The sequence below is a fragment of the Dryobates pubescens genome, chromosome 3 (assembly GCF_014839835.1).
Source record: "Dryobates pubescens isolate bDryPub1 chromosome 3, bDryPub1.pri, whole genome shotgun sequence".
NCBI classification, from domain to species: Eukaryota; Metazoa; Chordata; class Aves; order Piciformes; family Picidae; genus Dryobates; species Dryobates pubescens.
The window spans coordinates 35,150,693-35,222,519 of record NC_071614.1 but is presented as its reverse complement, the minus strand read 5'-3'; the positions used below and the strand labels follow the sequence as shown (position 1 = coordinate 35,222,519).

Here is a 71,827-nt window from a genome sequence, read left to right as displayed (position 1 = left end):
CCTGAAGCACCAATAATTCAGAACAAGACATTTAGCCTGTGTAATCATCCACATCCTTGACCTCCTTGCATCTCTGTTGCCTTCTTAGCGTTTTACTACAGCTACGCCTAGCAGAAAACCATTTTCTGCAGCAGAGAGTAAGGTCACAGAGTTATCTGTGGGTGGAACCTCACATATTAGTTGCTGTTTCTTCATGAAGCTACCCTGAATTAGCACAGTGTTCGGTATAATTTTTTAAACTGCAGATAACGATGTCTCTAGTGCCATTTTCCACCTCTGATTCTTATCACAGCCCAGCTGGGCAGAATACCTTAGAGCTGGTTAAAAGAGGCTTAAAGCAGTGACAAACACATATTTCTTTTCACATATCCCATATACACTGCAAAAAGTCATTTTTGCTTAAATCAGACCTGGGATTGGTATCTTCATATTATGAGACAAATGGGTATAGATCTGGCACTATACTGACTCACCATGCTGATTGTGCCAAAAGAAGGGGGAGCTGCTGCCAGCCCAGAAGTCATTGCGAGAATGTGGAAAGGTCAGACTGACCCTGGCAGCTAGTAAATCTGGAAAGCCTTTCTGCATGTAAACTGTGAAAAATCACGAAGTCTTACTTTCCTCCTTTTTAAAAAGGAACAAGCCTGAAATGTGTTCCTCTCAGAAACATATTGGGTGTGGTGAATAATGCCCGAATGAGGGTTGGAGGTCCTCCTAAACTGTGGGGCAATGCACAAGATTATGATCACAGGACCTCTGAGAAGGCATGGCCCTGCTATGGCAGGTAGCTCCTGAGTGGAGTTGTGCTCACAGGAATGGGTTTCGTTGTGGAAACTGTTTGGTTCAGATTTAAAGGCATACCAACAAAAAGCTTCCTGCTTCTCAGGAGGGAAGACAGGTTTGGTAGCAATTGTCTTTTAGGGGTGTTTGGGGTAACAGTCCTTTAGAAAGCCTGTGAAACTCAGTAACTGGACACTACTCATCTTCAAAGACTTAAAGGAACGGTTGGACTGAATGAAAGAAAATCAGACATGGGGGGAAACATACTAATAGTTGGGATTGAAATGGTGAAGCCATTATCAAATTGCTTATCAAATCCCCTTTGCTGGAAGTTTTTAAAAACAGAAGAAGGGATTAGTGGGTGTTAAGGGAACAGAGGGTACTGCAGTTCAGGAACATGTATGATGCCATTGCAGAAAGGTGATGCTGGCAGTGGTGCAGTGGAGAGGTAAAGAATTCAAGAAAGGGAAGATGAGGCTGAGCAGGGTGGTAGCAGGCAAGGTCCATGCCCTGCATGGCCCTTTGCTTGTGTGGCCAGTTTGGCACTCACAGAGGAATCTTAGCTTTGGCACAAGGAGCCTCGGGGAACCTGCTTTTCCCTCATCCTGAAGCTCACCTCCTGAAGCACAACTGCTTATGGCTCCTATTGACTTTCCTGGAGCTTGTTATTACCCTTGATCAAAATTTCCTTTCCCAAGTTACTGGTTCAAAGAATCACCACAGACCACAGGAAATGTGGTATAAATGTTGGACTAACTCACAGACTCAATTGAAGTTTGGTGAACTTCACATACAACAGTGGAATGCCATTTTTGTGATCTACATTTAGATTGTTTCCACATAAAACAAACCACTGCATGTCCTCTGTATCCCAAATTGCAATAAATATTTTGAAACACTCTATAAATGTAATTTGTTCTTGTCTCATAAATGTCTCTGAACTCCACCCTTCACTAATAGATTTCAAAGTTGTTTTAAGAAAGTGGGAATCTAAAAAGATGAAAACAAGCAAAATGGAAAAAAGATTAATTATAAGACTGAACCTGTTTAACAGACACAAGATACACCACAGCCTGAGGTGCTGTGAAGTTTTTATTGCCTCTGGTTTCGTAATATTGTCCTCCCAGACTCATCCCAATAAAAGGTTTATTTTGCCACAGACTGCTGTGACACGACTTGCTTTGCAGGCAGGGCAGGGCAGGGCATGCATAGCACCACCAGGTGGGCAGCCCTTGAAGCTGAAGCTCTCTACTTTGTGGTGGTTAAAGAAACCAGCCATGAAATGTGTTGCTACACAGGATATTCCTCAGCTCTTCCTTGGAGAGGTGGCAGTGGGGATGTGTGTCAATGCACTCCTCTGCAGGTGAGGGCCAGTGGTCCTTGAAACCCAGTCCAAAGAGCAGCAGAGTCTAGTTACACAGAGAAGTCATTCTGGTTCTGCAGCACAAGAAAGGCATGGAAGTGCTAGAACAGGTCCAGAGGAGAGCCATAAAGATGCTCAGGGGGCTGGAACACCTCTCTTGTGAAGAAAGGCTAAGAAGGGGCCTTACAAGAAAGACAAAAACTTTCTACCAAAGCCTATGGTGATAGGACAAGGGGAAATGGATTTAAAATGAAAGAGAGTATGTTTAAATTGGACTTAAGGAGGAAAATTTTGTATGAGGGTGGAAAGACACTGGAACAGGTCGTCCAGAGAAGCTTCCATCTCTGGAAATGTTCAAGGGAAGGTTGGATGGGACTTGGAAAAATCTGGTCTAGTGAAGGATGTCCATGGCAGTGGGGTTGGACTAGATGGCGTTTGAAGGTCCCCTCCAGTCCAAACTGTTTTGTGATGATTCTATACAACACGTTTGCAGGACTGGTGCAGGAGAGGGACTCAGATCACTACCTGAAGAAGCTGGAAGAGTGCAGAGGGTTGCACATGATGGTTGTGGTGCTTGAGGTTATCTGTATGCAGGTTTGTACAGTCCCACAGGCTTGAGCAAACTATCAAGGAGGACTGAAATGATACCAAACCAGAAGGGTAGTGAGGTAGTCTGTAAGAGGAGCTGATAACATTTTATTAGATCAATGAAATAATGGGTGGAAATATAACAGATAAAAACCCCAAAAGCACCATGACAAGTTTTCATGTGTGAAAGCCTCTCCTGAATCCTGCAAGAGGACCTAAATAGGGAACTGTTGGGGCAGCACTTTCACATCTGTGTTTTAACAGTGATGGAGAATTAGGTCAATTGTCAGAGAAAGGGGGAAAGAGGATGTTTAAACCTGGTCACCGCAAGGGGTACAGGTTAAAAAACATGTCATCATTGCAGCAGTTGAGACCCACAGAATGCCCTCCCTCACCCCTCTCTCCTTGGCTTCCCCTAGGCAGTGAGAACTGGCACTGGTGTTGTGCCCCATCCGCCATGGGACAGCTGCCTCCCTGAGGATATGATGGCAGAGGGATGCAGCTGCTGCTGTAGGCCAGTGGGGATTTCCCCTCACAGGGCTCAGCCCCCAGAGGGCCAGCATTAGGCCTGAAGGGGCCGTGGCCACCCTTTGTTGTGGGCACAATGTGCTGGGTGCTGGGGTAGGCGCAGTGTTGTGCAGAAGGGGCTGTGCAGGGAGCGTTGATGGCAGGGCTGCTCCAAGACCTCCCAGTGCTCAGGGTCCTTCCAAGGGCAGGGCTCCTGTTCCAGGCTGGCACCTCTCTGGAGCAATCATCCTCCCCAGCTGCCCTCAGGTATGGTGGCTGCTCAGAGCAGTTGCCCAGCATTTGCTCTTGTAAATTTTTGCTTAAATGTCCCCCAAAATTAGCAGGTAGCAGGTAAGGGTCTGGCTTGGAAAACAACCAAGGCAAAGCCTCCTGTGTTGGCATTGCACCTGTCAAAGACTTGAGAAAGCAAGGCATGGTTTAGTTAAACAGAGCAGGGTTGAGCAGCACGAAGTAGAATCTGTCCAGTACGAGACCATCATGAATGCATTCAGTTAATACAGGTAACAAGACGTCACAGCAGAGCTCCTTGTAAGGTAGCACAAATGGGCTTTAGGGGCAAACCAAGCAGGACTCCCAGATTTGTTTTCACCAGTTTTTGCCCACAGCCTCTGGAAGAATTGTTAGACCTTGCATTCAGATTCACATTCAACACCACAGATTATGATTTTTTTTTTCCTATGGCATTCAGAAAAGACAAGTATGATCTTTTTAAAGTGATCGTTTTGAAGTGATCTTTGGGTTCAGCTTTTCAAGAGCTCTACTTCTACTTTCAACTGATATATTTTCCTAACTTTACTTTTTCTTTTTCTTTTTTGTACTTCAGAAACAGAAATTTCCTTCAGGGAGCACACCAGAATTATTCTTCTAGGTCTTTTTTTTTTTCCTGGATATTTCACAACTTCTTTAATTGCCTTAATTACAAATTCGCAGACTTGTATTAATTTCAGAGCACTCATTCTGTGCTATCATTTCTGATGAGTACTTACAGGTCTCTATTCTTTGCAATTCTGCTTTTGCACATATTTAATTATAGTGATTTTGTTGACTGCCAGAGTAGCGAATCTCCTTTCTGCTGTTCTCCACTCACCATGAGAAATTCCAACAACCTGATGTAGGACCCAGCCCACCTTCAGATAAAGAGCTGCTGGCACCATAGATGAAACATCTTAAGTATCACTTGCTCTGCTTTGGGCTCATGCAATTTTCTAAAGTGCTCCTTCCTGGTACACTAAAACTGAATCTTTTTGGAAGGCTGTTTGCAGGTTCAGTGACACAGGTGCTGTTGAATCAGACTCCTGAGTTGTACCACAGTGGATTTGGGCAGAACACAAATATGATGGGTTATTCCCAAGAAAAACTTGCCAGAGAACTGTGAACTGGAAAGTCAGATGAGGGTAAATGGTATCACAGATTCAGACCAGCTGAAGAGCAGGATCTGAAATTAGATATTTATGACGTCTTTGGTCTGTTCCTAGTCCCACACAATTTGCAGTGAAAATGCCAGGATGGAAAAGTCTCTCTCCCTAGAGGGAACCTGACCTCAGTAAGACCAGTAGGCTCAAATATAAAAGAAGAAAAGCCTATTGGAGGACTATTTTAGTGTTTGTAGGGATAAAATTAAATCAGTTCTATGAAAATAATTGTTTCTGTATTTGTTAGAGATTTACATAGTGGCTCAGATGCTTTTACTTATGCTCATGTTCCCAGGCACTTGTGTCAAGAGGCCATCACCAGTCCTTCCTGTACTCTCTGACTGTTCCATCCCAAGTCAATGTGTCTCCATGAGAGTCACTCCCGAGCTCTGGTTTTAGTATCTTCCTGAATATTTCCAGTAGAAGTATCTGCAGCTCCTAAATTAATATTCATTGAAATGGGTTTAACTTCCATTGTTCACTTTTAATCTACCAGTTGGGCTTCTGGATCCCCCTGATCCCCATGTTATTCAGTTAAGAAGTCTGCTCCCATGTGGCCCAGTTATCCACTCATCTGTAGCTGAAGGGGCACTGATTACTCTCTTGAACACCAGGCAGAGGAGGATAAACCATATCTAGCACATCAAAAACCAAAATGCATGTGAAGACCAGTGGTGTACAGGTATGTGTAACAGTCTTTGCAGGGAAGGCCACTGGAGATAACCTCACTGCTCTGCTTGTTCTCTCCATCAGGTACACGGCAGTCCAATGCAACTCTGTAGATGCTTTTGCAAATGTTTCCACACCCAGCTAAGCTGATGTTTTATGTCAGTATTTCTGTAAATCCGTCAAAGATCTGTAAATCTGTCACAATTCAAAACTTTGTCCATGCTGCCAAATAAGATGTGGCCAAGGACTGCTGTTGGTAGCACGGACCAAAAAGGCCTGGCCTGGCAGTGTCCACACTACATCCTCACCTTAGGTAAACTCTGAACCTGAAGTGAAATAAGGGCTGTGTTTCAAGACACCAAGGGCTATTTTTCACAGCATCAAGTTGAGATTATAATTGCCTGTGGTTTATAGCATGGCATCACACAGGAGTACAGGCACGTTCAAAGCTAGCTGTATAAAATGAAGGGACCAAAACCTGATGCAACCTTGTCCAAAATCCTGCCAGGGAATGGAACCATGGATAATTTAGCTCACAGTTTCACTGACCGATAATAACAGTTACCTCAGTCTCCTGGGTTCTTTTGTATCTTGGGGAAGATGGAGAAGAAGCTCTTTGTGCTTTTTGGATTGATCTTCTAGCTTCTGCCTCTCGTTTTGTTTCTGGACGTGGATGGTCATGAGCTCCTTTGGACTTTAGAAAGGAATTATGACACAATAAAGCTAGAAACAACCTTGTTATTAATCTCAAGAGAGCAAAATTTGTAGCCCAGGCCAAACCCACACATATGGCCTGCCTTAATGCTTTGTATTTAATAAGACATTTAATGTAAACTCAAGTAACAAACATATCTCAAATGAAGTGTGATGGGGTAGAAATTCTCTGAAATCTTAAAACCAGTCCCCCACATTTATGTGCAGGAAAACCTCCCCATGCCAGAGCACCAGCTGAAGTACCCTGGCTACAGTGCCTCTGCAGTGATTTCCATTTTTCTCACACTTTAGACATGTTTAGCAGAACATTTTATTTAACCTGTACATAAGGGAAAGCCTGGAAACAGTTTAGTGGTTATGGAACCAAACTAGAACTACAGCTGCCAGAAATAGTGCCTATTATTTAAACACTGGCATACACTGTTTTCCAGATAGAAATTACATATAAATGCACAGATGGCATTTTCCATAGACAGTCCTTTTGGTGCAACCATTTCCTGCTCTTAGAGAGCCTCATGCTTATGCATGGTGCCTTGGAGAAGAGGCTGAGGTAATATGGCATTTGTGACTTTTTGAGGATTTATTGGTTCATATGCACCTGAGGCAAAATGTTTCAAAATCAACAGATTTTCATGGGAGGCTCAAGGAAAACCATAATTATACTGTAAAGTCATAGGAGCACAGACTATTTTAGGTTGAAAGGGACCTCTGGAGGTTTAGCTCAACCTCCTACTTAGAAGGACTAACTTCAGAGTTAGTTTCTTATGACCTGGCCCACTCATTGTGAAAATTATTCTCCTCACAGCCGTTTGACCTTGTTATATGTAATAACCATTTTCTGTTGGAACAAAAAATATCCTTAATCTCAAAAACCAGTCTTTAAAATTAACTTGCATAGTGTAAGGTAATTTTATACCAACCTGAAAAAATATGAATTGGCCTTCATGCCTCCAGAAATTGGTAACTGGGTAACCACCATGGCCTCGGCAGGAAAGGAGGCGCAGGGGTCCGTTGCAGTTTGGACAGCATTTCCCTGGAGCAGAGATGATGGAAATATTTTCTATACAACACTGATTGGATGAATCCCATGTGATACAATGGCTCGTTGCTGATACTGTATAGGGGAAGATTTGCCTTTGTTCAAAGTAGAGCAAGCTATGTTTAGTCTATAGCTCAGAGAAGAATGTAAACACTTTGTAACAAGAGGAGAGAAACAGGGCAGAATTTGGTTGGATGGGTTAAAATGTTGTTTTGTTACTTTGACCTATCGTGTGCCTTAATTACATGCATGCCAGTAGAAAATAGCCAATTAAGATGTAACACCTATGCTTTCAAAAAACCTATATAACCTTGCTGTATAATGCAATAAACGTCTTTGCCTGCTTACTTCTCCTTGTGAAAGCATGGCTCTGGGTGCTTTAAACATCTATGCAACAACAGTACTGGATGGCCATTTCTGGTTTGAGTCTTAGAAACTACTGTGAGAAAAACTATGCAAAAAGCTTTCATCAGAGGTAAGCAAAAATGAATATAAGAAAGCTAAAAGCTTCTTTCTGTTCCATTATTAAATGTAAATGGCAAGATTTATTTCTATTATAGCTGTATTATAATTTCTTATCACAGTTTTAATTGTATTTAGTGTTTGGAACAACATATGTGTTCTTGTATCATTTTTGTAGGGGGTATCATTCAGACTTCAGCGAGTGCTTGAGCAACAGCTTTCTTTAGCCCTAATGCTCACCAGATAAAGAAATCAGCATGTGGTATCTCTACTGAGCAATCAATAATTGCTTGGAATAATCTTATTAAAAATGTGCATGCAGCTTGTTATCTATTTGCTTTGTCTTGCTCTGGTAACATGATTGTAAGGCCTGTTTTCCAGTCATCATAGTCTATAAGTAAATTTTTTTCCTGCAAAACTTGCCTCCTGAGTTACTCTTAGACCCATGCAATGGTGAAGCCAATGCTCAAGACAGCAGGAACAGCACAGCAGGAAGCTGCTGCACTGCACAGCTTTCTTAGTAGCCTCACTCATAGGCCTGAGAAGGCTGGGATCCAGTCTCTAACCATCAGAAACAGGTTAGAAAAAAAAGGAGAAAAAAAAGGCAAACCAAAAAGGCAAACCAAAAATGCAACACAAAGCCAAAAATCCCCAGCCAAACAGGAAAGCAGCTCCTCTCCCAGCAGTAAGAAATGTAAAATTCATTGTTCCAAAGTTATTTGAATATAAGGAATGGCAGCAGGAAGGTTGGAAAATTGAAAGGGCATCCTCTGCCTCGATTTCTTTTATGTTGTGTTGGCTTTTGTGCTGCCATAGAATGAACAGCCATGCTGATACTCACGCTGTTGTTTTTGCCTAGCTTTGTCACATATGGCTGGTCTTAGGTAGATCTTCCTCCCATCCAGGGTCGAGCAGTCGTTGCCGCAGACCACCACCCCAAGGCAGGACTTTTTTAAGATGCGGGAGTTGTGGTTGTTGGTGTTTCTCATTGCCCAGCTGCTGTGGTGCCTCTGAGCATTTTTATCCTCTGAGCTATAGATATGTTTTACATAAGAATCTGGCCATTCTTGAAACCAGTCTATCTGTCTTACATCCTGTGGAGAGACCACAAACTACATTTTAGACCTGGTCCACTGCTGAGTGTTCTCTAGCCTGGGTGACTCTAGAACCTTGGCATGTGATGCTGGTTGGCAAGAGCAGTGGAGAGAAGGTTGAGAAAACACAACTCCCCATGGCTCTCTGTGATCCTCAAACCAGCAGGAAAGCCTGGCCACGAGGTTGTTCTCACTCACCCATAAGGCCAGTTCAGTGCAGGACCTCCCCAGGAGAGGAAGGTGAGACACCTTGCAAGCAGCAGTCACCAGCTAACTACTGTTAGCTTTCATGGCAGAGATTGTTTTTTGCCTTTCAGGCTGCACACAGCAGTGTTACACTTAATCATTTGGCTTGATTTGGCTCAGCTTGCTGCAAAAAAGGGCAAATGCTGAAACAGACTGAGAGTGTGTCCACATTCAGGGCATTAGATCTTTAGTTCTGGACTTTGGTTAGTTTTGGCTTATCTGCCATGAAAGTCTTCCATAGTGATTTTTCTGAAGACTAAACCAAAGAAATCTCAGGTCCTATTTAGTTGTGGTGGTTTCTTTTAATTTTTTTTTTTTTAATTCCACCTCAAAAAAAAAAATGCAAGGGAAATAATACAAGGAATCAGAAAATAAAACTCAATGAAAAGAAAAAAAAACCAAACACCAAAAAAAAGAAGAACCAAAACCAGCAAAAAAACCCACAACCACAAACAAAAACACCCAAACCCACACACACACACACCCCCAAAAGCTACCAAAAACCAAAGGACCAAACACACATCAGCTCAGTGGGTACAGTCAAGACAGTAAAATGCAGTGAGCTGTAAAGCACCTAACATACCCACTGAGGTTTTTGAGGGAAAAGATACAAAACCTTAGTAGGAATTTCCTTGAAATTCCTGATCCCAGTCATGGAGAGCCATTACAGCAGCAAGAACATCAACTCAGAAGACAAAAACGCCTGTGCTCCCCCAGGTAGTGTAGGGAAGGGTGTGGAGGAAGCCTCCCAGCTGAAATGCAGGTGAAGGTGACCTTGGAGTGGAGAACAAGGAAGAAGGCAGCCTGAGACTTGGAGGCTGTGAGTGAACAGCAGTGGCATAGTAGGGAAGAAACTGGAATCAGGTAAGAAGACAGGGGTGGGAGGTGAAAGGCAGAGCTGGGTGCTAAAGGACCACAGAAGGAAGAATCTGACAGATATACTGAGTTGAGAAACAGAGATGATGGTGGCATGCACAGCCATGTGGTTTTTTAGTGGAGAGCCTGGTCGCAATTTTTAGATAAGAGGACTAGAGAAGGACTGACAGAGGGAGAGATCCTCTCAGCAAACCTCTCCAAACACAAAGCAAGCTTTTCCTAGGTGTTCAGGAAAGGAGCATTGCTTCTGTGTGGAAAGCCAGCCTGCTTGCCTGGAACCAGATATGCAGCAAAATTGGGCACCCAGAGTTGCAAGAAAGTTGTGGGTGCTGTGCTCACTTCTCACAAACCAACTACCCAAGGCAAAAAAGCAAGTCCTGGACATCTCTAATTGAGCTTTCTCTGCACCTCATCCACCAGTGGACTAGAAAAGCAATGTACCTGCAGCACTGCTAATTTTTGTATATCAGAAGCTCTTTCAATAATGCTTCCAAGGAAAAATACATAGAAACTTCAACATTTACTCAATAATTTCTGTATTTTCAGTAAAAATCTGTTCTACACCTTGTGGGGGCAAAGAGGCATAGATGACCAAGAAAGCATTGAAGATCAGCAATGCAGACAACTGGTCAGAAGAACTGGACGAATTTCTAGGACACAGGCACATACCTGGGGAAGTTTGATGTCATTGATATCCCAACTTGTAATTTCTCCAGCAAGGTCCTCCTGCTCCATAACATTGTCTGCACTTTTCAGCATTTCTTAGTCCCTTTCCAGTGTTAGCGAGAAAGTTTCTCCTGGCTGCTTTTGAAGTTGACTGGCTGTCTGCACTCTCAAGCAGGTAACGACCAGGAAGCTGTTTCCTGAAGCTGAATGATAGAGAGGCTGCTCATTAAAGATAAAAATCAGTGTTCTTCTGCCAGAAAAACTTGTTCCATTAAAGGTTTTGCAAGCTGGCAATGTAATGGAAAATATAGCTTAGAGATAGCTTGTGATGTTACAGACATTGTTAACAGCAAGCAAGTCGAGCCTTTGTCATCTGTTTTGTTTTGCTCTGCCTCCTCTCATTCCAAGTTTGTAGTCATGTAACTCTGCTCGTGGGCTCTTTGAACATCTGATCCAGCTCTGGCTTAGTATTTCCAGGGTGAGACTGATTGAGCAGCTCAGCAGCTTCTAAGGACTCTTTGAGTCACTGCTTACCCATTATATTTTTCAAACACTGCACAAAGGTGAGCAACAACAGAGGACTGCTACATCATTTCAGATTAAATGGTGCCCGACCATTTCAAATACTGTTGTCATCCCTGTGAGCTTACCAATTGGATGAGGGAAGTGTAAAAAAAGGAGATTGGGCTCCGAGAAAGCTCTGAGAAGACCTAATTGTGACTTTCCAGTATCTTAAGGAGGGGGCTACAAGAAAGCTGGGGAGGGACTTTTTAGGGTGTCAGGTAATGCTAGGACTAGGGGGAATGGAACAAAAATAGAAATGGGTAGATTCAGATTGGATGTTAGGAAGAAGTTTATCACCAGGGCCAGGCTAGATGTGGCTCTGAAAAACCTGATCTAGTGTGAGGGGTCCCTGACTATGGCAGAGGTGTTGGAACTAGATGATCCTTGAGGTACCTTCCAACCCTAACAATTCTATGATTCTATATTAACAATTTACATGAGCCTACAGGTTAAGTGAATTCAATATAATCTTCAATCTCTTATTAGAAGGACAGTCTTATATACCATGACCACACACAGATGTCATGAGTTCTTCAGCAGTCACAAGAGATCAAGGATTGGAAAAAGCCCCGGAGCCCTAAAAAGTTTCTCAAATTCTTGCTCAAGCACTATGCAACCCTGCAGAGCATTGCCTGGGGAAAGCAACTGCCACTGCAGAGGTTGTCCACTGCTGTCTTTGGCTGAAGGACAGTAGCTGGTGTCAGGAAGGTGTGGATATAGGCTATTACAGAGCAGTCACCTGATCAGGCTCCTTTCTTGTATTGTTTTACCACCACACAAAGAAGGTGCTTTTGTCAGTGCTCCCATCAGTCTTCCTTTTTCTTTCTTTGGTGTCACCTTTCAGTGATGACAAACTCTAACTGACCTCAGGTGCAGTGGGTGACCCTTTACATAGGCTGAGTTACCTGTCTTGCCACTAGAGTGTGTTTCACTGTGTTCCTTGGCTGCCTTTGTGTCTTGCCTTCAGCCATGTGATTTTCCCTGATGCTGAAAGGTTCTCCCTGCTGATGGGAACTCTCCTGCCTCTCCTCCACTGCAGGCACTGGCCTTTGCATTTCTCTCATCCTTCATCATGTTTGGATGACAAATGTACTACACCAAGGTGCTACTGATACTCACTATGAAATATTTCCCCAGATTGACATGACTTTTTTTTTAATCTTCTTTTAAAAACATGTATTCTATAGACTTAAAAATAGCAATTCTGTCTTCCTTGATGATCAGCTGTGGCAGCAGTATGAAGCAATATGATTAAATTCCAAAATGCAGAGCATAAACTAACTACAACTGGACATGTCGTTTGTCATGATGTTTCCAGTCAAGATAAAGTTCAGAGTCAAACAGCGTCAAACAGTCACATATGAGAAGATAGTTTTGGCCTGTGCAAAAGTGCACTGGGTGCTGCTGCTCATTTTCTGGAGACAAGTGTTTGTTCCTGGGTGACCCTGATGCATCCTCAAGATGGCTGCCTCTGCATAATATTAAAAGCTTTTGCTGACTTGACCATTCAGTACCCAAAAGCGAAAACTTCTCCCCTGTGGTCTGGCTCTTTGAAAGTAAGATGGCTGTATTTTGAGATGGAAGTACCTTTAAATCCTTGGTTGTTTTTTCTTGTCTTTTGTTTCTTTTTAATTCTTCTTTTGAAACTGGTCTTGTCAATGTCCTTCGTATCAGAAGCAGTTGATGATCTAATACTTTTGTTCAGTTGCCATGTTTCTGAATCCTGGACGCCTTTGGATAAGAAGTCAGTTGTAGGTAGTGTAGGTCCTCCTGCTTTGCTGCATGAGTTACATTCACAGAACAGTTTTTAGTGACTTCAAAAAAAAAACACCACCTATTTAAAAATGTAATTTCCTACCCCTGTCCAGATGTCCTCTTTCTAGACATGCTGTCTGAAATTACATACTCTGCAGTGTTCTCTGATGGTCATACCATATAAAACAGACACGTCTCCATTATAGATTAGAAACCAGACAGATTAGCCCAGAGTTCACCTCAGAGCTCAAACACTGATAAATGTCCTGGACTCTTATTTTTTTTGACAAACTATAAATATGTAGTTTGCATCACTTTTGCCCTCATGGGGTTAGGTCACTAATCAGTACAGACTCTCAGGGTGGCTTTGTCAGAGTTCTTGGGAGCTACTGTGTATTGTCTACCTGTGTGGCACAGAGTAAAAATGCACATGCAGACCATTGTAACATCTTACTAAGGGGGTATTAAAATATTGCTGATGACACACCTTTGCATCTGGTGCAAATCCATTTAACGTTGTCGTTCTGCCTGGCATGAACATCACATGCATGCAAAATCTCCTCTCATGAATTGAATGTGGTGCTTTTCTTTTCCTTGCAATTCTGCAGTTTTTCCCTTTTGTGATTTAAAGGATGTGTAATTGCTGAGTTAGTTGCCTTTCACATCCATCTGCTTCGGAGTGGGAATTTGGTATGTCACTATGATTATTGTTTTCCTTGTTCCCTCTCTGTTGTTGCAGTATGCATTCTAATATTGGTGTTGTAGGAACAGACCAATTTTTGGTATCTTTGACAGCATTCTCTGCTTCTTTACAGGGTCAAGTGGAGTATCCTATCTACTGAATCCCTCCTCAGCTGTAGGTAGTTCCAAAATAAATTTGTAGAAGTTAATCATGCCGTAACTCTGGAATAGCTACTGTTTCTGGTATAATCAGCTGTTGTTGTGATCCTAGATACACACTGTGTTCCACTTTCTACAGACTACATCATCTCACAGGCTCCCTTCTTCAGGTAGAATTATGAAGCTTTAACTAATTTGGTCTACTAAATGTTCAAGAATGAAAGGAACCTTTCCATAGCAAGTGAAAGGAGCACCTAATGGGAGAAACTGAGCTCTGTTCTGGTTGCTTGCCTTACAATGGGGCACAGATTGCTTTACTCCTGACAAAGCAGAAATACTCTTCCAGATGGGCTAGCTATCCAAGGGATCAGTGGAAATTATCAGTGGCACAACATCAGGTCTTTTACAATTTTGGGTGTGTCAGATTACACCTGATTATCTGTTTGATTCCTAGTCCTATTACAATTGCTCTTAGGAGAGAGGAATCCCAGCTATAAGGCAGTCTGGTATAGCCTCCAGAGATGGGTTCTATGACCCATTGGAATCCCTCAGCTCCCTCTATGGCATTGGCCTCATCTGATCCAACCCAATAAAATCTGTTCCAATAGCCTGTATTGAAACATTTTCTCCTTGCCTTTCATAGCAGTCCCCAATATCTATTTACACAGGGCTACAGCACAACTTGGCAAAGACCAGCTACTCTTCTACCTTATGGGAACTGGAAACAAGCCAAACACAGACAGGATTGTCCACCTGCATGAGCTGTCTTGCCTGTACTGACAACTGGCCAACTAGTGCCTCTTTCTTTGTCAAAATTATAGCCAACATATTATTTTCTCATTCTATGGCAATCTATCACATTACTGCATTTGTAAGCTTACCTCTTTCTCAAGATTGACCTGAAAAAAAACCCATGTTATGAGTTTTGCCTGTCTTAGCTATCTTATGACATGGGAGCTGTGTGCACAATTGAATCTCTCAGGCTTCTGAGCTGGTGTCTGATGCCCCAGATATCCCCACAGGCAGGAGGACATCCCCAGGATTGATTTCCTCTAGCAATGGCCTGTGCCCCTCTCCCTGTATTTCCTCCTGGCCCCCCCTGGTCTTAGCTGTGGTAGTCACTTTCTAGACCTTGTTTCACAGGCAACAGGAATTCATATTAGAACATCTGCCACTCTGACAAAATAATCCAATTGTGTAAGGGAACACCTTGTTCTCTAAAACCCCAGTGGACTCTACTGCAGCTGAAGTCCTCACATCCAAACAGGTGATTTTCTAAAAGTGAAGACAACAGCATTGTTCCCCATGTCACATCCCTTGCCCTGCTTTCTTTCTCCACTCTCACTTGCCTGTGTTCCAGCTATGTGGAGAATGCACAATACAGTATCTATAATACCTACAGCATTTCCAAATTGATTTTCCTTATAGAATAACAGGCAGCAAAACTTGTAGCCCAGGATGCCTGGTTTGGTCTTTAGCTCTGAGTCTGAGTTCCCCTGTTTTGCCTTGGTTGAGTCACATTTGCAAGATGACTGACTACCTTACCAAGCACTCACGCAACCCAAACCCCACGCTCGCTGCAAGTTGGGTATGCCTCTATAAAGCAGCGTAGTTGGTTAGGTACTGGAAGCTGTATGCCTGCATTACCAGGTTGCTCTGCCAAGGTCATTTAGCTCTGCTGGCTATATTTTTCTGTCTTGCACTACGTTGTGACACAGAGAATTTCTTTCTGCCTTTCCATTCAGCTTGAGGGCTGTCAGATCAGTCTTTCTAGAGGAGTCCATGCACACAAGCAGAATGGTATTGACAAACGGCTGCCCACTCAGAAGACAGACCCTGCAACTGAAACTAAATACAGTACAGTTTGCAGCATATCTAATAACGAGGTGCAGCAATTTTCTGGTAGTCTGATGACATGCTCCAGTGATTGCCTATGTGTCTGCCATCATGCTGCAGCACAAACTGCAATGGAAGTTTAAGAACTAAAACTGGTTTTCCATACACCTTGTGCTCCCATCAGCACAGAAGGACAAGCCTGTCTTTCGGTTTCTCAGCAGTTCACTTCTACATTTGTCCTTCATGAAGATGAATCCCAAAAGCTTTTTCTGCTGTTACTGAACTAAAAGCCTCCAGAGTGTAGCTGTGACAGCGCCATGCAGTGCTGTCCTGGTCCTATAGATCTAGGGACTTGGCTGTTGGCATTGACAAGAAAAGCAGAGCCCAAGAGCAGAAGATATGGCACAGTTTGCATTGAACAAACAAAAGTTTTCGACTGTCCTGAAACCTCAGACTTTCACACCATTTCCTCTCTGTGGAACCATCACAAGCAGGAAGGAATGAGGCACAGCAGCAGACGGAACTCGTGAGTTTGGGCAGAAGCCTGCAGGGACACACACAGCCTGTGCTCTGAAAGAGCTCCTGCTGACTATGTGGTGTTATTTATACATTAACCTTACGGAAACAATGCACCTGTGGTGCTGTACAGCTCACTTCAAAGCACTGACACCAGAGGAATGTTACTGCTGCTCTCTGAATGACCTTTTTTTCTAGCTGCATTTTATCTAGTTGTTTCTTTGGGGACAGGCTAATGTTGAGGCAAAAAAGCTTTTTTAAGTTTTGTTGATACACAAGAGAAAATAGCTTTTAACACCATTACTCCCACCCCTCCCCTTGAATAACTTCAAGGCTGCTAAGCAGAAGTTCTTGCAAAATGAGAAAGACAAAGTCAGATTGGTTTTGTCTGCTCCCCTCACAGGATATGCAAGACTCCAATTCACCTTGACAAAGGCAGTAAACTGATCTGGAATGTTCCATATGAGGAATTACACCTTCAGGAGTGCAGCTAAAATAGTGGTGTCCTAGTGCCTCTAAGTGGCAACAGTTTCCATACCTTCTGGAAACCAGGCTGCCTGCACGCTGGTCAAACACAAATTGTCACTACACCCTTCTCACCAGCCAAGCCCTCTCTCCTTTCCACATAGATTGACTATGGTTTGGTCCTCTGACTTTGCAAGTGATGATTTGCATTCTTAGCTGCTGTTCACCCACTTCATTTTGCTGATCCTTATCCTCCTCATTTAAAATGTAAAATACTTTAAATAGCTGAGTTTTAAATTGGTCCAAGCAGGAGACGCTCTTATAAATTTCTTTGCACATGAAGATGATGTCTTCTAATCTTGCTGCTACTCTACATATCTGGGACACACAAGATTTCTCATATGTGTTGTCCCTCAAGACAGTTGAATAACTAAAATTAATCCCTAGAAAGTTTTGTACAGAAAAAGAAGAAAGGAACATCAAGAAAAGGGGATGCCTACTGGCATTAAGACCTGGTCCTGCAGCCTTTTGGAGGGACATGTGGAAAGTGGTGACTGGGACTGAATATGAGGCCTTTAGCAAGTAACCATCCCAGAGGTGGAGCCTGCTGCTACCAGGCTGAGCTCTCCAAGCCTTTTTTTTTTGTTTTTTTTTAAGCCATAGAGATCACTTATTTGTACATGAAGGACTTGTGCAAAGAGACCCTTCAGCCACAACTATAATAACTACTATGACATCTGTAAGTCACATAACAGAGAAAGAAGAGAAGAGAAGAGAAGAGAAGAGAAGAGAAGAGAAGAGAAGAGAAGAGAAGAGAAGAGAAGAGAAGAGAAGAGAAGAGAAGAGAAGAGAGAAAAGAGAAGAGAAGAGAAGAGAAAGAGAAGAGAAGATGTTATACCTTTCAGAGCAAACATCTTCATAGGGAAAATAATCAAGTAAATTGACATCTATCATTGAGATCATACCCACCTTGTTATGCAATATGGAGGGAAAGCAGGACAAGAGAGGAAAGGGCTTTGTGTAGGTGCAGGACACACAATAAAACATTACATATTGTTCTGGCCCATTTTCTATCACTATATTTTGACAACTTACGGCGAAATGTCACAGGATAAAAATTACTTCAACCACCTTTGAGCCCCTCCTTTGCCAAACAGGCTCAGTAAGTATCTCCAGTGAAAATGCTGTGCGGCAGTTAGCTGTCGGTTTCAGTTTTTCTGCTTTCCTTTCTTCCTGTATACTGTCCCTTTGTTAGCATGCAAACCAGAGCTTTGCTGTAGTCTACAGCTAGCAGAAGGCTTGGCCTGATTTTCAGGATCTTGAAAAATCCTCAGTTTCCACAGAGACAGCACAGAGGGGCCCACGGTGTTGCAGATGCTCCAGCACAATGTCAGGAATCACCGTATCACCTGAGCTGTGCAGAGGGCAAATTCCCATTTGAATCAAGAAGGAACTGGAAGCAGCAATGCCTAAGCACAGGTCTGAAAGAGATTTAAGGCTGCTGTTTCTTGTGATGTGCCTTTATATTTAGCACAGCTACATGAAATTTTTGTAATGTCCCAAAATCGTGAAAGTTGGGAGTAAAACTCTTTGAAAGTCACCTAAACCCACAGATCAAATGAATGGCTTCTTTCTGCTGTATGCAGTTTGTGCCCAAATGGCCAAAACTCTTTCAGTTTTGCCTTAGGATGGACTTTCTAATTTTATTTTATTTTTTTAAGGGAAAAGTTCTCTGTGGTGAGTTCAATAAATAAAAAGTAGGCACCTATGTTATGAAAGATCTGAACAATTACACTGGAAAGTAAACTTACACAGCTAAAATATGTTTTCTGTTTTTCAGCTGGTGCTCTAAAATGATGTTGAAATCTCAGCTTGCCAAGTATTTTCAGAGAGCTGAAATGAGCTGTGCATGCTGAGATCATTAACAAGACCAAGAAAGATGTATTCTGTTCAGTTTCCCATCTATTAGATTACTCTGCCTCTCCAGCAGTCTCCAGAAGGAGCCTCTGGCTGCCTCTTAAGGTCATTTCACTACAATAAATGATCTCGCTAGCTGGAAATGTTGGAGAAGCTTTCCATGCCTCAGAGTTGATGTATCAGTGAGTCACTTTAATCCCTGCACTCGTGGGTGAGAATGCACCACACCCAACCTGCCTGCTGCCCTGTCCATTGTGTTTTCTTTGTCCTCCTTCACGCTCTTTTACTTTCCTAACAGGATTATACCATAGAGATCTGTGGTTTTTTACAGCCTGTGGAGAGAATAAGAATAGAGACAAAAAAAAAAAAGAGAGAGAGAGAAACAAAACTACACAGCCTCTGTACTCCTGGGAATCTTCAGCTTTGCCAACTGTAAGCAGTTACAGGAAGGAGTCCTTGACAAGAGCAGGAGGACAAAATATTCTGGGAGAAGAACAAAGCTCTCTTCCGCACCACTTGAGGCTCAGAGTGTGCAAGTATTGACAGTCAGGACATTGGAAGGCATAGCAGCTTAAGAGTAGATGACATGCGTGGTTTGACATGCCATGTAATCAGTAATGGAAGGAACAGCAGGTCCCATCAGCCATGATTCTGTCAGGGAGGTGAGGCAGCATCTCCAAACTTCAATCCAGCAGAGGGTAGATGAAGACTGCCAATGAATCTTTACTAAAAGCCTTTACTTCCCTTGATAGGAGACAGCAGGCTGCTCCCTTACTGCAATAAACTAAAAAAACACCCTGCAAGTTCTAGGTAATATTTTATCTCCTTGCCTCCAAGTATGCTAGACACTTCCAGCTTTGTTTTCTAATATCTTTATAACTTGCTTGTCTTTAAAGCTCAGCTCTCTATTTGACTGAATCCTTGCAGAAGAGAGGTACAAGTAAGCAGCATGCTGGCACTACTAGGGTAGTTCAGAAGCACTTGTTACAAACCAGACTACTGTCACTTTTTCCTTCAGTGCATTATAGCACAGGTCAGCTTTGATGTGATGTCCCTGGGAGACAAAATGACTCTGAGTAGATATTTCCTCACTTACAAGCTGGAGAGTGCAGAATAAAGAATCAAAGGAGAAAACAGCTTAAGCACAGCCTGAATCTTTGGTAAAATGTTAAGGTAGCTGAACAGAGAGACCATGAAGAGTAAAGGACTTAAGAAGTGAGGGTGAATTTTTCTAACAACAGGTACTTAGAAATTTAGAACAGAACACCTCAAATTGAATACAGGGCTGTTTGTCCAAGAGGTTGAGTTTATTTATTTGTTTACTTGTTTAATAAGACAGAAGAAAACCAAGTTAATTTAGAAGTGACTGTATAAGAAACGTGAAAGTCTGAGTGGTGGAGCCTGACATAAATAAAACACTTGAAACAAGTAGGTGAAAAGCATGAGCCATGACCACCACATTTTCTTCATAACATCTTTTTCAAGCTCCAGAAAAAAAAAGGCAAAAGCTATGCTGTATCCAGAGGGGAAGATCTAGGGTAGAAACCTCAAAAACAACAGAATACTCACTTAGTCCAGTAAAAATCAAGCTGAGTTTCAGGTATTACAAAAATCATAATTTAGCCCTCCTGGACTGCACTCCTCTGGCATACTCAGAAAGAGAAGGTCTAGGTTTGGAGGAAAATTGGTAGTTCTGGAGCAGGATAGCCCATGAAGCATCAGCTCCAGGGGAAAGAGAAGAAAGAACCCTTCACTTTAGGGTGACATTTACTTCCTTTTTGTAGTCACTCTTAGAGTTCATCTATGCAAAGAAGCTCATATGCTACAAACTCTCGCCAGCTTTCCACTGCAGCAGTTCTACACAGGCATGCTTGTCTTGGGCTCAGTCTAACACACTTCACTTTTTCAGAGGAGTGAAGCTGTTGCAGTTCCTTCCTTCTCCCTGTAGACAAAATCTCAGGTGTCTTGTCTCCTCTTGTTCTCTGCACTGCCATCATCATGGAGTAATTTGGGGTAGAGGGGTCCTCTGGAGATCACCCAGCTCAAAGCAGGGCTAGCTGCAAAGTTACATCAAGCTGCTCAGGACTCAATCAGTTGAAATTCGAACATCCAAGGATGAGATCCCAGAGCTTCTCTGGTAAACTTGTGCCAGTCTTTGACCACTCTCACTTTGAAGATTTTTTTCCTTACATTCCATATGAATTTTCCTTGCTACAATTTATGCTTTCTTCCTTTCATTGTACCTCTTGACCTTTAGCTGCTCCCCTCCAAAAAGAGCCTTTATATTGTCCTCTAAGCAGCTGAGGACAGCAATGAGGTGTCCCCCTCTTTAGCTCTGCAGCTCCCTGAATCCTGACGCTCTCCCACAGACAGAAGTCCTGGAAACACAGATGCTCTGCCAATAGGCCTCCTCAAAAAGTGAGGACAACTAAAAGACTTCAGCCATATTAAGAACAGACAAACCACTTCAAAATATCTTAAATTGCCTAAAAGCCCAGTGGAGCCCGAGGAAAAGGACTGCACATTATTGGGTTGTGTATCCAGCCTCAGTTACAAGTTAAACATGGGATGTTGCCTTTACTCATTCAGTTCTTATGTTGCTAAAGGCCCAAAAAGGATTTGATCTGGGATCTTCAGTTTCAAAGGACAAAAGAGACAAGCCAGAGCGTCCTCTTAGTCTGCATCTTGCAAATCTCCTCATTTCCCCACCAGCCTGCATTCTCTTTAGTCTGTTTTCTATCTCATGACCTGTTTTCTTCATGTGATATCATGAATGATTAACATATAGCCTTTCAGGACGAACCTGCGTTTACTACAGATCTGCAGTGCAAGCACACTCTGATCCAATCATCAAATACATTTGTTATTATTTTGAGACCAAGTTGCTGAACTGTACTTCAGTTTTCCACTAGGATGTGTGTCAGCTCTTGTTGAGCTCCCATCGCCCAGGAGAGAGGCCAGGTGCCAAGAAAGAAGTGTTCCCCAACAACTCACAGATGTCAGGGGTTAACATGACCAGCATGTGACTTCTTTCAACACCAGTATTGTGGTGCTACTCTGAACTTCAACCTATTTCTCCCTCGACAGATATTTTACACGGTGCTGCCCAGCAAGAGCAGGATGTAAAAGTTCTAAGATGCAGAAGAGCTTTCAGTAAGCAAAATATTGCCAGGTAGCTTATTCGAGAAGGTGCTAAAAGCAAAGAGCAACATCAATACTTGCGGTTGAAGTCTACCACCAGGTTTCTGTACAGATAAGAGGAAGAGAGGCAGCATGACTGCCAGCTGACATTTGATCCAGACTCGCACCCTGAGAAGCCAAACCACGCCTAGGCAGCAAATGTGGCCATTTGACATAAAGCCAAAGGAAGAAAGGAGTAAAGACAGTGTGGTCCTTGAAGGAAACCTACCCTTGTGTTGAGCCTCAGCCACAGTTGCTCTGCAGAGAGCAGAGATGGGTTTGGATGCTCATTAAGCACCTACTGCTGCATAGCCAAATCCTTCCTTCCCTCACCATGCTGTTACAGGAATCCACTCTTTCTGTACATTCTCATGTTTGCCCACAGGTGAATCAGTCTGATCTACACAACTCTGAAGTGTCAGAGCAGGAAGGATGCTTTGTTCTGTAATACAGAGGAACTGCTGTACTAGCATCACCCTTCCTGATTCTCTTCCAAGACCAGACATTTTGTGTTTTGCTCACCCCACTTAATCTAGTATAAAGCACACTAAATACCAAATGCTATTAAACAATTACCAGCCATTTGTATGTGCTAGACAGCTGCTGATGCATTATGCTAATGACCATTACAGGATAAGCTTTAATGTAAAAATACATTTGATTTGAGATTTGGGTTGAGTTTAGTAAGTTTGTTCTTTTTTCATTCCCTGTTTAAAAGCATACAGTTCCCTCTACCTATAAAATGCTCTGAAATACTCCTGGCTATCAGGATACACAGATCTGCACTCTGATCATTTTAATCAAAACAGCTCCTGTTTTCCCTGGAAAGCCACCACTCCCAAGGTCATTTGTGTAATCAAGGTCAGAAGCATCATAAAACCCTTTACATAGAATATGCTTGGTTTAATCTTCTCTTCCTTCACGACTCCTGTTTCCACACTAGGAAGAGCTCTTAATTACAAAGTCTTTGCAGTGGTGAAATAGAGGGCAATGTGGAATTTTAGTCTTTGTTATGCAAAATTAATTATATTTTGGTCATCCCTACTACAAGGAGCTCTGGTGCTGATGTTTCCAATATTAGATTAGAGCTCTGTTTACCTAATACCTTTCTGTCCAGTCCTGCTCTTTAATAAAGGGAACATACTGCAGTGCAACTGCAAGGAAAAAGCCTTTGGCTGCAAAATTTGTAGCACAATGTAAATATTTATGCATCATCCTAAATGTACTAAATGGTGGCATATTTGTCACTGCTGTCAGCTCTAGGTTTTTATGAAATCCTTCTGGTGGCACCATGCAGGCCAGCAGGCACCAGCCAGTTCCCAGCTGTCACCTCGCAGGTGCCACCAGGAGAGGGCACCCCATAGGTGCAAATCCCACCCCTACACCGGCTTTTGAATCCCCGCGGTGCTCACCCTATTGATCAGGCACCTCCCATCTCCTTCTCAGCCATCATAGCTAGCATCAGTCCTGGGCTTAACCAAACCTGACTTTTGGAGGACTTGGTTTAAAATCTCGGTGCTTGCTTACATCAGACAAACCATCTGTGTAAGAGACAAAAAAACTCTCCTGATGCTGCTTAGAGCTGCTATGCCCGTTTTTGAGGCCAGAAGGCCAAATGTAGCATAGTTGTGTTTTGGGGATTTTTGTTTGCTTGCTTGCTTGGGCAAGGTGGGATGGATGGGGTTTGGTCTTGAGAGGTTTAGGGGGTGTTACTTGGTAGGTTTTGGGGCTGATCTTTGCTTCTACTTCATAAATTCTCACAGTGCTCTGGCCAGCTGGAGCCAGGTATTTGGCCCCACAGTTTTGGAGTTTTCTGAAAACCTTCTATCTCACTTCTTTTTGACCAAAGGAGAGCGAGTTGTTCATTATTCTGATTCTGCAAATGAACTTTAGGTAAATACTGCATATTGAAAACATGCTGACAAACCACACCGAGCATCCCTCACTAAAGTGCATGGTCTGGTTTCAGGAGCATGTGTCCCCTCCTTTCAAAACCTCCTCGTGCAGCTGTGTCAGCCAGAAGGAGCAGCAATTCTTCCCGTTCCCTTAGTGTGGAAACGAGCATCAGATGTAAAGACAACTCCTTAGCTCTTTATTTAACTCCTGGGGACAGAAGGGTCTTTTTCATGATGATTTGAATAAAATCTGCACAAATAACTTTAAAAGGAAACAAAGCTGACAATAGTTAGCTGATAATGGTTATGCCATCTGTATGCATGGCAGGTATTTCCTGGTCTTTTCGGCAAACTCATCACTATTCTACTGAGCAAAAGTGTTTTTGCATCAGATGTCTCAAATCCCTAGGAGCTCAGCACACCAAGAGCTGCTCCTCCCTCTCTCTCACTCTCCCAACCTCGAGCACTGTGGGAAGGAAAGCAATTTAATAAGTTAATAGAAGATCTTTCAGAAGATCCTTTCTAAAGGTACAGAAATGTGTTAGAGACACAGATCTAGAAAGGCCAGCACCAAGATCCTTTTGACTTTAAAGGAAGCAGGTACATAAGTAACTGCATGGGCTACAGATTTCTTTTCAAAAAGCTCATGTTTCTGCTGTGTGAGCTGAGATTCTGATTTCCTACAACAGCTAGTAAAACTGAATTAGTAGCATTTAACAAACACTTGGTCTGACAGATCATGAAGACATGCTTCCCACTTGCTAAGTGGGATGAGACACTGTATGGCTAAGCAGCTACACAAACACAACACCTTGCGTCAGTATGTGCAGAAAAAAAATGTCACATGGTTTCACTTCTAATACTTTGATGAGATAATTTATCACCACATAGCACCACTGGTGCTGGCTAATCCTAGAGGGAATGCTGTAAATTTCCATTAAGACAAGTGTAAAGCTGTAAGAGTGCAGTTGGTCCATAGAGGTTGTGCATTCCCCACTGCTATAGCACTCAGGAGCAGCAAACGCACATGTGGAGGCAACTCATACAGGACTGCATTTTTATGACCACAGGGTCAGCGCCCCTAAAGTTTTACCTGTTCCCAAAGCAAATGCAACCAGAATGATTTTGCACTTTTTGCTCTCAGACAGCCAGATCATCCCTGCTTGAAAAGCCAGGACTCCAGCTGCCTGTGAAGGATATGGGGCAACTCCTCTCATAAGGAAATTCACACAGACACACAGAACTATTGAGGCTGGAACAGACCTCTGAAATCAAGTCCAGCCTATGACCTAACACCACCACACTGACTAGACCATGTCACTAAGTGCCACATCCAATCTTCCCTTAAACACCCCCAGGGACCACCACCACCTCCCTGGGCAGTCCAGTCCGGTGTCTAATTACCCTTCCTAACATCCAGTCTAAATTAAGGACCTTTCTGCCGACCATGGACTTCCTGCAGACATGGTGCCACTGTGGTACCTTCTCTCCACTGACTTTAAAAACTTTTCAGGAATGATGGGCCATATTTCTGGAAAAGGTGTTGCCTTAACACAAATTACAGGAAGAAAAGGTGAAGGGGAAAAAAAAAACAAAAAAGAAAAGGCAATTGCTGCACTCCAGGGAATGTTTTCCCAGACTGCAAGAGCTCCAGCTGTACCAAGGGCCAGTTCCCTCAGGATATGCTTTCTAGTTCCATGGTACCTTGCAGGCATTGATATATCTTCCTTGCAATTGAGGAAGCTACCTTCTGCCCAAACTGTTGGATCTGTAAGAAGAAAAAGATCCTAGGTGGGGTAGGTGACCTTGGCCAGCTGCCAGAAGTTCACCCAGCCACTCTCTGCCCCTCAATATGATTGGAGTGGGGGAAATGAGATGAAAAGCTTGTGAGCTGACATAAAGATAGGGAGGTCATGGACAAAACAGATTTTGGGGAAAATAACTTAATGTATTACCAAATAAAATAGAATTGAATGGTGAGAAACAAATAAAATCTTAAACCACCTCCTTCCTACTCATTTCTTCCAAGGCTCAGCTTCACTCCTTCATTCCCAACTCCTCTGCCTCCTCCCTGCTCCATGTAGGTTTGTGTGTGGGTGCAGCTAGTCCAAACAGTTCCTTTTTGCCACATCTTTTGTCTCATGCTCCAGTGTGGGCCCTTCTCATGGGTGGTGGGATATACCTTCAGGATAGATTTGCTACAGCATGAGCTGCTGTTTCTTCAGGGCACGTCTGCTTGGTCCACCATGTGGTCCTCCACACACTGTGGTCTGGGTATCTGCCCTGGTCCTCTCTGCAGGTTGCAAGAGAATCTGCTTCAGAGCAACTCTTTCCCTCCTTCTCTTGGTATTTGCAGGGTTGTTTCTCACACTTCTGTCCTCACTGCTAGACAGTGTTTTTCTTAAATACTTTCACAGAGGCACCAACAGCTAGGTTTTGCCAGAATGCAGGACACCAGGGAGTCCCACCCCCTGATGCTGCATGCTTTAAAAGTGGCCAGCACCCTGTCTTCAGGCAATCCCCCAGGCTTCCATGCTACTCTTAGAGGAAAACTGCTCCAGAGCCATATTCCACTAACAACGGCCTTCTTTCAATTTCTAGCCTAAGTTTACTTGTTTTGTGTCAGTTTGTTACCTTCAACGCTGTCTACTGTCACAATGTCCGTGTAGGCTGCAAGTACATTCCTTCTCAACCTTGGTCCTGCTACACTCTGATCTTGCAAAGCTTAATTTACTTGACCATCCAAGTAACTCTTCTGTATGGCCAATCTTTCAGAATGTTTTCTTCAGAGCAGGTGACTATAGTGAGAGAAAAAATGTGTACCCATCAAAAGGAAGCCCCATCAGAGCCTCACCCTCCAACACTAGCACATTCCTCTTTTTCACAGAACCCAGACTGATTAACAAATAAGGAATGTTTTCTCCTCTCTTTTCATAGTCAGAGCTCTAAGTTGTTGAACAGAGGATTCTTGAATATCTTTCTCTTTCATCATTTCCAACTAAAACTCCCACGGAACTGACTGAAACTGTTACTGGTCCCTAAGGGGTATTTACACTAATCCCACCTCTTTTACTCCAGCCATTAAGGTCATCTGGTTATTGCTGTAGGATGTCTGAGAATCAAACAATCATGGAATACCAGGTTGGAAGTGATGTCCAACCTTCCCTGGCAAAAGCATGGTCTAGACAAGATGGCCTAGCACCCTGTCTAGCTGAATCTTGAAAGTGTTCAGTGTTGGGAACTCCACTGCGTCCTGGGGAGATGATTCCAACATCTGATTGCTCTCGTGAAAATTTTCCGTCGTGTCCAATTGGAATCTACCTAGGAGTAACTTGTACCCATTATCCCTCCTCTTTTCCATGTGACTCCTAGTAGCTGCCCTTTAAATACTGGAACGTGGTGATAAGGTCCCTCCTAAACCTTCTTTTCTTGAGGCTGGACAAACAGAATTCTTTACTCGCATGACAGCCTTCCCAGTCCTTTCATGGCCTTCTCAGGACCCTCTCCTGTTCACTCAGTGCCTGACATGCACTGAGTAGAGTGTGAAAATTCTTTATTTCTTCTGGCCATCACACCCTCTAGTATAGGTAAGCATTTCCAAGATTAAAAATAGTATCTATTGCAGATGGATGGAAGGTGGATTTCCTTTGTCTACACAGTACTTTTTATTAAACAACAACATGGGTAAATCAGGTGCGATCACTTCCAGAAAAGCTGTTACATTTTATCCCATTTTCTGTTTACTTCCTTGTACTCAGCCATTCTTCCCACTTATTCATGAACCCTGCATCACAATGAAATCAGACTATCAAGCCTACCAATTGCCAGGTGCCACTTTCTACATTCTTCCTGCAGAAAATACACCACCTACACCATATAGCCTCGAAACACAAGACATGTAACTCTTGTTCCTCCTTCTGCACATTCCAGCTTGACTGACTTCAAGGCACCACACTTTTTTTAACTGACCCTTTACTATTATTTTTCTCCCTTTCTATCTGAGATGATTTTAGCACCTTTTACTGAAAAACTAATGCCTCTGCTACCGCCATGTCATGGGAACCCCTGGGAACTCATTGAAATCCACTCTACTGATACTGAGAAACATACAGACCTTATTTTGTATATCCATCTTGCATTAAATGAATTGAAAGTTCAAAATTGAATTCAAATTTACTTTTAAAACCAGTTCTTGCAACCCCCTGATGACTACAAGTAGTCTCTTTTGTTGGTTCAGTAATTCTTGGCAAGAAGGTAACAGTGACAGTGTAAGTTAATCTTCTGTATCAACACAACTCTCAGCAGCACCTTTCTAACATGAGGTCTTGATCTGTATTTTAATCACTCCTTGACTGCTTCAAGGCAATTCCCAGCAGCAGCCACAGTCAAAACTGGCCTCTGATTTTATTTAGACTTTTCTTCGGTGTCTCGTTTACTTTTACATCTCTTTTTTTAACAGCCTTTTAACAACTATACTCCAGTCTCATACAACACAAAATAATTTCTATCGGCTTAATGCCTTAAGACAGTGTTTTGATTGGGATTAAATTAACGAGGCAGGAATGATAAAAATTATAGTTATCTTTATTTTTCCCGAAAAACCCTGTCCCAGAACTACGTACAAAACTGATTAAATTATTTACAGGTTCTGTTCGGTCGCGAATTCTACCGGGATGCTTATGGACAACTTCAGTACAAGTTAGAGAATTCAGGAAATGGAAAAAGCGAAGCCACAAAATAGCTTCACCACACTTACAAAACCAGAAGCAAGCCAGGACCTTAGGGAAAGTTACGAGAATGCTGGCTGTACTCACCAGGACAGAGCAGGAGTTTGGAGATGGCGCCTAGGTCTTTCTTCGGTGGCAGGCACCAGCACTGCAGGTTTTATAATCCGATTTGTGGATAACATGGCACACATCCAAAGGACAAGTGACCGCCCAAATCAAAGAGTCCGTAGACACGGCTGCCACGAGGGAAAACTCGTGCAGTAGCGCGGTCTGAACAGTGCAAGGAAAGCTGCAGTTTGATGGCAGGCATGGTCAGTCCAGCAGCAGGCAGGGGGCAAGACCCGAGGGCAGGCCGGCCCGGGAAGAAGCCAGTCCGAGGGCTGGTTTCTCCAAATTCCCCACGAATGCAGAGCGAGTCCAAGATGAGCCAAAATGAGAACGGAAAAATGAGAGCGCCGACCGCTCTATTTAAGGCTTTCCTTGACAATGTGTCCAATGTTAATGTATCCTGGGCGCGAAGAACCCAGTCATAGTTACAAATCCCAGCGGGGTCCCTCACGGCTGAATACCTGAGAAGGACCTCTGCCCCGGCGGGAAGAATGGGCGCCTTTTACCTGTCCCCAGGGGAAGGGGAAGGCAATTTCGCGCCTTTGTCTTTCCCCATTCAAACCTCCGCTGATGGAGGGGGGGGAGGGGGGGTTTGGAGCACCCCGTAACAGACAGTTACCAAACATCAAAGTCAGAGGCAAGCCCCAGAACAGCTCTTGATTAGGTTTGGGGCTTCGGCAATTTTGTTGCCACAGTTTTGGTGGCAGAAGTCCTATTAGAAGTTCCAGCACTTTGCACACAGTGAACCACAAAGATTTCCTGGGTTCCCAGACTTGTTTTCTGTTCTGCTTTTCCACTGACATTTGACAACTCAGTATCCCCAGTGACCGAGTGACAACAACCCCAGGGGTCGCTTGCAAGTCCCTAACACAGATCACAGGGTCTTCACACCAGGACCACCATAAGAAAAGCTATGTTTGAGGCATTTGAGATTACGTATCCCATTCACACCTTAATAAAACAAGTCACCTCTCTTTCCATCACTCAGGCTGTAGGGCCCAAGTACAGGAAGGGATTCCATCAGCTCATGAGCTGCACAAGATCTTAACAGTTTGAAGCCTGGTCATTCACTCTTTGCAAATAGGTACTCAGCTGATTCTACATGAAACTTCTCCATGCTGTTGGCAGCAGTTGCTATTTTTTAATTTCTTCAGCCTTTACAAATCAAAAAGTCCTTTTAAAGGACTCTGCTATAATCTCAAGCACCAACCACAGTTACATCTAATAGGAAAACTGCAGATGATCAGGGCATTGAGGCTGTTACTTGCCCCAGATCAGGCAATGCAATGGAAGACAAGCCAGGTAGACAGACCAAAGGCTCCCGACTCGGTCCATCAGGCTGGATATCAATTATGGTGATGTCTAATTTAACCCCTATAGCCCTGAGACACTTTTCAGTGGCTGCTGAGAGTACCCTGGAACCACAAACTTTTACCTCCAGCTGTAAATTCCACAGATGCTATGTATCTTCCCAACACATCTCCTGCCAGTTTTGGACAGTCCCTGAGTCTGTGTGGTGGCAAATGATGATAAAGGCATCACATTTTATCACTGTGTGCACTGACCTTGAGGGCTAGGTTTGGAGTGCAATCGCCCAGGCTCTGCTGGCTCCAGGTGGAAGGCCAGGTTGGTGCCATGGCTTCTGCCTTACACATAGTCCCTGTATGTAGGCTTATCTTCCAGAGAACTGCACCTTATGGAGCCTTACTTAGAAAACAAAATTTGCAGATGTGGGACAAAACCATCTTAGCAACCATCTCAGTCATTAGGAGCTCCCTCCCAGAAAAGAGCAGTAACAGTATGAAACTTCTGAGCTTCAAACACAAAGTGCAAAGCCCATTTCCCTGCTCCAGCTTTCTTGTTTTTGGAGTCTCCTATGTAAGTAGTTCTGGATTTATTCAGCATATCACAGAATTATCTGAGCTGATTAAACACTCAAGTGATCCTTTCTGAGCCCCCTCAGACTGAAGTGCAAGGCTAACTATAAGGAAATTGTAAAAATGCTCCCATTCTGGAGAGAGGCATCATTCCTGTTTTATAAACACAATATTTGAGGGAGAAAGTTCCTCTTGGCCATGTTAAGCTTTGCTCCCAGAACTCATTGTCTCGGAGCTATTTGGGCTGCTCTGCATTCTGTGTGTCAGTAATCTCAGCAGGAGGTTTAATCCATCACATGGACAAGTACTTCTACAGCCAGGCAAGGGAAACAGCATTTAGTAGCAGCCAAAGGTTTCTGTAAGGAATTTGTTACCATATCTCTAGTACACTAAATTTCTCTGAATATCTGCAGCTATCCTTCCATCATGACAGCTCCTCCTTCGCCTGACAAGGGATTGGAGCAATGCACTGTATCTGTACAAACCCACCAGAATTCAGGCAGAGATCATCAAAAGTGTTTTAATGATTAAACCATGTCAAACATTAACAATGTAGGTATATTCAGATGAGCCAAAGGTTTATTTCTAGCACATTTAGACAGCCTATTTTGAACATTACAGCTGCTGTACTGAGCTATGTAAAGACTGCAAACCAGTACCTAGAAATGAAGACACACACAAGCTTTGATAATGTAAACATAACAGACACTGTCTTCTTCAAAACAAGGAATCAAAACCCACAAGGCTAGTAGGGGAACTTATGAATTCCCTAAAAGATGTGCAAAAATTTTAAAAATTATTTAATAAAAAAAAATTAAACATGTTAAAACTGGAATTTATATAAATATCAAAAAAACAAACAAACTTGAGCAATGACCAGCAGAACATCTTGCACAATTTCAATTTTTTCAGAGCTTAATGAATAAAATATCCATAAGCCAAACTCCACCCTGACAGATAACAGAATACCAGCAACAGACACTAACTTTGCAACTGACTCCTCATATGTGCAAGGCAAGATTTTACAAGAAGGAGTAACTTCAACAAGTGCTCAAACTAAACCTTCAGATAACAAGCCAAAACATTACTGGTGATATACACAACTCACGCTATAGAAACAGACATTTCCAGCACATATCAGTAACATTAAAAAAAACCAACCCAAAACATTAGGTCTGACTTACACTGTTTAATTTTGATGTTTGGGAAAAAAACCCCAACATTTGTGTTAGGCACATTGTCAAAATGAACATATGCTACATGAAGAACAGTATGGATGCCAACATAAATGCAGACAACACCATTGGAACAGCATCTTTCTGTCTTTGTATTGAAATACTTGGATAGGTCACATACTTCAACAGTAGCTCCTAAGATGTGGATATGGCTATAGTCATAACACTTGAAATTCTGCCAGTTTCCCTATTAAAAACCAAATCACCCTTTATCTAGCATTTAAACATTACCAGAAATAAGGAGGAAAAAAACACCACAAAAACAAAAGAGAGAGGAAAAAAATGGGTCCACCCTGTATATACCCTACACCTTAGAGACAATATTTAAGTCTTACTGGACTGTGTAAGCGCCAATTAATTTGACATTAGTGATGTACTTCAAACAAAAAAAAGTAAGATTTATTAAAAAGGTAAAATGCCTTTTTCCACCCAATTTTTATTGTTTAGTCAGTTAAAGCCAAATATACAAAACTAAATGTGCCATTTCCAATTTCACTGTATCACATAAGAGCTCAGTAACGTCATGTGTCACACACAGAACAGTAAAACGGTCAACAGATTCCTCTAAATGGCTTCTTTTATTAAAAAGTCAGTCAACTGAAAAGCTCAAACATACCCTAATTTTCAAAACAGTAATAAGCTTTTGGCCCTGCTTTTAATTTAAGGCATGTGTGTTTACCTACTGAAACCAGCATTGTACAAATTACCTCTACAATCACATGCAGGATCTAACAGTAAAAAAAAAGAAAAAGGAAAAAAAAAAGGAAGTTCAGATTACAGTGTTTTCAAATTGTGAATCATAATTCAGCACCTATCATATTGACTAGTAAGGCAACAGCAGTGTTGGATACTACAATAATACTCCCTTCCACAGTCTACAGTGGGGTCAGTGACAGCCCAGAATTATTTTTAAACTTTAACCTACTTTTATGTTCTGTATACAGTTTCTACGATGTTTGCACTGGTTAAGTCCTACATAAATCACACTATTCTAGGCAGGAATAGTTACAGTAGCCGTTAGAGTATTAGTGCACAACTCTTATTGTGCTTACAATCAGATGATTTTGTTGTTGGGGGTTATCAAAATGGTTTTTCAGTTTGGTCTTCAATCCTTCCTTTGTTTCCTTTGTTTCACATTGTTCTCAAGGGAAGAAAAGCTGTTTGTGTACCCATTCACAGTGGCTGTAGAGCCGTTCTGATACTCTTTCCTCCTTGAGGATGCCTTCTTGTTGTAAGTCTAAAATACAGGGAAAGACACATGGTTTTGCTTAAACAGCTGCAAATAACGGTTTCCTCACAGTAACCCAAGAAACTCAAAAGTAAACTTGCTTCCATCGATTTTAAAGACCTGCTAGTGGCAAAGACTAATGACCGTGTATGAGGCTATACTATTCCTTCATTTGGATAGTGAAAGAGAATTAGTTCATTGGAAAAGAAAAAGGCTTGGTGGTATGATGGTTGCATTGGTGGTGGTATGTTAACAGCAAATACGAAACGAGGAAAGCAATTTTATGAGCGGACTATGGCAGAAGAATACACTCAAAATGACAAGTGAGGAAGAAGGTTTGATGGACTGCAGGGGACTAATCTTGAACAAAGATGGAACAGGAAATGGGAATACAAGAACAGTGAAGGAGGATCAGAGTCAGGAATGTGAAAGGAATTTGCACTGGTCAACATGGGAAGGAAAAACCTAACAGTATCAGGGAGGCTCGGAGCAACAAAAAAAGACAGTGGAGTGAAAAAATGTAAGTAAATAAAGTCATTGTCATGGGAGGGCTCAGTCATCTGGAAAGAGCATTTCCTAAAATGTGTATGTGAAAGACAGTTAAATGGTTAAAGATAAAATATGAGTAAAAATTAAGAATGCTATGTAATAGTTGGAATATAGTATCTCATTTAATTAGCATGTTCATATGCAGCCAATGACAGGAACCACAAGTCTGACTTTAGGAAATGCCAGAAGATCAGATAGGGAAGCCTGCTATGTTTCCCTTCATGAGTTATTCTTCAGACCCTAAATGCTCAACTCCTTCAGGTGAGGTTTAATATATGTAACAGATTTTGTTTGGGTGCATTAGGCTGTGCTGGTTTGATTTTCTGAAGATGGGTACATCTTTGCACAGAGACTGACTGTGACCTGCTCAGAACACATACTGAGCCTGGATCTGTTCAGACATAAAATCAAGCTTTGCCATATGGAAATACAAACAAATGCCTGTAAAGGTGATCCACAACCAGGTTTCTCTATGGTGGGAGTTTGGGTAGTTTCCCTGGATATAAACCAAGCATTTTTCCCTTTTAAGAGCAGTAATGAATAATTCTTTTGGGTGCTTCACAGGTTCAGAGGCTGCTGTTTTATTTCACACTAGAAGTCTGTTTCTTACATACATCTCTTCCTCTCCCTTAGCTGCAGTTAAAATTACATTAGTAAAGCACTTCTTTTGTACTATTTCTTACTGTCATTTACAAATGGTTCTGAATTACAGAGAGAAAACACCCAACAATTTGAAACTGAAGGGCAGACCAACAGCTATGTTGCTTTAAGAACACATGCATGTTACTGAAAGATAGCAAAAGGACATTTCAAGCATCACTTTCTGTAAACAGCTTTCAAATGAGAAACAGCCAGCAGAATGCTACATAGAGTCAATGAATAATTCTTTTACCTGAATGTAGAAATTTGTGAAGAGGATAATCAAAGAAATCATATATGAAATCTGGAAATACAGCCACCCCTGAGGAAATGCACATGGCCAAACAACACCACAGCTGGTCTGGAAGATTGTCAGGACAAACTGAATCTGAGGAGAGGAAAAAAAACACAAGAGAAACAGAGCACATGAATGGAAGGAAGAAAAAAGCCATTAGTGACCAAAATTTTACAAGTTCATCTTCTCTGTTTTGCTAGCAGTGTAAACATGAGTTAGCAGATATTCAGGTTGTGTTATTCTGTTAAGTGTTTTTTATTTGATTAATCTTGTTCCATTTCAGACCACTCGAGTATCTTATGTAGAACTGATTTATACATATACTAAGGAACAAAGACCACCTTCTCCCTAGTGAGAGCTTACTAGGGTTTGACTCTACCATCCTAAGATCATAGATCTGCATCTCACTGCTTCAGCTGCAACAGATTTGGGGTCACTGGTTCTACACACAGATCTTGCAGACCTCTCCCACAAGCAGGGACTGCCTGGCTCCAGTGGAAGAATTTTTGGGGGTAAAGGCTGAAGGGAAGCTGGTGGTGGGGTGTGGGTGTTGGGGTTTCATTATCTTCAATTATCTCTTTTGGGAAAACAGAGTTTAGCTTTAAGTGCTGCAGAGGGCCTTCAGCAAAATTCATCCTTATGTAAAGGCTACCAGACCAGATTAGGGAATGTTTATTTAAAGAGGGAAAGACCATTGTGTTCTGCTCTGCTATTTTGCTGCCCTAACAGCTATGCATGCAGAGCAGGCAGGGAAGTGAAAGCAGCTATGACAATAGCCAGGAGAACAACAAAGACACCCAGACACTTCGACTCTGCAGCAGTCAGCCAACCAGGGTGAAGAACAGAGCCTAAATCCCTAAGGGGTAAAAAAAAAACCACCACAAGGCAACTCCTCCATACTGTCCCCCAAACAATGATCCTCACTGCTTAGCCATCCTTCAGGAAGGAAAAGTGCTAAAAAGAAAACAAATGGTTTTGTGAATCAACACTCTGAATTGCTGGCAGTAAATGGTATTAATCATCACCAGTAAATGTTATTAAACCTATTCACAGCTCAGAGAGGGTGCCAAGGGGAAGGTGGTGGTAGGAAGATAACAGAAAAGTCTGTCCCTAGGCTTCGGTTTCTCCACCTACAAAATGTGAGACAGAACATCCATGCACATTTCCCTGCGGTGTTCTGACACGTTATACACATTGAAACTTGGTTCTCATGCAGTATCACTACAGCATGTTCCTTAATTGCATTGCTCTTTTCACCTCCAGTACACAACATTGGAACTTCATCACTGTACACACAGGAAACAACACAAACGGATACAAGGAGTCCAACAAGGAGTTACATGAGAGAAAGAAAAAGTCTGCCCATTTAAGTGCAGAAGGAGCTCAGAAATATTGAACACATTTTAATAAACCATTTGCCACTGCATGCAAAAGTGAGACAGAAAAGCCATTGTCTTGCAGGACTAGAATAAAGGGCCTTGTTAGCTAGGGCCTGCATTGCACTTGGGTTCTGATCTGTCATTTCAACATCAACCTGAGCAAGCATGCACAACAGTGTGCTGGCTCAAGTGGATTTGGAAGAAAATCTCCTCTCTGGCTAGTCCCAGAAACCCAGGGTCGCACCTCCCAAATACATCTAGCCATACAATGTGGTGAGGTGGAGGAAGATCCCACTTATCTCAGCACTGATTTGTATACATCATCAGTCTCCAGCTCCCCATTGCCCTGAAAACAGAGTGAACAGAGGTGCAGAACTTGGATTTCTAAGGTGGTTTAGGCACTTAAAGATGTAGAAAGTACTGCTCTTCATTTTCCCTCCTTCCAGCCCCTGCCAAAATTTCTAACTCAGTAAAGACAAGAGGGTCTCACAAGAGTGTGAAGTGTTGAGGAGATGATCACTCACCAGCTGCCCCTGAGTGATGTACTTCTTCCACCACAGATAAGGACGCATTGCTGGAACAGCCGACAATCCGTAGTAGGAGTACATGAGGACATGGATAAAGCTGTTCAGTGTGGCACCAAAGTAAGCTAAAAAAGGGCAGAGGAAAAAGAAAAGTACATTGCACTGTTTCATGAAACCTACAAGAATTACAAGGTCAAAATGTTACTATGTAAAATACAATTTCTTTTAGAAGAAAGGCTTGAGATTTATTCCCCCCTCCCTGATTTTTCTTCTGCTCACTCAACCGAGCGGCTCAGCTGCTTTACAGATGTGCACTTCATACTGGCCTTCTGGTTTTATTTCCTCAACAGCACTCTTTTTCACATCAACATTAGGGTTTCTCAGGGGAACTGAGGAAGCTGATAAAAAGGAGGCATGTAAACCCAACAATCAATAGCTCCGCCCACCTAATTTTAGACTTATTTCACTTCCTTCCAAGCAGGAGCCTATTTTGTAATTTATAACCAAAAGTAACAGATACCTTCAGAAACTGCAAGTTAGTAATTTTATTTGTCCTTGTTTACAGCACCTTTAGTCATTAAAGACATTTTTTAAACTTAACACCAAACTGCCCAGAACTGTGATGGCCAAACAGAACACAAAGCTTGGAAAGGAAGAAGAAACACACATCACTAGAAATAGCATATAAGTAAGAGCACACAAACACATGATAGATTCAAGTATCTGCACTTTTGACTGCTGTATAAACATGCATTGACTTCTCTGGAGGAGAATGTGGTTCCAGATGCACACTTCTTGTAAGTCCAGCATTACTCACTGTTGTGCTGACAACACAAAACAAATCGAAGTTTCTATGTTGTTTGGCTCAGAAAGCAGACTCCTGAGCAATCCAGCCTCTTGGTCTGCACAGCCAGTAGTTTGCATCCACTGATTTGGAAAGGTTTCTCTTGGATGAGTGTTCAACAAAGCCAGTATCTACAAGCTGCACATCTGAACCACAACTAAAATATGCTAATGCAGTTAGGAAACTAGATGCCAGCTAAAAGCAATGAAATTAAAGAATCAAATCAAGATTGCCAGAGGTTAGCAGGATTTAGACATAGAAATCTCCCACTTAAGATGTACTCAGTTAAGTCTATTAGAGCTCAGGGGAAGAGATTTTAATTGAAATCATTTGTTATGGCTAGTGGTATAATGAGATTAAATTAAGAAACTAACATCTCAAGTGAACTTAATGGATACAAGAATCAGTAGTAGCCATTTTGCAGCTGAAACAAGCTTCTGATCCCAGAGTGTTGTTTCATTAGAAGGTCTGCAACCACAACAACAAAAGAGAAAGCAAGGCTGACAGGTACCAGATCTGGACTGCTGCAGCTGACGAATGTCACACTGCCACACAAATTCTTGAAACTACATAGGCATGCCTGTTCTAGAGACTCTGCAGCCAGCTTAATTCCTACATCTATCTGCAATAGTTGCAATTCAGCAAAGCCCCTTAATATGAGACAGAACAGCTGAATGTACCAGAGATGTTTGGTTTGACCAAAAGAAAACCAAAATGATGCCCTTGTTGCAAGTGTTCCCTACCATAACCCAGTACTTACAGTGACCACAAGGCACCCAGTTCATAACAAACCACCAAATGTTCAGCATAGTCGCATGGTGGTAGACATGCAGAACGGTGATCTGATGATTATTTTTCCGCAAAATGAAAAAGAAGGTATCCATGAACTCAATGAGTTTGGAGAAATAGTACCACCAGAGGACACGTATGATCTAGGAAGAAGGAAACAAGTTTTAGCAGCGCTGCATATTGGAGGGGCTTTGGCTAAGAAATTAAAATCCAGGTTCTGCCCTGCACTACTTGGACTGAAGACACTGCTGAGATCATCTTTAATGTTTCTACCTCAGGTCTCCTAGTAGGAGATCTAGGTACAAATTCATAGCTAAGCCGAAAACAAGATGCCAAAGACTGCTTTATGAGGCTATTGCTGTGTACCTGGGGTGTCCTGGAAGAAGCAACACAATATTTAACTATAGTTTGTCCTACAGTGCTCTCTGTAATTCAGAGGTCTGAACAGGGACCAGAAGAAATCATTACCACATCTCAGAAAGAGAGTCACAATACACAGTGCCTGGATGCAGTATGAAGACCAAGTCTTTATTTTTTTGGCCTGGGTGCACTTGAAAATTTAGATAATTCCTCACCATGAACATATTGTAGATTAACTATTATGTTTGACTATGCATAGTCCATCGTGTTGTGAAAGGAGGGGGGTGGAATAAGGCATACAGTTTGAATAAAATCTGTGTAAATAACACTAGTCTGTTCTTCACTTGCACACATGCAGACAATTTGAAACATTATTAGCTGTAAGGCTTAATGACGTTACCTTCATATCAGCTTCTCCTCCACTGTGTGTATCCTGACAGAAGAAATTGTATCCTCCTTCCCATACTCCTGTCACCAGCTGAGAAGATCAAAGAATAATGCATTATCTGGGGAGAAGGCTGTACCCTGCAGCACAGTTCAAGCCCCAGGCAGTGAACAAATCATAGTGGGGAGTGAATTAACAAATTATTCTAATCGAGGTGTACCAGAATAAAAGTGGGAAGGAGCATCTTATCCTCACTTATCCCACATGGCATATGGGTTTTCCAGAGTCATACTCCAGACAGACTCTCAAGAAATATCTTTCCTCCTTGGCTGATGACGTCATTGTTGGTGAAAGTGAACAACCAAAGGAAATATATTTTTCTTCTGATTATTTTTGTAAAGAAAAAGTTGTATTTTAAAGGCCTGTTATATACAGAGATCTGACTGCCATTTTTTCAGCCATGTAACAGAGCAAACCTTCAGCTGTGCTATCCTTTATGGGTAACAACTCATGTATTACTGTACTGCAATTCTCCAAGATCTTTTTAAATAATTCACCTATCCTGCATTCACAACATATCTCCCAGTACAAGTGACTTCCTCCATGGGATATGGCATTGCCTGCCTGACTTCCTGGCATAACAAATAACACCTTGAATATGACAAAATTACTTTTAAGAGAAATGCCACCTATCAGTCATGGGGCTGGCTGAAACCTTTGCAGAAGCAAGAGGCAAAATGGATGTCCACATCCCACACTTTCATGGGTGGGAGATGGAGGGGCTGCTTGAGAGTGGGATGGGAAGAGGATAGGAGCAAGCCTTCCTTTAACAGCACAACAGAACAGAACATTGGATGGTGCTTATTAAAACAATTTTCCCCTTGGGTATAGCATGAGGAGAGGAGTGAAAAAAAGAATTGCCAGGTATCCCAAGAAATATTTTAAAGGCAGACAGAGATACCCTATCCTGCACAAGCAAGTTGTCCATTTTTTGGCCTTAACTACACTCATGCAGAATTAAAAAACCCTCTCCTTTGCAAAGTCACAGTGGAAAAGATTTTGTACCATAAGCAATTTAAAATAATCACTTGATTAAAAGACTACTATAACTGGTATGATTAAATGCTGCTCAGAACTGTGAATGAGAAGCTAATTCTAAAAGGTACAATAAAGATTATCACTTAAATGGACTACCTTCTCCTAATGTTATTTCTTCATGCCTCATTTTCCTCCTAGATTAGCTTTTAAAATACCCTGTCAGCCTAGATCATTTTTTTGACCTTCTGAGACAGAATTATTGCCACCACTTACCAAAAAAACCAAAAACAAAACCAACAGACATCTAGTTATATCATAACATAAAGATCTGGAATGATCTCATGTATTAAAGATAAATCAGCATCACTCTGCTACAGTGAGAGCAGGGCAGCCATGCACATCGATGGGAGACACAAGCAATTTCTCTCTGCAAGGGAATGCAGCCATGGGAGTATTCTTCTCCTGGACATAAGGCAGGCACAGCTGTAGAAAGCACACCAATTTAACAGAGGTACACAGAGGACCTGTTACGTCCCAGAGCAAGTCTTGCACTAAACTGCTCTTAGGGCACCAAGGAGAAGCCTGCATGGCTTCACAAGTGCCTGCCAGTCACTCAGACAGAAGACCACATTGTGCTGTGATCATGTTGTTAAGAGCTTACAGATGTTTTCATATAGTTCTCATAGTTCAGGGGAGTGTTAGGAGTAGAAGGATAATCACAATGTTTATATTGTAATTAATCCAAATACCATCCAACACTGATGCTGAGGTCCATCAACTTTTTCCAAGGCTAGCATAGTGAAACCCAAAGAGCTTTCCCTGAAAGCAATACAGGCTCCCTACCTAAAGTACAACACAACCAAAGATGTCTGGATGGATCCCACCTTTCTGAAGGCTGAAAGCTATAGTTAGCTTCAGTTAAGGCCAGGTACTCCCTTGTTTCCAGAAAAGCATATAGTAATGTGCTAGGAGCTGCAATACTCTCATCTCACAGCCACAGGGGTTTAAATAACAGCAAAGCAACATCTGTAGGAAATTATAACATCTTTTATCATATAAACAGTTAATATAGTTCCAAAATGAATTTTATCCCTTCCTCTAATCAGAAGGAACTAAATGGTGGAAAGCTGTGACAGCTGCCTATGAATGGCTGTTGTTACCCACAAACCTTGCTTGGCGCAACACACAACACAGATCATCCAGATAAGCTGCTCCTTTGCCTCACACCAGCACTCACACCAGTACTACTTCTGCACCTGTAATACTTTTGGCACTTGCTGGAAGGCTTTAGGAAAACAAAAACAATGGGCAACTCTGAGACCGGACTACAAATGCTCCCTAATGGCTCTGTAATGCATGGGACTGGGAGAAAAGCTCCAGGGAGCTGCCTATGTGCCACCCACAAAGCAGTAAGAGAGGTGTCATAAGTTGCCAGCTAGCACATTTAAGTCATTCTTCATGCTTGCTGTAGTCTGCTTTCAGGCAGGTCAGAGTTTCTAACCACTCCCAACAGCTACTGTACAGCAGGCCTCAACTTGCCCAGCAACAGGTTAGCGGATCCTCAGCAACCCTAGATTTGAGACAACCTTTTCCTGCCTACTCTCCCTAGGAAGTCATAGAATCATAGAATTCTTAGGGTTGGAAGGGACCCCAAGGATCATCTAGTTCCAACCCCCCTCCCATGGGCAGGGACACTTCACACTAGACCAGGTTGCTCAGAGCCACATCCAGCCTGGCCTTAAAAACCTCCAGGGATGAGGCTTCCACCACCTCCCTGGGCAACCTGTCCTTCATTTTCAGATTGGCAGGCGTTCACACTTGCTAATGTACAACCACAGGCACATCTTCTCTCAACAAATTAATCTGTCTAGAAAAGGACAACTATAATAATTTTCACCAGAGTATGTGATTTTTAAATGACACAAAAAGAGACAGCTCCTTTGTAAGCCAATTAAAATGGTACTCAAAGTCAATGCTAAGTCTCTTGGCTCAGGGGAAAACACTGCAGCTCAAAGTGGCTCAAGCAACTCATACCACTTCCTTCCTCTGCACTGAAACTTACTTTCTTTTTCTTCTTTATATTGCTTTCATTTTGTAATTCCATTGCTGGAATTACTTTAAAGTGCTTTTTTTATCAACTCTGCTACCAAAATAAACCATCACAATAACACCAGTCTTACTGGCTGTAGGAAAGGTGTTACTAGAGAACATTTTATTTTCTTGTCATAAAACCATGAAATTCACTGGAGAGGGGTAGATAAAGGACCCAGTATTGCATCAGGCTGTCAGGACATGGTGTGTTTATGAGCTTCAAAACAGAGTGGGATTAACAGTGAAAAGGAACAGAAATTGACATGACTGATCAGAAAGCAAGCAAGTGCCTGCAGAGATAGGAAATTTTATCTTTACCTGAAAAGCTCAGGAGAGAGATCAGAGCTTTGGGACCTGTAGAGAAAGAAAGGGTAAAGAGCAGCCTGCCTCCTGCAGCTCACAGGCCACGTCTTCACTGTCCCCTCTTTCCTAAGACAGGGTGTGACTCTCAGGATGCTTTTCCTACAACATATACACCACCTCCCTCATTGGGAAAATCTGACACACTTCTCTGGCAGATTTTGTAGGGAATTGATTTTTCAGATGAAGAAAAAAGAAGTGATCTTTTGAATGTCTTAAGTGAGCCTTCATCACTGATGATTTTTCTCAAATGTAGGTCTAGGTGGCAGTCTAGATCATCTGGCTACTTTTGCTAACAAACACCCCCAACATAAAATAGGTCTGTGTGCCATATAATTAGACACACGGAACTTTCTCTGCTTTGCCAAATTACCCAGCCATGCCTCAGGTGGAGTCTGCTGCTCTAAGTACTCCTGTGGCTCTTTCAGACACGGAGGATAATGAACCCATATCCTAAAACCTCTCTGCCTGCCACAGCACTAGGCATCTCCTCCACCAGGCAGGAGGCCACCCTTTGCTGGCTCTGCCCAAGACAGGAGGGCTATTTCCCCAGAAAGTCCAAGGACTGCAGATTTATGCAAAATATAGTATCGTTTGCCCCTATTTAGCATCTTCTCTTCCTGAAGTATGGGAGTGGGAGGTCAGCCTGAATAAACTACTTCCGCTCCGCTAGCTCTGCCTTGCCTTTTATTTTGTCTCAGACAAAGAGCCCACTCCTTTTTTCTGCAAGTACCAGAACCCAGCCTAGTCATTAAATGCCCAAATAATTTATAGCAAGTACACACAAAAAGTACGATCTTATGAATTCCAAATAAGAGGTATAACATTTCCAATGATTTTAAAATAAGGTCTATGATATTACATTAGTAGATAAATGGTGCCAAGTACACAGTAACTAGAATTATACAAATTCTACAATGCAAATATTTTCCCCCCATTCCATTGCATACAAACATTCAGATATAAAGGTTAGAAAACCAAGCAGGTCATCTTTCTCATCCTAGTTGGGAGGGTGCCTCACTTCAAATCCTATGTGACCAAACCAGTAAGTTAAACTGAGCTGTGATGCTATGAATCATGACCTGAACCACCATGGCTATAATTCAGCAAAACTCCAAAGCAGGGCTGCAGGTGCATCACACACAAGCTGTTAAAGCACCTTACTTTCAGAGAGGCTACTAAACAAGTTCCTCAGTGGTGATCAGTCCCTGGCTACAGAACATAATTTGCTCTCATGTCTAGCTTGCAAGCACTGTCAAACACATTTTGTTGCAGCTATTATGAGTTTAATAGGCTTCCTAACACTGCAGCTTTGTGTATTCCCATTTATGAAGAGAAGGTATATTTATAGCAACATTAATGAATACTTCCATAGAGATAATGTTACATTACATTTATGCTTTGAGGTAAAGTGTTTCACTATATGGGAAGAGCCTTTATATTCACCATATTTTAGTTGTCCCATTCCTTTACTATATAAAACCTATTCAGCTGGTTACAAGTATGAGGACTTCATTAGTATACAATCAATAGTCCTTTCTTGGTAACAAGTTCATTTTTCTCTTGAAAAAGGCATTTATAGGATCAACAGTTCATATTTTTTTCTATTGTTTAACTTTATCAGCAGTTTTTGTAACATGGCAGAATGTTACAATAATTTTCACTTAGAAACTAAGAGTACTATTTGAAGTATAGACTATCCTTAGAGTTTTATTCACACCTAGTACAAGTGAAGAAAATCTGCACTTGTAAATCCTCTATAACATAACTGAAGATTAAAACAATTGATTATTATAGAATTGTAAATCATACCTGCATAAAATAATGCAGATGGTACCTGAAACCACAGCAACACTACTTTCAGACAATTAAACAAACAGAAAACTTTGTCTGGATTATAACATCCTGACAGGGAAGTCAGAAGCGCAAGCACATCAGGAATACAAGTTGTTCCAAGTACCCACTGAATCCAAAACTGCTCCCCTGAAAGAACTGATATCTAAGTTCTTAAAAACCCAACTCAGATTTTTGACTAGACAATTCGCTACACAAGAGAAATAACTTCAAATTATTTACTATCTAAACACCTTGTAAAGCAGTACAGAGTTAGCTACAAACTGATAGGTGAACTACAGCTCACATATAGTTCAAAATCTCTCCTTATGGAAAGGAGAAATGCTTTTGATTGAAGCCACACATTCAGTCATTTTTGACCACATTCTTATTTACAATGCCACAGTGCTTCATTTTCACTTTCGTTAAAAAAGAAACACCAAACAGTTCTAAAGTGCTCTCTGCAAAGTGGAAAACTTTATAGCGCCAAAATCCTTGATTTGTTAGGCAAGAAAATAATTCCACAAAAAGCTCGATTCAGTTTGAAATATACGTTCAGATTTTAACTTCCAAGAAACAAATGAAGCACAACAACACTGATGCAATTGTCTCTGTAAAATTAAGAGGACATAAAATGAGCTATTGCAAGCTTACAAAGATAGATGTAGAATGTATGCACAATTAAACACATTTAAATAAAACACACTTTGCCCTCCAATCCACCAGCACAATCACACTGAGCATGACTTCCAGGCAAGGAGGAGTTACTGAAAGAGCAGCCAGGTTTTGCAATGTTGCTAACCAAGGTCAACACAGATGCTTAAGGCAAGGTTTGCTTCATACCATCCTTGGAGGTAACATTACAACTACGGTTTTCTCTCCTGAGAGGTGACATTGAAGAATGGTTGCAACACTTCTGCAGATGCTTCACTAGCTTTAGGAGGACTGTCCTTAGAGATCATTTTCAACGTAAGCCAATGTAATTAAAACAGATACTACAAAATAACCATGACCCAACCCATTTTCTCCTACCTCATGAAACATATACAGAGAAAGCAGTGTAAGTCCAAGGTTGTAGACCACTAGAATACCCCTGCATGAGAATGGTTGCTTGTTCCGCATGTACTTTGGTCCTAGCCATACAATTAGTAAGTACAAGACTGAAAAGATAAAGGTAGGTGTATAGTTCTCCAGGAGAAGCCATCCTTTTACTCTGGGGTCTGAAACAAACAAAAACATATAAACACTTAGATTTTCTAAGAGAAAGAGTTCAATGAATCCAGAAAAACTGTATCCAAAATGCTTCTAGCACAAGAAACTAGAGAAAGATAAAGGAAGAGCATCAAGCCCCCTTATTAAGGGACACATTGCTAATTACAACCTTTGCAAACAAGACTGTAGTTATACAGTTGTTAAAGAAAGAAGAAATAATTCTCTTCCTAAAGCAAAAAATATTCTTAAATTATTACTATTATTTAAAAATACTAATTACCATTTAGAATCATCATTCATCCTCAATAACCCAGATGAACTTAAATTATATAGGAAAGCTTCAACAACCCTCTACCCTGATTCTCTCAAATCAAGCTTTGCCAACAGCGTACACCTTACTTCCTCAGAGCCAGCAAAGCTGAGTGAAACAGATAGCTTTGTGGTTAGTGATGGATGATCCTAATAATTATTTTCTAATCAACACTAACTATAGTAGACTTACATATGTGCTATTGAGAAGGATTACAATTTTGAGCCCTTGTATGAGCAATGAAACCCACCAGTCAGTCCAGTCTGAAAAACCAGTCTAGATGGCAACACGTTGACTGCTCAGGAAAAGCAAAGAAACCACTCTGGTCAAAAGGACAGCAGGGCAACCACGTGGGACATGCACCTTTGAACCATACCTATGTCATCCATACCCAGCAACAGCATGGTTTCACTAAAGTCTGCCCAAACTGAAGCCGAGTTTACCAATTCAAGTACTGCTGGCATTCACAGCCCTGAATTAATTTTCATACAATCACAGAATGTTTTGGGTTGGAAGGGACGTCTAAAGGTCATCTATTCCACCCCTCCCCCTGCAGTGAGCAAGGACATCTGCAACTAGATCAGGTTGCTCAGAGCCCCATACAACCTGACCTTGGATATTTCCAGGGATGGGGCTTGCATCACCTCTCTTGGCAACCTGTTCCAGTTTTCCACCACCCTTACTTAAAAAAATAAAAATAAAAAATCTTCCTTGCATCTAGTCTAAATCTCCCCTCTTTTAGTTTAAAAACACTAACCCTTCTCCTATCACAACAGGCTCTGCTAAAAAGGTTGTCTCTATCTTTCTTGTAAGCCCTCTAAGTATTGAACGTTTCCAAAAACTGCATTTTTTTTTCATTGAAAATTTCCTTAGCAGCTCCAGTTATGCAGGCAAAAGTATTTTTATTTCATCAAGTGCAAATTACAAAAAAGTTGGGTTTTTTTTTTTTGGTTTGTTTTTAAATAAAAGATATTAAATGAGGGAGGAAGGCAGCAAATATCCGAGTGAGGTAAGTCTTCCACAAAGACTAACAGTAACTGACAGTAAGAAGAATAGCACCTATGATTGTCATAAGTAAAAATTTACAGCTCTGTAGGTCAAAAGGTCACAGGCATTGAGTAGACTTCATTTGTGATAGAATCATACACTTTGATGCTCTGAGGATATAAAAGATGTTAGAGGGAAGCTTTTTCACATACTCTAGTATCTGCACTTCAGTATCAGGTGTGTACTTGATTTTTGACAAATCTTACCTCTGGGTCCAAGCCAAATATCAAAGTAACTATTGATTGTTTTATCCAGAAGTTCCATTCTACAACCTATTGAAATAAAAAGGAGAAAGTTAGTTCTTCATCCCACAGAAATAATCACCTGAATACCATCTGTTAACAAAAAAAAAAATACTGAGACGTAAAAATTGCAGCAAACATACTGGACATTAGTAGCTTAGATACAGTTCCTAAAAGTTTAGTCTCAGAGACAGCCACTGGTCTAAGAGTAATATTTGCCACTGAAATATTTAACTATGGATCTAGACACGCAGGAGTTAATACGAGTTATTTTAAACTTGATGTTATTTTTTAATTCTGTATTTTTTAAAGTGCAAATATAGGATGACATCTTTTAAGATCCTTCTGCAAGGAGCAAGAGGAGGAGGAGGAGTGGACCCTGAGAATGTCAGCAACATTGTTGAAAGAGCTTCATAGTATTTTATTCGACAATTTCAAGGAACCTCAAATAGCTGGCAAGGCTAGCTGGGGAGGAGGGGGGAAGGCGAAAGGTAAAATCTTGCTCTGCTATCACTTTTGTGGATGGGTGACTGATTACAGCTCTGATTAACAGCCCATAAAACCAAGAGATCAACAGTCACCAAATGACAGAGAGGGCTTCAGAGGCAGAGGAGAAAGCATCACAATTTCTGTCATGGCCATCTTCAGTTCCAGAAACTGCTTACCAGTAGGACATTACCAGATAAACCTCATCCAACATCAGTCCCATACAGTGATTCAAATGTCATTTATCATCATCTCACATGGCCAGTATTTACTGGAAGTACCTGCTACACATTCTGAGATACATAAGCCATTGTACGTTCCTAAGGCTAAAGCAAGAAAGAGGCAGCAATGTTTTCCACAAGCAGGGAAAACTGCACATGAAGCTGTTCTCAAGAGAATAGAAAGTAAGTTTCTTCGTGACTGAAAAAAACCCAAAGCAACCAAACCAAAAGACCTTCCAATTTCCCCTTTCCTATCCAGAACAGTACTGAACTTTCACTAAAATAACTTTATCAATTTTTATCCTCCCCCAAGTACTAACAGCACTTTTTGGTAGCATAAGCAACACACAAGCTGTCAACGTGCCCTCAGTGCAAACCAAAATGATGAGTTTACATGTAGTTGCTAACAACAAAAAAGTTCATCTCTCTATGTTTTTGTTCTAGTTAAAGAAAGATCTCTCTTCCACCTGTGTAAACCCTGCCTCTAGGGGATTTCCAATTTACGCAAGCAAAATGAATAGTAGGTCCTCTGGTTTTGGTCAGCTGGGATTGACACCTCTCTTTCTTTTGAATCCAGCAAGAAAAGCCAAGCAGAATGCAAATGATGTCTCTCTCTCCCCAGTCCAAAGCAGGACTGCGAGCCACCCAGCCCTCACAGGGCCTTTGATTTCCTGTGGAACCAAGAAAATACAACAAGCCTGGATACCTGCATTTACATCATATGATCTCCTTTGCAAGCCCACATCCTATCCACTGTAGGGCTGTAGGCAGGAGGCTGATGTGTTTGCCAAGGATTGCTGGCTGCACCCCCAATCCTCTGTTTCCCACGAAGCTCTCAGGGACACAGCTCTTGGGAACATGTGCAGAAGAGGACTATCCCCTCTGCTGCATATTAAGAGGAAGTTCTTCACAATGAGGGTTGTAAAATACTGGAACAGGTTGCTCAGAGATATGGTGGAGGCCACATCCCTGAAAACATTCAAGGTCAAACTTGATGGGACCCTAAGAAACCTGATAAACACATCCCTGGTCACTGCAGGGGGCTTGGACAAGATGGCCTTTGAGGGTCCCTTCTATCCTGATGTGTTCTATGATTCTAATTCTATGCATCAAGTCTTTGTACAGCTTTGGACTACACAAAGACAAACTTCTCTAGAATCTAGTCACCAGACACAAACAAAAGAGCTTGATTAAAATAACCAGCAGTCTTAAAAGTCTCTTTTAATCCTGATTCATAATGGCTTTATTTTCCAACTGAAGAAGCCCAGCCCAAATAAATCCCCACTTCACAAGGTGCATTTTTGGCCTTACACCACCCCACCAGCTATGACACACAAACTGTGAGCACTCACATGAACAGCCATAGCACTGGCATGCTGGTGTCCTAGGAATACAAAAAATTAACTGAGAAGCCTATGTTGTGCCACCAGAAGCATGAACATCAGGACGACTGTGAGAAATGAGTCTATAATTTCCAAGAAAAAAGGAAGTTACCCAAAGCTAACCAAATTTTCTTCATTCCCCCCCTGCTTTTTTTCTCCAAACTGCCAGCTCTTAAATGTCACCAACAAAGCACTCCCCAGCAGATCATTTTGTTGCTTATAATCCCCATTTATTCAATTTGTCTGTTGCTCCTTTGATCCAGTAGCAACTGATGCACTGCATCATCCAATAACCCAGTATCTGTCTGACTTCAACTCCCCTTTGAGCAAAGGAATACTTCAGATGAGAGAGTTTATTTCAAAAATAAAGATTTGTTATACAAAAATACCTAAGCTTAATTCAGAACTTATTTGCTATATATTGTTGTTCGTCGGAAAATGAAAACACAGTTATGCAAATGAAACAACTAATAAAGCAGAAACAAACTGTCTAGCTATAGCAAAGAGAGTAAGAAATAAAATTCCATAAAATTGGAAGAAAAACTCCTTCCCCAAAAGGAGGAGACTTTCTGCAGAGGTCTCAGCTTTTTTGAGCTGTTGCCCCAAAGCAGCTTTTCGTGCCGCCACCCCAAAGTGACATTTTGTGCCAGCATTATCAGACAGCAGATTGTCAAAGGCACAGTGAAAGAAGAACTACTCCTGGTGTCGATTTCCAGAATTTTCAGAAAAAGAAATTGTTTCAAAAGGAACTCATTTGTGTAACAGAAAAACAGAGGGAAACAATCTGCTTTTGTTCCAGAGGGGGTCATGTGAAAATGCATCAAGTCTCCTGCCAACAGCCACACAACATTAAACACTGCTTCAACACCAGCAACTACAACGGCTCTTTTTAAATTAGAATAGTTTCCCAATTCAGAGAAACATCTACTCCCAGGAAAACTAAACCAGTAGCCATTTGAAACACTGTAATCGACATGTTTCCTAATACTGAAAGCAAGCAAATTCTGCAGCTGACCAGCTACAGGAGCAGATAAATATTAACACACCTAGAAGTCATCCCACAGCAAGGCACTTTCTTCATAAGAGAGGTGCTCCATCTGTCTGAATTTTTTGGCCCTCTTCTGGACCCATTCCAACAAAGTCCATGGTTCTCCTGTGCTGAGGACCACAGAGCCACATGAAGTACTCCAAGTGGAGTCTCATGAGAATAGTGGGAGAGAATCACCTCTTTCAGCCTGCGGGTCACACTTCTTTTGATGCATCCCACGATATGGCTGGCTTTCTGGGCTGTGCACACATATTGGTGGATAAGAAGCTAGATGTAAGCCAGCAACACTCCCACTTCATAACCCAGCCTGTGTTTGTGCTTTGGATTGACACAACCCATATGCAGGACCTTGCACTTGGCCTTACTGAATCTCATGAGGCTCACACAGGCCCACTTCTCAAGCTTGAGCAGGTCCCTCTAGATGACATCCCATCCTCAAGGACAATCAACTGCACCACTCACCTTGGTGTCATCTGCAAACTTGCTGAGGGTGCTCTCAGTCCCACTATGCCATTGATGATGATATTAAACAGTACTGATCCCAGTACAGATCTTCTTTTTGATACTGAGCAACTGACCACTGCCCCCTAGATGTGACCAATTCCACATATGTCAAACAGTCTAGCCCATCAAATCCATTTCTCCAATTTAGAGCAATGAATCTTTTTTGGGGGGGGGGAGGGACACAGAATGAAATGTATCACAGAACTCCAGATAGATGACATAGCCTTATTTGGTACCTTTGGTCAGGAAAGAAACCCCACCCAGTTATGCCACACACTGCTTTTTAAAACAGGTACTTCTAACTCCACTTGTTACTTTTTACAAACCTGCCTTTCCACAACAGACATCATCCTCTCTCTGCTACTGAATTTTACCAGCACAGTAAGGCCCCTAAACACCAGGGCAAACTGGATCAGTCTGGAAGTGCTTAGGCTTACAATCTGAAAGATGCTTTATTCCTTCAACTTTAAATAGTTAATCCATGAAAATGCATATCTGATGTTTTAAACAAAACAACACAAACATAACAAAGGCTAAAATTACACCTTGCCCCAACAAGATCAAGCCCCATCATTAAAACACTACTTTTTAAAAAATCCTCTGGATTTAGGTAGAAAAGTTTTTTGGACATCCACAGAACATTTTGCATTCCTGATTCACTTCTGCTGCTGTAAGCTGGGACATGCGCTACACTCCATCAGCCAGCCATGTTTGGGCAGATACCAACTCTGCCCTGCCTCTCACTCCAGGCCATAGATAGCCTCAGTGCTCCTCAGGGTGGCAAATGAAAACACAGGCCAAAGGCTATACAGAATAAATAACACAGTGCAAGAAAAGCACATTTATTTTTTTTTCATATAGGCTACCAGCAGTGACACTCTGCTCTTCTAACACACATTGCTACTCTCTGAGGAAAGGGCTACTAAATACTGAAGTACTCTACCAGTTCCTGCCCTTCAAAGGAAATTCTCTCCTACGCGTTCCACTGAAAACACATTCCAAGGGGGTTATGCCAAAAAGTGATTTAAGAACTCTGGGTCATATTTTAATGCAGTTTCTTGAGTTTCTTCTTGGAGTAACTTTAGTTTCCAGGTACAAAGATAAGGCACGAAAACACACAGGTTTGCTCCCTGTCCCACGCCGCTCTCTTTAAGCGAACCAAACCAGCAACAAAATATTATGGGCAGAAAGCTCAAAGAATTAGGAGCTTGCACCCTTTCAAGAGGATTTTCCAGGTCTCACCCTGCTGCTCATGAACCACCGACTCTAGTTTTCATATTTAAGTGCTTGAACTTGAGTTCCAAAAAAATCCCCAAAATAGGCATCTAAATATTTCGCTGGCTTCTGAGAACGATGCGCTGTCAGGCCTGACTGCTCAGCCTTCTTGGAAAACAGCCACTTTCTCCATTCTTAAATTAGGACCTAGAAGCCTAATTTTAGGCACTCGATTCTGGAAATCTTGAATTGTGTTTTCTCATTAAAGTCATGTTTACCAGTCCCTGCTACTGCAGAGGTGAGTCCTCTTTTCACTCCTCCAGAAGCACAAACTATCCCTCCTCCGAAGACACAATGATCATGCTGCTGTTTGCTTTTGTAAATACACTAGAAATGAAAATGCTCAGCTGCTTGCAAACTGGAAGACAGCACTGATAAGCAGAGCTGTCAACCATTTTCTGTCCATTTTCCAAAGCATTTCTCCTTTCTGTTCCCAAAGCCTTAACTGCCTCTTGCATGTATTCCTTTCGCCTTTCAACTTGCTGCCGACTTCGGATTCTCTTTTTCCCCCCTTTTTGAATACCCTTTTAGGTCTCAAGCATGCTAAATGATAGCAATAAAAAGGGGGTTGGAATAAATCATACTCCATGTTTATCTGAAAGTGCAAGTACATTTATTTTATGATAAACCAGGTGAAGCACGAGTACTGTGGATTTTGCACTTTAGTTTTGTTAAAATGCAAGAAACTGTTTTAAAACTTTATGTCGTGACTGTTCCTCCAGCAAAGCCATGTGGATTTTTGGTCCACCTTGCACCACCAGCAAATCATCCAGCCTACTGCTGACTCATCTGAACCCACAGTGCTGAGCTTTCACAAACACCAGCAGCGCCAGCATTAAGGAGGTCTAGTAATAAATGACAGGTATAAAATGCAGGGAAGCACATAAAAATGCAAGACAAAGGAGAGAAGCCAGTCTCAAACTGGTTAACCAGAACAGTATTAAAAAAAAAGGAAAATCAGGGGCTAAAAGACGACTTTGGCTGGTTAACAAGGGGCCAGCTTTTTGCTATTCGTTCGTGTGTCGAGCAGGATCACAGGATGCTAGGAGTTGGAAGGGACCCCAAATGTCGTTCCATCCCCCCAAATCCTTCAACAGTGATTACCTTCATAAATTAAGACAAGCCACATACATAACACAGCTGTAGTAATTAAAAAAATTACAATACAGAAACAAATACAAGAAAGGATACTGCAAAATGCAGTAACTAATTGTTCCTAATACCTGGTACCTTAGTAAAACAGAAACTTACCATCTTCAGCTGGCAGGTTAAGACAAAGCACAGTCCTTGTGGTTTTATTCAGATTTTCAGAAGAATTAAACAAACTCAAATCAGGATCTAAATTCCCTAGGATTAGGACATTCACCAGCATTTCACACTCAATCAACAGCTCTTGCTATGCCATGGGATAACTTCAGACAGAAGAAAGACCAAGGGTGATGGGCAAGCAGGAAGCAACCACACAAACGCACCCATGGAAGTAGGAATCAGAGGAAAATGGTGCACCACCACCTCTTCAATCAAGAGGGATGCAGCCAGCATCTAGCTACAAATCAGGATCTCTCAAAGCCTACCTCAGCAATGGATCTGGCATCCCTTGGAGTCACAGTAAAGTGTTCCCTGCAACAACGCTTATTTTCCAGGAATAAATGGTTCAAGAAGGTACCTTCTGCCCATACTCCAGCACTGCTGTGATACTGGAAACTTCCTCACCACTGCCAGCTTACAGAGTGGTGGTGGTAGAGTAATAAAGTGCAGATTGCAAAAGTATTTACAGAATAAACTTGGGAGGAAGAAAAGGCAAAGTACGCAGGTTTGTTCAACTGCTGTGTTTGTTTGCATGCAACTCTTGCATGTGCAAGGACACTTCACAGACAGCTGCTGGATGGGAGTTAAAAAACTGTTTGTCGTTGGGTTGTATTTTGGTGGTGGTGGTTTTGGTTGGTTGGTACTTTGGGGGGTGGGGAGGGTGAGTTGTTGTTGGTTGTTTTGTTCTTGTTTTGTATTTTTTAAGGAAAGAAACAGAAGAATGTGCAGCAAACTAGATGGAAACACGGAAAGTATGTACATGGCAAAAGAGCCACAAGCTGACTTTTTTGGAAGGAAAGTCACAGCACAGTGTTTGCTATACAGCTTTGGTCCAAAGCTCTCCTCCTCAACAGCTGTTAAGAAATAGTCACCATACTGCTTAAGAAGCTGTTCTAATCTGAAGTTCTCTCTTTTTTCAAAAGCTGTGCTGGTATTGCATTTGGGAAAACATTCCTAGCTGCACCTCACAATTGCAAATTATTCAGAAGCCTGGGAAGTTACAGAGCTGAGAACATGGTAAGCCCAGAGGGCCATAAAGACTTCAAGACTTGAGTCTTCTTTCTCTTAGTCGAGTGCCACCTGCAAGGAGGTCTGGAAAACCCTTTTTATCCCCATTAACTACCGTTCATTCACTCAAGCCAACCTTTTGCTTCCACAAAAAAAAAAAGATATAGTTCCAAAGCCTACTTAAGTGAGCCTTTGTGGTCAAAAGGCTGCATTTTCTAATGAGTTGTTGAGACCACAGCCAACAGGTTCAAAGGACAGAGAAGCCCAGTCCTGCATGACCATTACTAGCAGCAGAGTTCAAGAATATGGTGTAGCTTCAGAATATGGAATACAAAATAAACCAGGTTGGAAAACACCTATGAGATCATCAAGTCCAACCTAACACCATCTAATCAAATGAACCATAGAATCATGGCATGAAGTGCCTCATCCAGTTTCTTCTTAAATACTTCCAGTGATGGCGACTCCACCACCTCCCCGGGCAGCCCATTCCAATGGCAAATCACTCTCTGTGAAGAACTTCTTTCTAACATCCAGCCTAAACCTCCCCTGGGGCAGCTTGAGAATGTGTCCTCTTGTCCTCAGCCTCTCCTCATAGGGCTTGTGCTCCAAACCCCTCAGCCACTCTGACCCCAGCCTGTAGCACTGCATGAGGTTGTCATGACCAAAGTGCAGGACTTGTTGAATGCCATCATGTTGGACTCTGCCCATCTGTCCAGCCAGTCAAGGTCCCTCTGGAGAGCCCTTCTACCTTCTAACTGATCAACACCTGCTCCCAACTTGGTGTCATCCACAAATTTACTGATGACTGACTCAATCCCCTCATCCAGATCATCAATGAAGATATTAAACACTGAATTAATTACAGTCCTCAATAAAAGTCCATTTCTACACTTATACTTAGAAGAACAGATGCATACTGACACTGTAAATGCACTTCACAAATTGCCTTTCTGCTGCTTCTTCACCCAGCCTACAAGAAATCAATCTTAAAACTTCTGTTTTTCTGATGTACATTTGTGGGACATGACTTAGTCCTGTATAGCTGCAGCTACACCAATACTTGGTGGCTTCATTTTAAGATGCTAAACATCACACTGGACAATACTGTTTAGTGTGGATAGTGGTACTACCAAAAGAAAGTCAGGCAAGTACAAGTGATGGCTAGCTTTAAATGCAGGAAGTACCAAAAAAATGATTTTTTCCCCCCACCTTTCAGAGAATGAAAAGAAGGAAAAAAAACCCACAAAAACAAGTGTAACAATTACTCCAGGCACAATTGTTATGCCATGGTATCAGGCTGCCTTTGAGTATCTAATCTCCTTTCCCAAGGATAAAGGTGTTAACTCTATGTAAGGCAAGATTTTGACCTTTTTTATTTCCTGCTCAGGACTGACAAGCAGCATTGAGAGTGAAAACATGTCCTTGCAGAAGGGCAGAAGAGGAGACAGGAGTTTTCTTACAGATGCATCAGTAGAAGCACTCTCCCCCTTTCTCTTATTGTACAACACTTAGCATATCTATAAATGAAGTGTTGCCAAAACCACACAGCTGGCTGATGGCATCTCTGTTACAGGGCTGAAAAGACTGGTGGATCCTGAGGAGCTGAACATCCTTGACTGCACCAGAACCATACCAAGCCAACTGCTGCTGAGAATCAGCAAGTTTTAGGGTACAGAATCATTACCCCTGAAAACCACAATTGACTCCCAGACCGGTTAGGAAAGAAAGCATTTCTGCATGTACATTTCTTTAGTTTGACATTCGCAGCACCTTCTTAAACATTCCTTCATCAGAAGACTCTGCTCCAGGAGGCAATTACTGTAATTTCTTGTATTCTTTGTTTTAAGGGAAGAAAGACAGAACAAACAAGTAAAAGGAAATACTGCAGTGGTAAAACTTGGTGTGATCTTATCACTTGCTCTTTCTATGAACTTTAAATAGATTACTGGAGGAGAAAAATCTCACAGTGCTTACACATCTAGTAACTGCCAGCGCTGTTTTCTACAAGCTCATACTATAAAAAAAATTTAGTCACATGCAGGGAATTCCAGCAAAATAAGTCTGTTTCCTCAAAAATGTAGCCACTCTCTTCTTTCATTAAGAAGCAATGAATTTTTGGTAGAGTGGAAATCCTACTGCCATTGAAATCTGTCCCAATGAAGAGCCGAGTGAAACTGAACCCTCAGCTTTAGTGACAGGCTGTGGAAGGTTTTACTACATTCGCTTCACACTTTCAAAAGCAAAGGCAAAATCAGTACTGTACTTTCTTGTATCTGCCTGGGTGGAGGGAAGCAGGGGGAAATTGAGGTAGCCCCCCAGAAACAACCAAGCAAGAGTATCAGCTTTCAGGCAACTTCCATCCCACCATCTGATTTATTTCTGGAGAAGCATCAGCACAAGGCAGACATGTGGGTGACAAAGAGGTCTTACCCAGCTGAAGCTGAGAAAAGCCATCACATTGCACCCAACCTGACACAAAAACCATAGCAATAAGAAAGGTAAATAAAACAGACTAAAAGAAAGATACAGAATTGTTAAAGCAGAATTCCAAAGTGTTATTAAAAGGCGGCCAAAATAAAATGCATTGCACACATATCATGGTACATATGGGAATAGTTCTAGTGAAAACTGCAAGAATTGCAGGAAAAAAGAAAAAATGAATTATCAAAAGGTTGTACATATGTCAATGTCATGCAGAGATAACAGGTTTCATAAATCTAATCGTAACAGCATAAATTGAGAGATTATTGCCCTATTGAAAGGAAACAACAAAAAAGCCAAAACCACCTTGAAATGTTAAAAAAATGAAGGAGGCAAATTTCACAACAAATACTACAAAGTCTTGAAAACTGCAGGAATAAGGATGGTCTCAAGGCAGGTCAGAAGTAAGAGAGCAGACTCAAGGGGAAGCAGAACATTAACCATCAAGAGGCAGAATCACAAAATGAACCAGGCTGGAAAAGAGCTGAGAGATCAAGCCCAACCTATTACCTAATACCTAACACCTCATGACAACTAAACCATGGCTCCAAGTGCCACATCCAATCTTTTTTTGAACCCTTCCAGGGACAGTGACTCCACCACCTCCCTGGGCAGTCCATTCCACTGGCCAATTACTCTTCTGTGAAGAACTTCCCCCTCACCTCAAGCCTGAACTTCCCCTGGTGCAGCTTGAGACTGTGTCCTCTCGTTCTGTTGCTGGTTGCCTGGGAGAAGAGACCAACCCCCACCTAACAGATGGAGACCAATGGCATATTTCTTCAAAAACAAAGGCAACTTGAATGTTTTATTCACTCTAAATACAGCAAAAGTTTTCAGTCAGAAACTGAGCAAAAGATCGAAATAAAAAGGTGAACTACTGGTGAGTATGACTAAAGCCTTTTACTGCACACTGGTCAGCCTGTAGCTGAGGACCTTGAATACAGACAGGAAGCACCACCTTTAATTTCCAGTCTTCAAGCATCATGGACTGTGAGAAACAATCAACAACCTTATCAGTGGTTTGAGACACCTCTTGAGTGCAGTAGCCTAAGACTAAATGTTAATGGGAAGTTTGATTTTCTGATGCCAAGCATTTTTTACTTGGTGCCCAAAGTTTAAATTAATTACATGGGAAAAACATATTGCTAGATAATTAGAAAGTGATTTACACATGGAAAATAAACTTTCTCCCTAACTATGCTCCTTGCAGCAAAGTGAAAACCTAACTTCCAGTGTATTTTATAAGCATTCATATTTGCCAGGAGTAAAAGACAGGAAAGAGTTGTGTTTCATCAACCACACTTGCAAAGCAACTCATTAAACTGGGCAAAAGACCACCTCTTCAGCCTCTATAGTAAAACTTTGTATGAATCTATCTACAGATGGCAATACATTAAAAGTTACTCAGTGGATGAACCCAAACCTTTATATTCTGAGCAAATCTATTTCATGTATGTTTTGTACAGACTGTGTAGGATACAGAATGATGCTTCAGGCAATGAAGTTGCTTAGTTGTGTTAGCAGCTCTCTGAAAGTTCCCCCCTCTGGAATCTCACCACCACGGCTCTATTTTTACTGCATACTAAAAGCAAAACATGCAGAAAGGTCCTTGATGAACCATTTTTTCAAGTATCAAAAGACAATTCCAGTGGTTGGATGCTATTTTTCCACAATGCCTTTTCCTCCCTGGAATACTAGTCCTCCATGCAGATGTTTCATCTCTAAAATAAACAGAGATTCTTCATTTAAATAGACATGCTATTCTGGACCAGGGAAGCTAAATGCTCAAAGTCATGGCCTCACACAGGAACTGGTACATAGTGAAGGAAGAGAGGAATGAAAAAATAAATAAACCAGATTTGACTGATATTCTACTCCCCTGTTAACCACTGACAGCTTAGGTGGGAATTTGGTAGAGCGATGCTGTGTCAGTCACCAAAGACCAATTAGGGCTCCTCTGGCAGTTCAGTCTTGCTCCTCTGTTCTGCAAAATAAAACTTCCAGGACATCAACAAGCTTTTTAAAGGCAAAGCCCTAAAAAGTGATAGAGAGATATATCAAAGTGAAAAAAGGAGTAACAAAGAAAAAGTCGGGAGAGAGGTGGAAACCCCCTTCACATCATTGCTAAGCTCCTTCACACCTGCTATTGGTAATTCACTTAGAGTCTCCCTCACTGCAGGCTCATAGACAGAGACCTCCTACCAAGGCCACGCATCTCTCCTTTAGTGCTGTGTTGCCTCTGAAGGATGTAGAGCACTCGCTGTGAGATCATCATTTTTCATACACTGTAAATCCTGGGTAAATGCTGGCAACATCCCCATATGTTCACCAAGTAGGGGACACAGTCTCAAGTTGTGCCAGGGGAGGTTTAGACTCAAGGTGAGGAAAAAGTTCTTCACTGAGCGAGTCATTCGTCATTGGAATGGGCTGCCCAGGGAGGTGGTGGAGTCACCGTCCCTGGAGGTGTTCAAGGGGAGATTGGACGTGGCACTTGGTGCCATGGTCTAGTTGTGAGGTCTGTTTGAACAGGTTGGACTTGATGATCCTTGGGGTCTCTTCCAACCTTAGTTACTGTGTGTGATACTGTGTGTGTGATTGATTTTAAAGAACTTATTAACCTAGAAGTTAAAACCACAAGATCCCATGGTATGAAATTTAAAAATTTAAAGTATATCCTTCAGGACTCAAACCATGCTATATGCAACTGATACCTGTGCTGGCACATCGTTTGAGCCTGATGTGTTATGTGGAAACCAAGAAATGTTCAGTCTGCACAACTGGAAACACATGATAGCTCTGCAATTGCTCAACTAGATCTTAGATTTGAGTATCTAAATAAGCTCCGAACTGAATTTAGAAAAACCTTTGAAATCAACATTAGCAGTCCCTTCCTGTACCTTAATGCAACCACTTAGCAGCAGTGATAGAACAGGAAATCAATATAGAAAAATACTGAAGGATGTTATTTTTGTTCTGCAAGGCATGTCCAGACTTGCAGCCTGCTTTTGCATGCTTCAAAGGAGATGATGATAGTTTTGAAAGAGCAGAAGAATGGTTAGGGAAGTTATAAGTTCTGGGAACCTTTCAAGTAAAAGTGGAGGACTGAGTATGGCCCCTAGGGAACTACTCGGGAACCTGATGAAGGCTGCAGAATCACAGGACAGAGCTGTGAGCATTTAACTCTCATGACAAGAGATCTGGCACCATCATTGGCTCTAAAAATGCCTTGCAGCCATACACAATTTTTACCTATAAACACACAGAGGCAGCAGCAGTTCATGCATTAGCAAGACAGTGATCTACACTGAAACACAGTGGTCTTTCTGTGACTACCTGTATTTTTTTCCCTTCTCATTTTTAATTTGAGCAGACAAGGCTTGCCAGATGCAATACCCATTACTGACTTACTCAATGCAATCTCTCTCCACATCTCTGTAAGGGGTCTGCTGCTCCATATATTGCCGGTGTTTCTTCTCATGTGTCTTCCCCTAGCCCTCAGACTACACTTTAATCCCTTGCAGAAGGTAATGGGGACACCCACACAACATTTCTCAGCTCACAGTTAAGTTCAGTTTCTGGGGCCAGGCAAGTCCAGCCACTTCTGCTACAGCCAGACCAAATGAGAAGCTGCAGAGGTGTCTATGGTGTAAGTTGTACCTTCTGGGTGGCACGCAAGTCAGAATTCAATAAATCATGAAAAAACCTGCTCAAATCTTCCACAAAAGGCTTTTCTGCTTAGACCTATTAAGGAGGCAGAGAAAATTCGTAAGTAACCAGGCCTGCTAGACTTCCAGCTTTTTTTCCTGTCACTATATCACACATGCTAATAAAAAAAGAAAATTCTCAACCATGTTACAACCATGAGCATTCTTCTCCTTAACAAGGATTCATGCATGGAGTAAGTCAAGATGACAAAAATAATGTAAACCTTCACAACATGCCAAAAGGCCACTATACAGGAGTGAATTGAAGGGCAAATACAAGGGATAAATACATGGCCCTGATTTAGGACAAACAGCTGAGAGCTTGCACCATTTCGCAGGGTCTGTGGTCAGAGTAACCTCTTTGTGCAGGCACTGCAAAAGATAAGCATCAAACAAAAATCAGACATCCACCATAAGCATCTGCTACCCTGCAGTCCACAGAATACGCAAGAATGCAAGCACAACTATCATTGTGTCCTGCAAAGCCAAACCCTATGCCTCTACCAACATAGTCCTGCATCTACCATGCAAGGTCTTGCTCAAAAAGGTTATGAGCAGCCATTTGAAGACTGAACATGTAGATGCTTTTCAGTATGCACACGTGCATGCACCCAAACTAGCATGCACACTATTTGAACTTCAGCATACAAAAAGGCTTCTCAAGTTTCTTCTTCTAAAGGGCAGGGAGATGTTAAACATTGGAGAATGTAATTGTCCTAACTGGTTAAAAGTTTAATTATTGTTATTTAAGTCAAAGGTCCTTCCTACCGTTTGGCTAAGAAGTGATTCTCAAAATGATTTCAAACATCAGCATTTTTGGAAGTCGCCTGAGAGTGGGCAACAATCCTTCAGCAAAAGGTTAACAGAAGCTGTCTGATTAAATTATGTGCACAGAAATACCAAATCTAAGAGGAGGCCTATGGTTTCCCAAGTCTTCATTATAACAAATGAAACCAACCCTAAGGACAGGGGACCAGCTCAAGAATCAGACCTCTGTGTTGAGAATTGATAAAGTAGTGGTAAATATATAAGCACGTTTCTTTTGTCCGTTTCTGAGAGCCTCAAGATCTAATTTATCTTCAAGACCTCTATCTGAACATAGGTGTCATGGTTTCAGCTTAGCAGAGGCATTCCTCCACCAAGCTGCAGTCTGCTCCAAACTCACAACCATATAATACCATGTAAGTAGCACTTGGTAGGGGCTCCATAGCCAACAAAGGCACAGTAGAAACACTGCCTTAATCTGAAATGCTTCCCAGAAAGTTTGTAAAAGCATAAAGTACAGGGAGGGAGAGGGAAAGAAAAGGAAAAAAAAAAAAAAAGAAAAAAAGAGCAAGCCAGGCAGGAATGCAGACTTCCATGCTTACAAATTAATTAGCTAAACATATGGCCTAAAAACAAAGTACTTTGAGGTGTACTTGGCTTAATAAGATAAACCACATTATTCTGCAAATTAATACTCACTAATTTTTTTCTAACACTACTAACATCCTTAAAGAACTGTGACAACAGAAACTTCCATCAGCACGTACATGCCCCAAAAGCTGAACAGTTACTTGAAATCAAGACATTATTTTTTTGAAATGCAGAGAGCCTGAGCTTGCACATGTGAAGAAAGCAATTATGCTTCAGTCACAGCAAGAGACACAGTTTTCTCAAGGCCACACAGGGAGAGGATCCCTTCCAAGTGATCACTGAAGAGGAAGAGTCACTTTGTTCAAATCACTGACCCAGTGTCTCAAAAGGCAAGGTTATGTAGGGATCAAAGAGCAGGGCAGAATTTGAAAATGCAGGGAAAAAGGTTTATTCCACATTTGTTGTAGCTTTACAGATAGAAGTTTTATCTCCTGTAAATATTAGTGCAACTCAACATATTTAATCATGGCCCAAAGCACCTCATTTGACAGGCAAATGTTTGCTATGAAGCTTTGACATGGAGGTCAATTAAATCCATACAACTTCAGCATAAATACAAGTTCATGGAAGGTTTTGCATTTCTACCTGCTCAGTATGCCACTGGTCATACACAAAGCTATCGTTAACAAAGCATAACCTCTACAGCTAATAATGCTTTAATAAGGGCATGCAAAATACCCAGATGCAAAGGGATGCTGAGGCCAACTCTTAACTCACAGTATTGAAGTAGCATGATTCATTTGCTTTTGGAGAAGTGACAACTACACTTAGCAGCACACATCTGCAGCATCTCTACACCTGGTAAGGGAATTCACTAGACTACACTGTGTTTTCTAAATGCTTGATGCTTTGTGCTTCATAGGAATCAACCATTTCATGGAGGAAATTAAGTAACTCTCCAATACACTGAATGCACCAGGAAAGCATTTACCAACCACATACTTTGGACAAGTTGGCTCTTGTGCTCTTGTTTACCCTGTAAGATAGTGTGTCCTAAATGCCAAAACACAAATAGAGAAACCAAGGTAATAAATTTGATTTATCTCCCTGGTATGATTGGAAGCAGTGCTTGTTTGATTTGTCAATCAAAAAAATCAATCCAGGTCACTGTTTGCAATACTTTTATCAAGCAGAGATATAAATGCTGTTCTGTCGGTCATGGGAACAAGATTCAGCACCCTCACTTACCCAGTTATAAACCACTTTTATCAATCAGCACTTAGGAGCTCCAGCAATGTCAGCCTAAGCAATGTTCTCTAAACTGCATTGCTGCAATACCAAAATTTAAACAGCCCTATGAAAGACTAGGGCAAAGCAATCTGAACTGGAAGTAAGTTTTTAAAGAGACTAACTCCTATTTGATGTATAATTATCCTTTTCATTTGTCCTTGTGTGTTACCTTCCACCTAAGGAAGGAAAAAGTGTTTCCAGTGCTAGTGTGCACACACCATTTGGATTGCAAGAATCTTCTGTGTTTTAACACATCCAAGAACCACAAAACAGTTAGTGACTATACTGTATATGACAAAACAACTACAGACTACAAGGATTAGTGGCAGTGTTGTGAAGTGTTTGTATGCACCCAAGGAAGTGTGCTTTGACTGGCATGCATCAATTTAAGTCTATTATATAGTCAAACAGCTTTCAAAAGCAGGTATTTGATCCTGGAAGAACATAATTTTGTACACTGTAGAAACAGGAAAGCAAAACCATTACCACAAAGAGCTGAAATTAACAGCCCCAGAAGTACTCCTACATTTATATAGTTCTATAGGTCTCACCCCAATGCAACTAATTTCAGACACACAATGAAAGAGGATTGAGATTCTAAGGACAAAATGAGCACATTGTTCAGTTACACAGGGGAGGTTACAGCAAATAGCATCATCAGCTATGCATGCCTTTATGACCTTCACGAAGAGCTGCCAAACCTAAGCAGAGCTCTAGTAGCTTTCAACATGCAACAGTTTGCTTGTGACCCATCCCAAGACAGCATGCGAATTAAAAACCCACTAAAAAAAATAGGTAGAGGTAATTGTGCTCCTCAGCAGTGAAAGAGTATGCCTGCCTCTGTTCAAAGTCAGAGAACAAACCTTCAATGTCCAGAATTTAAAAAGCCCCACACCACCAAGAGCCCGTGTGCTCCAAGAGGCTTTCCAAGTCCAAAGGAGCCTCTCCAGCACAGCCCATCTCAGGAGACGATTCTGTGCAGCTTTGGCTTCCTGCCACTGCAGCAGGAACCCCTAGACAGGCAGCATGCAGAGGACTGCCTAAGCCATCTCCTGTGCTGCCTGTAGGTGACACTTGAAGCACCACCAAGCCCACCCTCCTGCCCAGTTGCTCCTCTGCATCACCATACCACTCCCGCCCAGACCACCAGGCAGTGGCAGGCAAGAGAAAGGATGAATTGGTGACATCCTTTTAAGAACTAGCTCCAAGAGGGACAGAGGATACAATAGGACACAGAGGCATGATGCTGTTTTAACATAGGACCATATGCAATTGCTCTCCCAAGATTTGTCTCAGGTGGGATGCAAATGGCATTAATTGGGAGACTTGCCATGGAGTGAGAACTGTGGAGACCACTAGAAGACAGGCAGATGACAAGCATTTTAACCATTTTAACCTTGCAAACACCACCACCTTTATCTGTATAGGTGGGTTTTTTTCTGAGCTCAGCAGAAACAGAAGTGCTTGATGTTGCAATGTTTGCTGCCCAAAAAATGAGGAAGCTGAAGAAATGAGGTCAGCTCTGTACTTGAGAACATTTAACCAATTACTAACTGAATGTCACTTAAAAGAAACACACCCTCCACCAGGCAGCTCTCGATTGCTTTCAGCACTGGGCTTGCCACCTGCAGCTGCCAGACTTGAGCACCAGGTCAGCCTGAAATCCTAAAATATGGTCAGTTCCACCATAATTCCAAAAATCTGACTCCTCAAGCATATTTACAAAAATCTGTTCCTAGCAAAGCACAAAAGAACAAGCAATTAAAGGTGCTGCCCAGAGGCCAAATGAATTTACACAGTTATTTACAATTCACACTTGGTTTTGTTGCCTTACTTTTATCTTCCGTAAGCTAATTTCTCTTGCAAACAACACAGAATGAAGGTCAGTGTGGAAAGAAGAGATTAGATCAGAGAATTCAAAATATTTTATTTCAACTCTGGCTGTACTAAAGGCAAGGAATGCAACAAGAGGAATTCTTGCTGAGAAATGTAAAAACATAAACTTACTAAAAATACAGTATCACAGTATAACTAAGGTTGGAAGAGACCTCGAGGATCATCGAGTCCAAACTGTCATCACAGACCTCATGACTAGACCATGGCACCAAGTGCCACGTCCAATCTCCTCTTGAACACCTCCAGGGACGGTGACTCCACCACCTCCCTGGGCAGCCCATTCCAATGACAAACGACTCGCTCAGTGAAGAACTTTCTCCTCACCTCGAGTCTAAACCTCCCCTGGCACAGCTTGAGACTGTGTCCCCTTGTTCTGGTGCTGGTTGCCTGGGAGAAGAGACCAACCCCTTCCCAGCTACAACCACCCTTCAGGTAGCTGTAGAGGGCAATGAGGTCACCCCTGAGCCTCCTCAAAGACTAGTCTGACAGCACATAAACTAAGTAGCTTTAATGATGCCGTATTTATATACCAAATATGCACAAGTTTTTGCCAAAGATACTTCACTCAATCAGCTGCTGGTATGTAAAAGATACTAAACCACATAAAATGCTTTTAAAAAATAGTGAGGCAAACAGACCAACAGCCAGACTCTTCCTTAGCTTGCAAGGCAAAGTTCCATGGTCTGTTAATTTCACTGCTGCACTCTCTTGTTGTATTTGAATGTTAAAATACAGGAGACTTAAGTTAGATCACTGATGAGAAATTCACTTCACTACTTACAGGGAAAAAAACCAACCAAAAACACAAAGAAGTCCCTAAGGGTTTCCAGTATGCATTACATATATAACATGTACCTCATCAGAAATTCAGTAAAATCCATCAAAACGCTGGCATGTCTTTTAGCATCCTTGACCTATGTCAGCTGGCAACAGCATCTTTGAGAGCAAACCCACTCTTAACTTCAGCAAGCTCAGCACAGTGGTCCCTTTCATCTGCTCCTCAGTTCCTGTAACGCTGGGAGTGGATCTCCACCCAACTGACCTCAGACATCTCCAGGCACCACAAGGTTTCAAGGGAAATCCTCACTGTGCGTGCAAGTCCAGCTCCCCTCCAGGCAGAGTACATGCCTTGGCTACTCAAAGCTTTGAAAACAGATCGTGTCTCATGCATCCCAAATACAAGAATACTTCTGTAAGACTCCAGCTTCCATTGCTAACCAGCATCAGATGATCACACATGCCACAGGCTTACTCACCCTGACCCAGCTTCCACGTCTGTTAGCAGCGGTAAGACTACACCAGGATTTCTCTCTAGCTTGAAGTTTTATAACAGCAGAGAAAAATCTCAGGCTGCAGCTGTGCCAAAGGAAAGAGGATGCAGAGTGAAATGCCAGAACTCTATTGCAAAACTTTGGTATTATTCACCAATTTATATTAAAAATAAGTAAATATTTCTAGACTAGCAGCTTAATACTGATGCAGCAACACCGTTAGCCTGCATCTGCCAAAACTTCACAGCTGCTATGCCCTCCACCCACACAGGGCCAGCGGCGATAATTTAAGGCAACCGCTTACAGCCGCCAGGTCCTTGGGGAGAAGAGCTGCTCTTGCAGAGATAACCTCACTCTGGAAACAAACCTGGCATGAAACTCCAGTGTGAGGTTGTGCCACCGCTGACAGTCTGCCTGACCTCCTCTGCCTTCAGCTGCAGGGCGTGTTTCCATCTACACACAGTGGTTTCAGAGACTTCCTGATCGGAAGCATCCTAACTGCAGCCCTGCCCCTCCTGTCTTGTTTTCCCTCACCATGGCCAGCATCCGGCTGAGCTCACGGGTTTTGCTACAGCCTCGAATCCCGCAGCACCAGCACTCACCTGTTTGTATTCCCTGAGAACAGAAATGAGCCATGTGGGGCACCACCGTGCAGCCCAGAGCACAGGGCACTGCTGTGCAACCCTAGATAGAGTACATGTCATCGCCACGCAACCCCAGAGCATGGGGCACCAAGCAGGCGGTACATACACTCGCGGAGGGAGAAACGCCTCTTGTCATCCGCCAGGAGCCTTTCTTGCTGAGCAAGCCAAGATTCACAGATTGTATCGGGTTGGAAGGGACCCTCAAAGGTCATCTTGTCCAACTCCCTTGCAGCGAGCAGGGACACATCCAACTAGCGCAGGCTGTTACTATTTCTGCCCGGGTCTGCAAACTTGGCCTTTTTGTCTGTAGCTTCCGAGCGCGGGTGGGTGCCGGGAAGCTCTCTGGGGTCGGAGCCTCAGCTGCTGCGTCCCTGAGCAGCAAGGCGGGGGTGGGGGCAGGAAAGCAGCCAGCACAGGCAGGGAAGGACAAAACACTTAAACTGCCCAAGACGATACTCTACATAGCCCCGAGCGATACCACTTCTAGCGCTACTGATGCCCGAGGGTTTCCAGGGGATAGAAGAGATAAAAGCAAAAGTCATGAAGATTTTAAGGAAGTCCCTGCATTCGCATCTGACACACTGACACATTTCTATCGCATGCTCTCCCTTTTCTACTTAGTTCCTGATGCCTGTACTCTTTAATCATTTAGATTTTAAAAGAGGGACTGCACATCTTCATGGCGCTACTTTTTAATGTGGCATTTGCCCTGTCCCATTGACAAACTCGGGAATTACCGTCCCAGCGGCTCCACTTCTGAACAAGAGGCCGTGAGCAAGAATACGGTCCGGGTTCAGGTCAGAAGTCTTCCCTTCCAGCCCGCCGCGCCCCCCTGCTGACATCCAGCCCCTCTCTCCGAGGCTGCTCGCACGGACGACATCGCCATGCGCGGAACCGGGCTCGCAGTGTGCCCCCTGGGCTGGCAGGATGCACACGCACACCACAGGGGAAAAAAGAGGTCAGGGTTTTTGTTTGGAGCCATAACAGCACTCAACCTCTCCCTTAAACGCGGCCGGAGAGGCGGGCGAGAGCCGGGGGGGGGTATGTTCCCCCCTCTTCCTGCCCCTATTCTTTCTGTCGACTCCGTGCCCCGCCACGGCGGAAGGGGCTGCCGCCGCCCGGGGATGCAGTAGCCATGGCAATGCGAGATTGCATCATTCTCTTGACTAACTGCACCGGGGAAAGACGCTCCCGGCGAAAACCCCGGTCCTTCCACCGCCCCGTCCCCTCCCTTCCCCGGCCCGGCCGTCCGGCCGCCGTTGCCGGCCGCCGTTGCCGGCCGCGATGCCGCCGCTCGCCATCGGGTGCCAAGCCCGCCTTCCACTCCGCGCCCCGTCACCGCTACCGCACTTGTTGCGCGCCCCGCGGAGCGGCGCCCCCCGCCCGCCGTGGCCCACATGTGGTATCCGCCCTCCTCCTACTCCTCTGGGCGCGGGCAGCCGTATCCTACCGCCGGGCAGGAGCTCCAGCTCCGCTCTCCCCTCGAGGGACGCGGCCCTACCTGGCAGCGGCGGCAGCAACGCTTGGGGCGTCGGAGGGCACCGGCCGGCTCTGTCACGCTGCGGCGCCGCGGGCGGAGCCGGGGCGGGAGCGGGGCGCGGGGGCCCCGCCCCACGAGCGGCCGTGGGCTGACCGTGACGTCAGAGTGGTGCGGGGGGCTAGCGGGCAGAGGAGGGGTGGGCGCCATGACGTCACGGCCTCTGAGGGCCAATCCAGCAGCCGCGGAAGACCGGGAAGTGGGGCGGGTGAGTTACGCTGGTTCCATGGAGTGGTGGGATGGGTTTGGTTGGAAACGACCTTTCAGGTCATCGGGTCTAACGCTTAACCCAGCACTGCCAGGTCACCTCTAAACGATGTCCCTCAGCATCACATCTACAGTGCTTTGAAATCCCTCCAGCAATGGGGACGCCACCACTGCCCTAAGCAGCCTCCTTCAGGAACTGACAACTCGGGGAAAAAAATGTTCCTCATGTCTGACCTAAACCTCCCCTGATGCAGTCTGAGGCTGTGCAGGTGCTCGTGGTGGTCTGTGTGAGCCCAGCATGGGCATGAGCCCACCAGCTCTGAGCCACAACCACAAGTCCAGGCCCTGTGTCCGCTAATGGAGATTAAATGAAATGTAAAGCAGTTCTTTGTTAATGGAGGGGTTTCCAGACCAGGCCATGGAAGCAGGAGGCCCCAGTGAAAAACAATATGGGATCATGTAATTAAAGACTATCATAATGAGATAAGCTGCAGGCCTAAATTAAAGATCATGGGGAAATGTAGATGCCTCTTTCCTGTGTTCTGAGTGACGGGCTTTACAAGATTATAGTGTTTGTGAATATATGCTCTGAATGTGACAAATGCATAGGATTTTAACTAAGCCATATACTAAACCCCCAGGTTTTGCTGTGTAATTTAGATGCATATACTAAGCCTGTCCCCACAGTGTCAGATGTCAGTGGAAGGAATCTCAAAGCATTCTCATTGGCTCCCCTCCAATGGCCAGGGCATTCAGCCTGCTCCAGGATGCTCCATGAGGTTGTAGAATCATAGAATTGTCTTGGTTGGAAAAGACATTTAAGGTCATCAAGTCCAATCATTAACCCAGCACTGCCAAGTCACAAGAAAACCATGTCCCTCAGCACCACCTCTATATGTCTTTTAAATATCTCCAAGGATGGTGACTCAACTACTTGCCTGGGCATCCTGTTCTAATGATTGACAGCACTTGTGGTGAAGACAGTTATTCCTAAGGTCCAACCTAAACCTCCCATGGCACAACTCAAGGCTGTTTCCTCTTGCCCTATCATTTTCTGCTAGGGAGGAGAGATCAATCTCCATCTTGTTCCACCCTCCTTTCAGGAAGGAGTAATAATGCAATAAGGTCTCCCCTCAGTCTCCTTTTTACCAGTCTGAGCAACCCTAGTTCCCTCAGCCACTCCACATAAAAATTGTTCTCTAGACCTTTCACCAACTTCACTGCCCTTCTTTGGACATTCTCCATCACCTCAGTGTCCTTGTAGTGCGGGCCTCAAAACTGAATGCAGCACTCAAGGTGTGATCTCAGCAGTGCTAGGTACAGGAGGATACTCACATCCCTGGTTCTATTCTTGATACAGGCAGGATGCTATTTGCCTTCTTGGCCACCTGAGCACCCTGCTGGCTCATGTTCAGCTGGCTGTCAACCAGCATGCCCAGGTCCTTTTCCACCAGGCAGCTTTCCAACCACTCTGTCCTAAACCAGGAGTGTTGTATGGGGTAGTTGTGGCCCAAGTGTGGGGGCCAGTGTGTGGCCTTGCTGAACCTAATGGGGCAACAGCAAGGAAGCCCTGGCATTAGTATGACCAACAGGAAGAAGGCAGTTTGTTTCTTCCTTGCTCTCCATCTCTCACTTACTCTGTCGTGCTGGAAAATGACCTTTTTCATTTCTCCTTCAACCCCTCCCTCCCCCCCCCCCCCCCAGTTCTTTGCTAATTAAATGAAAATATTACATAAATAGCAGCTTTGCTTTGCAAAGGAGAGGAGTTGAGCAGCAATTTGTGTGGGTTTTATTTGAGATCAGGTATCTGCACTCCAGGGGAAACAGCAGTTTTAGAAAGCTCAAGGGAAAAGGAGTTCCTGGAGCTTCTTCTGCAGCTATAGGAAGTGGCCATACAAGTGAAGACATCAAGGCTAACTATGTCAACCCAACATCTAATAGCTTCTCCTGGGTAGTAATATGCTGGTCCCATGTCCGTAATCATTTAGCTGAATCTGTGTGTTGTGACCTTACCTAACCTGATTGAAGCTCAGTGTGCAAACAGTCCCCAGAGTTGACTCTAGGCTGTAAACAGGCAACATAAAGTGGTGTGTTTGCCCAGTGGGATCACAAATGATCTTTGTTAAGCTCCAACTGGGACAAGAAAAATTCTCTGTCCAAAGTAGAATCTATGGCTATGCCTTTATTATTGAAGGACCAACCCCCCCCCCCCCCCCCCCCCCCCCCCCCCCCCCCCCCCCTTATGAATTTTGTGTGTGTGAGTTGAAGCTTCTCACAACTGTCCTTGCTTTCGGTGCTCAAGTTTGTGTTTTGGATGTTTCCAAGGCATCCCTTCTTATTTGAAAGGAGTCAAGCAATCTTGCTCCTGTCAAAATTAGTGGAATAGGGCACAGGTCCCATTTTTTATCACTTGAGGTAAAATGTTCTCAGCTCATTGAAATGTGACCAGCATTAGATCTTTTCACATCTGTAAATCTGAACTAGACTTTTCAATGTACTTTAAAAAAGTTGTTTCCCAATGGGTATGCACATTTGTTTCCATGGTTTATTGATGAGAGGTGATTGCACTGAGCGTTACTTTCACAGCCAAAACAGCTTTCTAAATCTGGAAGATACTTAAATAATTAAGACTCAATATGGCAGTTTAAAGCTAAAAATAAGAACAATTTGCCATTTTAGATGCAATAAAAGAAGAAAGGAATGGGTCAGGGTGTAGGGAACATAGGCCGAGATGCCAGTGGTAGCCAGAAAGTCAAGCAGCACCCTGTGCCAGAGACGCATATACCTACCATCCATGCTACACACTGCCAACAGGCAGAGGAGTGTGCCTCAGGCCACCAGAGGTTGGCATGCACCCACTTTGACTCTCTCTGCCATGGAGCTTGCTCTTCTTGCTTGGTGGTCAGGTTTTAGTGAGGCTTTGTGCACTGAGGGTGTTGAGTAGCTGGCACTGGAAAGGAGGGCCACAGGAGAAAGGATGAAGCTGAGGGTACCTTGGAGTGTGCCAGCCTGGCTCCAGTGTGTGATTCCCTGCCAGTCCATGGGGCTGCTGATTCTTCCCTCTCCTGGCCTTTCCAAAGTGTTTTTGCTGTTATCAGTCAGAGAACAAGAGCAAGGTTGTGGCATGGAAAATGTTATTTCAGAACTACCCGTGCAGGGGAACTAAGCAAACAATGCCAAATGTCTTGGCACAAAATGTTTGGCATTCAGTGAGGCACAGGGGCTCACTGGTGTCATTCTGGGCTGCAGATATACTGAATCTCAGTGTTGTACAGTGTTGTCTGTATGAGGGTTATTGTGGTAAGATGAGGAGTGATAGTTTTAAACTGAAAGAGAGTAGATTTAAGATGAGATTAGATATAAGATGAAACTCTTCACTGTGAGGGTGGTGAGACACTGGAATAGGTTGCAGACAGTTGTGAATATCCCCTCCCTAGAAGCACACAAGGCCGGGATGGATGGCACTTTGAGCAGACTTGTCTAGTGGAAGGTGTCCCTGCCCATGTCAGGGGGGTTGGAACCAGATGATCTTCAAGGTTCCTTCCAACACAAACCATTCTGTGACTCTATGACTCTTGTAATCCTGCTCTTTGAGAGAGTATCCACCTCTGTGGAAAGCCAAGTCTGAAGTGACCCAGCCTAGGTAGCAGCAGCAGTGGTGACAAGAGGCCTCAGACTTGATGGGGTGCTTGGTGCCGTGGGTTAGTTGTTTGGGTGGTGTTGGATTGG

The 71,827-nt window shown here is 42.8% G+C and overlaps 2 protein-coding genes across 4 annotated transcripts; both read right to left on the bottom strand.

The window, feature by feature from the left end:
• Positions 1 to 3,052: 3,052 nt before the first annotated feature.
• Positions 3,053 to 10,530, bottom strand: GCM1 (glial cells missing transcription factor 1). Its single transcript, XM_009904180.2, has 5 exons — positions 10,441 to 10,530; positions 8,397 to 8,649; positions 6,975 to 7,087; positions 5,906 to 6,034; positions 3,053 to 3,655 (listed from the first exon to the last, which is right to left on the bottom strand). The coding sequence occupies exons 1-5, from the start codon at positions 10,528 to 10,530 to the stop codon at positions 3,053 to 3,055; spliced, it is 1,188 nt and encodes a 395-aa protein (XP_009902482.2).
• Positions 10,531 to 30,607: 20,077 nt separating this feature from the next.
• On the bottom strand, positions 30,608 to 67,906 carry ELOVL5 (ELOVL fatty acid elongase 5). Of its 3 annotated transcripts, none has more exons than XM_054179957.1 (8): positions 67,856 to 67,906; positions 46,442 to 46,507; positions 44,699 to 44,886; positions 38,360 to 38,437; positions 37,571 to 37,742; positions 35,967 to 36,091; positions 34,022 to 34,156; positions 30,608 to 32,589 (listed from the first exon to the last, which is right to left on the bottom strand). In XM_054179957.1, exons 2-8 carry the CDS (start codon positions 46,497 to 46,499, stop codon positions 32,458 to 32,460), a joined length of 888 nt encoding a protein of 295 aa, XP_054035932.1. In that variant the 5' UTR covers positions 46,500 to 46,507; positions 67,856 to 67,906; the 3' UTR covers positions 30,608 to 32,457. The 3 variants fall into 3 exon arrangements, with proteins under 3 accessions (XP_054035932.1, XP_054035930.1, XP_054035931.1); XM_054179955.1 differs by lacking the exon at positions 67,856 to 67,906 and adding an exon at positions 66,313 to 66,435; XM_054179956.1 differs by lacking the exon at positions 67,856 to 67,906 and adding an exon at positions 65,696 to 65,809.
• Positions 67,907 to 71,827: the final 3,921 nt, after the last annotated feature.

What these genes read in the sequence shown, in the direction of transcription:
- GCM1 (XM_009904180.2), bottom strand. Translation starts at nt 10,530, where the DNA reads ATGCTGAAAAGTGCAGACAATGTTATGGAGCAGGAGGACCTTGCTGGA. An exon ending in AGCTAGGCAAAAACAACAGC is followed by an intron (nt 7,088 to 8,396) that starts GTGAGTATCAGC and finishes TCTCTGCTCCAG; the next exon opens with GGAAATGCTGTCCAAACTGC. An exon ending in AAAGAACCCAGGAGACTGAG is followed by an intron (nt 3,656 to 5,905) that starts GTAACTGTTATT and finishes TGCTTTCTCAAG; the next exon opens with TCTTTGACAGGTGCAATGCC.
- ELOVL5 (XM_054179955.1), bottom strand. Translation starts at nt 66,346, where the DNA reads ATGGCTCATTTCTGTTCTCAGGGAATACAAACAG. An exon ending in TATTTGGCTTGGACCCAGAG is followed by an intron (nt 44,887 to 46,441) that starts GTAAGATTTGTC and finishes TGTTTGTTTCAG; the next exon opens with ACCCCAGAGTAAAAGGATGG. An exon ending in GAGGAGAAGCTGATATGAAG is followed by an intron (nt 37,743 to 38,359) that starts GTAACGTCATTA and finishes CCTTCTTCCTAG; the next exon opens with ATCATACGTGTCCTCTGGTG.